Below are 71,365 nucleotides of genomic sequence, written 5' to 3' on the forward strand. Positions count from 1 at the left end.
AAAACTTGGGGTTGAATTCACATCCTCAACTAGACTAATGTTCTGCGTGGACTCTGCCACCAAACTACCATTATGTAGCTTGTGCTTAATACAGGGTCAGGACCACTGCTGAGCCAAGATGAATCTATTCTAGTTTTTTATTCAAGCCTACATTGACCATGATATGTTCTCTCAGGTTAAATAAACAGCAGCCAGCTTCCTCTAGAGAAAGCTGGATTGTCTTTCTTGACACCTAGCCTGCAGCACCCCGTTTTCTTGCACTTCTTGCACTAAGTCTTGCATTTTAAGACTTCCTCTTGAAGGAAACTGAGCAACCCCTCTTCGAGTGGCTTTCTAAACTGAAATGTGTTACAGGTGTGGAAGAGAGGGAAGAAAACTGCCAAGTCATCTCTGAGAAACTTCTTGTAGTTGAGAATATCCTTTGCTTGTGTTTTCAGCTGCTTACAGCCTGTAGACAGAGCCCTCCTTCTCTGTTATGCATATGAGAAACCTAAGGCTGGGTTTTTTGTGTGTGGATTTTGAAGCCCATTTTGCCTCTCCTTTTTAAACCTCTGCCAGCTTCCATCCAAAAGGGAGTGAGTCCTCCGTGTCTGCCCTATACAGAGTGGAATTGCTGTTCTGCAGTGAGCTGAGGTATCTCCAGGTATCAAACTCATTTATGGTATAAGAGACCTTTCCCCTGTTTTGGGGAGGAAGAGGCCAAGAAGTTGTAGAGATAGGTCTGAGGAAGTTCTTCCCCCTGTGGGAGCAGACCAGAATTTGAAGGAGGTGCTTTTTACCCACAGGTAAGTGGCTGAAATGTGAACAAGAAAAGCGAAACAAGTCCTGTAGTTGTCGCTTAAGAACAAAAGCTGCATGGGTGTGGGTCCATATGAAAAGCCATGTGAAGCTAAATTTGGAAGCTACTGACCTGGGATGGCAGAATTTTACCTGTTCTCTGTCTTTTACTCTCTTTTACTGGCAGAGGTGGCACAATTCCTGGAAACTTTTAATTCTTAAACGTGAATGACTTTATACCATATACTTATACCATATGATGACTTTATACCATATATACCACATTAAGCACAAATTATTTCATATCATATATCACATCGTGTAACTTGATTCGAATAAAAGAGAGTCCACCAGGGCATAGGTCTACACGATTTTCTCTCTCGAGGTTTCGCAGGCTGCAGCCTCCTGTTATCCTGAACTCCCAGCTGCACGTTTCCCTCTTCCTTTCCCCACTGGCTGAGGTACTAGGAAGGTACAGCCTTCCCGAACTGCCTGACATATATTCCCCCTTGAACCTGTCCAGAAGTTCAGGCTTGTGCAGACCCACTTGTCTCTTTCAGGAGCCAAACTGTCTGTGGTCTGCAACAAACTTACTGTCCAAAGTTAGTAAAGACATTAATACCCATTTCAAAGATGTTAACACCCATACCTTCACCATCAAATTGTTTGTCATCAAATCGTTTGTCATCAAATCAAATTGTTTGTCATCAAATTGTTTGTCATCAAATTGACATCTTTCCTATCACAAGTGTTTGGTGCTGGGTGCTGAGAGGGAGAACCAGACCCCCAGGAGAAAGAAATGCCCTCCAAAATCTGCTCAGCTCAGGATCGATTGCTTTAATCTGGCCTGAATTTGTGCTTTGGGGGAGTTCTGGCATCTCTAACAGGTCTCCTGTAGATAGGATGAGCTGGATTAGGCCTGGGGGCTGCAGCAGGGAGCATAGCTGGCTTCTGGCACCATGTGCCCCAAGTCTCCCTCTCCTTCTGAATTTGCCAGCACCCTGTGGAGCAGTTGAAGTTCCTGTCCCACTGCCAGTGGATTTTGATGCTTGTCTCTGCCCTGCAGAGATCTTGCAGCTTGGGTGCAGCTGCTGTCCTAAAGTGATCTGGCATCCTACCTCCAGTGAGTAGCCCCTCAGGCCCCTGCTCAGGAGGCTGCTGAGCATGTGCTCGCTCTTCATGTCAGAAGAGCCCAGTCCTCACAATCTGAGCTCCCCTTTCCCACCCTCCCTCTTTTGATTTGCAGGGTTTTAGCCACAGGACCTGTGATTTTGTGCTGGGGAAGGTGCAGGGCTGGGACTGAAAGCAGAGCCAGGCTCTGTATTTGCAGCTGGTGTCTCTCAGTTCTGAATTCAGCAGCCCAGGTCCCTCCAATCACCAGCTGAACTGTGGCTATGTGATGGGTTCACTTCTGCCATTTCCTGCAGTGCTCCCCGGGTTCCCCCGTGGCCCAGGGCTCCCTCAGCCAGAAGAGGCACATTCTGGGGGGCTCAGCCAGGTGCCCCTGGGTTGAGGGAGGGTGGCAGTACAGCCAGGGCTTCCCCTTCCTCCCTGTGTCCCTCAGCAAGGGCTGCCCTGCCCATGGGGCACTGGGTGTGGAGTGTGTGGCCAGACCGGCTGGATGAGTTGGGGTTGAGTCACTCTGGGCGGTGCACGGCTAGCGAGGGGCAGCAGGGCCTGCCACTGGCTCCATGGCCCTCACCGTTGGTGTCCGGCGGCTCTCCCAGCTGCCAGGCCATGGCGAGCGGCAGATCCAGCTCAGCTTCCGAGGTGGGGTCCGGGTGGCCGGAATGGTAGGGGTTTGGGGGCTTAGGGCTGCGGGCTGCCTTCCCCTGCCAGCACCTCATGCCTCCTTTCTACTTCTCAAGGCTTCACCCAGAAGACAAGGAAGGTCTGCTGTGGCCCAGAGGCCGTCTTCAATGAGGTGAGGAAACTGGGATCATGTGGAACATAAGAGACAGGGATGGGACAGGTTAGTATCTTGGTCATAAAATCATTGACTGGTTTGTGTTGGAAGGGACCTTGAAGATCATCTAGTTCCAACCCCTACACCATGGGCAGGGACACCATCCACCAGACTGTTTTCTGGGAATTGCTCTGCTGTCTCCTTCTTCTGCTCTGCTCAGAGGGGCAGATGGGTCCCTCACATTGCATGTGTGACTTCCATGTACAAACTGAAGGAACTGAAATTCAACTGAGTGACACTGCATGGAAGCTTGGGTACATTGTAGCTGAAGGCAAAGCTCCCTCTGCCCTGCAGTCAATGCCTTGTGGGGCAGGGTGGGACTTGTATGTTTGAGTGCATGTGTGTGCATGCAGGGGCAGGGAGGTGGATGGTATGGGAAGCATGTCCACTTCTCCAGTGCCATCCCCACTGAAGCCTGTGACAGCCTACCTGTGCAATGCCAGTGGGTTCTTCCCACCTGTCCCTTGCTCAGGTCCCAATGCCAATGCCTGGGGAAAGGCAGTGAGGGTGGGGGGGTGCAGGAGGCAGAACAAATGTTTTGGGTGTGTGTGAGTTGAAGCCTCAGAGTGCAGCTTTTCTATGAGCCAGATGACTCCCTGCCTGGGTGAACTCCAAGCAACTCTGAATGTTCCCATATTCTGTCTCACTCTACAACCTGCTGGCTCAGGCAACCCAGCAGGCACAAGCATCCTTGTTTTTCCAGCTCTGTGCTGCTGGAGGGGATCTATCCCTGGCCAGCAGGAAAGTAACTTCCCATCACAGCTGCTTTTCATCATGTACATGGACTTGGTAACTTCATAGGGGAACTAACCAGCCATGAGACATGGGAGAGCCTGGCTGAGAATGAGTTGTCATCCCTTCCTGCTCCATTTGTTTGCAGCTCTTTCGTTGGCCTCACTTTGGAAAGCTTGTCATGGGCGAAAAGTTGTCCATTAAGGTTTACAACTGCAGCAAGGTTTTCACTAACAGGTGAGTCCTTTGACTGTTGGGGTGACCAGTAGAAGTGGGGGAGAAGATATACTGGTCTTTACATTGTATACTGGCAATAGAAAATATATGTTGAAAATTTGATGGAAGGACCAGAATGCCATTTAGAGAGGAAGGATGGAACTGGTTGCTCGTGTGGGGCAGCAATGCTGTATGTATTAAGTTAAATAAGGGGAATGACTTAGTTGTGCCAGCAGTAACATGGACTACATAAGGATCTAGATTAGACCCTCAGCCTGGACAAAGATTAAACAAAGCCCTTAAAAACAGCTACAAAGGCAGGTCTTGCTGCAGACTGAAGACCTGCTGTCACCCTGAACATCCTTGTGGTGACTGTGGCCATGCTGCACCCAAATTCAACATATCTGTAGGTGTAGAAAAGCCCTGAATGAATCATGTTATGGTTTAACCTTTAATAAGACAACAATTTGAATTTAAAAGATCAGCCAGAATTTAAAATGCTTCTAGGTGGCACAGGCGCAACAGTGTGAACTCCGTGGCTATTCAAACAGTTATAAAACACTGCAGGGAAACCCAAGCATAGAGATGACAGATTGAGTAGTGGAGTAAGAAAGGCAGCAGAGACATGTCCTTCAGGATGTGTGAAACATGAAGGGAAAGCTGCCAGCTCTGATAAGAAAATTTTAAGAACTGAAGGAAAATGCACCAGCTGATAATGCAAACCTAATGTTTGAATCCAGCTAATAATGCAAACCTTTTCAAAGATGCCAGAGAAGGCATGGAGAAAACAGATGAGCACAACACATGTGAGACACAGAGGAAGACAGAGCAGAAAGTGTGGCAGAATGTTGTGTCACTGTTTCCTGGATGCTTTTTTTATGAGAGCTGGATCAGAGGAGCTGTCTCTGAAATGTCAATAGAAACTGCTACAGGATAAAGAGAACACAAACAGTAACAGAACAGTAGGACCTGACAGTCTGGAGCAAAGAAGTCCATTGGGAAATGAGTGTATTGGCACTATATCCACACATATCCACTGTTAGGGAGCAGTATAATGACAGTACAGTTCAAAAGCTGTTGGTCTGTGCACTGGGATGGTCAAAATTAAATAGAGAGTGTGGAAGGACAGAAGGGAAAAAATTGTTACATTGCTATATCTGTTTGTGGTCTCTGGACTTCTATGTATGCATCCTTTCTGTGGCAGCAGCATCAAGCTGGCATAGCTGGAAAGGAGGGGGATGAGCAGGGAGACTCCTTCCTTGGGGGTAGGAAGTTGGACAGGCTGTACCTCAGAGAAAAGGGAAGTGAGAAGGAATACAAGAGATCAATAGCTCACAGCTGAAACTGAGATGTGTGGGGAGCAATTCCTCGTCTGAGTCCTGGGTGGGCAGTAAATTCTTCCAGGGGAGGTTCCCAGCTGGCATTTGGGAAGCTCTGCTTCATGAAGGCTTAGCTTGGCTGCCAGCAGAGATGCCACGAGGAGATGGAGGCCCATGTACACATGGGTGTGGACAGTGACACACAAGCCAGGGTTAGGAGTGGCAAATACCATCCTGCATGCTTTACTGCCACTTTCAGGGAGCCAGATGACCCTTCTCCAGGGAGAAGCTGCTTTGGAGTAGGTAAATTTTGGCCAGACTTGATGCAGACATTCTTATGGTCGTAGCTTTATGACCTATTTCTGTATTTTCTTGTGTAAAGCCTCTGTTTCCCAGTTTTATCTGGAAAGAGTCACCCCACCTCTACTGGGTGTCCAGACATAGACTGGTTCCTGTGAAGCCCAGCTCTGCCGAAGGGGAGATCTCCTTTGCCCTCCATGAGTCTGGATCTGCACAAGCCTTTAACCATCAATGGCAGTTCAGTTGCAAGTAGCTGCGTGGGCATGATTGGGGTAAAGGCAGGACCTGCTGCAGGGTCAGTCTCAGGTATTCAGCTGCCAGACTTCCTATGGAAAACACTTTAAGGCTTTACACTCACAGCTTGGAGGGGCTGTGAGCAGGAGAATGGAGGTCCCAGTAATCCCCAGGATGTAGGCACTGATGTTATTACATACAGTGTTGTTGCAGTCTCTCTTTTTATTCCAGTGTTTGGAAAATTAATCCATGAACACCAGAGGTTTATGCCCAAAAAGGAGACAGAGGAGTCCTCTAACTTTGAATGAAGGGAGATGTCATGGGCGTTTTCCATGGGGTCTCTCAAATTGAGGAGACAGCCTCCTTTTTATCCTAATTTCCCAGCTGCATTTCCCTCTCTCTTTCCCCATTGGCTGAGGTGCTTGAAATGTACAGACTTTCTGAAATGCATAATTCCTACTACTCCCTTCTAATGTATACCTCCCCCTCCCCATTTCTTTTCCTTGTGTCAATCAATGGAATTTCTATCGAATGTATGGTTCTTCTGATGGTTTATTTCATCTCTCCATATCTAACTTTATTCATCAGCAGATTCACAGTTTGTTTGTAAAGACAAATCTCTCATTCCTTTCACCAGGCTTCTCGGTACCCTTGTCCTCAGCCTTCAGCACCTGATGACATCCGGAAGGCTAATCCTGCAGGAGTCCCTTGTGGACAAGGACAACAGAGTCACTGGTGTAAGTCCTCTGTGGACAGCCTGACTATCAGCATTCAGTAAGGCTTTGAGGGAAACCTCATGTGGTACTCCCCAGGTGGAGTGGGAGCTGAGGAGGAATCCAAAGTGCTGTTTGAGCTGGAAGCACTGTGGCATTTGTGCCAGCTCTGCACAGGGACGCAGACACTTCACATTCACCAAGAGGTTTCTAAGAGCATCTTCAAATGCATGAGGTGGGCTGAGGCTCCTGGAGACCTGCCAAGGGCCTGAATGAGCAGAGAAAGGCCTCATAAAACCTTCTCAAGTCTGGGCAATACAGGTAGGAAGTGGCATCTTATCTGCTTCATGCACTATGAAGTACAAGTGTATGGGCTGCTGCAGTGATGGAGTGAGGTGGAAAGTGGTAGGGTGCCTTGGGACCCCCAGCAAGATTTTGGGTTAAACATTAGCACTAACTGGATGGCTTAATGAGTGTCTGGGACAGTATGAATGTCTCTGACACCTGACTGACTCTCTGCACTGCTCTCCAGGTCCTGCTCTCCTCCTGCCCTGGCACTGGGGCTCAGTCGGTCCTTTGTGCTTGTAGAAGATGAACACTACCCTAAAAAGAGCTGTTTTCTGCCAGCTGGGTGTGAAGGCAAAATTCAGTGGGTTCCAGATTGCCAGACCTGTGTGCCAGGGCAGCTGGCAGGGCAGAAGGAGCAGAGGTGGAGGCAGCAGTCCTGCAAGGTGCTGCATTTCTGCTTGCTCTTCACACAGGCAGTATGACTAAACAACATGGAGGCATATAGTATGCAGCTCTGTGACCACCAGCTTGAGTGGCACTGACACAGGTTGCTGGTATTGCTGGACTCCTGGATCACAGAGCAGGTCCAGGTAGAAATAGAGCACTTCCAGGATGATTTTTAGCCTGTGCAGCTCACTGGATAAATGTTCATGCCAGCAAAGAGACAGTGATTAGACTCACCCGTTGGTGCTGGTGATGGTTTGAAGGGACTCCACTGTGTAGGGTCAGAGCTACCCTGTGGCCCAGCCCTTCGCCCTCTGGGTGTCTCTTCCCTTGTGCTAACAGCAACACATGCACTGATGAGCTGCTCCAACCAAAACCCAACCACATTCAGTTATGCTGTGTTAGTCTGGATTGTGCCACCCTGGCTGCACAATAGCTGCAGGGGACAGAAAAAGGGAAGGCGAGACTGCCCATCCAAGAGCAGCCTGGGACCTTCTCAGCTCAGCTTGGAAGAGACATGACCCCAAGGGAGAAGCTGCTCCTTCAGCAAAGTGGGAATAAAGCCATTAGTCTTCCTGCTAGTCCAAGTCCTGTTCTCCTCTGGGACTTGAGTTACTTGCACCCCTTTTTCTTCTGGTGGTTTGAAGGAGTGTTTTTAGAGCCTTAGCTTTTTATCCAACTTTGTCTCAGGCTTCTTCATGCTCCAGCCTTTGCTGCTACCTTTCCTGATCACTGTACTGCTGCATTCTTGGACTGCAGTTCTTTTCCCAGAAATGTGTGTTTTCCAGGGATTGAGCTCTGGACCCAGAGTACATGCCCTTCAGCTTATTAAGAAGTGATCCCTCCATTCTGGTGTTTAAGGCCTCTGCTGGGAAATCATTTGCATTTTTGTTGGTTTGAGATCAGGCTGGCCACCTGCAGACCAAGGGTGTTCAGGCCTGTTCTGGCTTTGCTGATACCCAGCATGCTCTGTACTTCTCTGGCTATCCTTCCTTGTCTTCTCTGCCTGTGATGCAGGCTCTTGGTGTGCTGATGGCTTCTCCAGCATTTTAATCCAAGCTGTCCTCCCTAGGGATGCTCTGCCAGCTGTCTTGTGCCCCCTCCAGAGACACTGCTCCAAATCCTGCATGTTATTGTGCAGGGCCCTCCACAGTTTCCTGGTCAAAAATGCCTCGAAGTGACTCTTGACTCTCGGGGTCTCTTTATGGTAGATTTGTAAACTTGAGCCAGCTTTTATTCAATGAAACATGGAGTTTGAGCAGCTGTGGCAGAGGGAGTTTTGTAATGTCTAGCTTGTTGATGGAGGCAGATAACAGGATCTGGTATAAATATGCTGCTTGTTGGGATGTGACCACTTTTCTTTCGTTTCCTTCCACCAGCTCCTCACTTCTTTTTTTCTTCCATGCCCCATTTTCTCTTTTTTTGTGACATTTCTGCCACTCTTTAGTGGCTGCCAAACTCTCAGGCCATTTCACTTTTTGCTTGTAGATCTACATTGAGTTGGATTTATGCTACCAGCCTCCAAATGGCTCAGCAGGGAGCTGGGTTGAAGAGGATTTTGTCTATCTTACGAAAAACAGGTATGGAAAACCTAAGAGCAGATTTCAAGGCAGTTTGCACAGCTACCTTTGTCAGTGGCAGCCTTTTGGATGCTATTGAGCCTCATTGACTCTCCACTTTAGGCTGATGCACCTCAACTCTACAGCAGCAATAAGGGAGAAGGGCTCTTGGATAAAAATACCTTGTCATCAGAATGAGCCTTTGACTGCAACAATCCACTGTAGGTGCTGGGAGTCCTGGGACACCCCGGGAGACCCTTGAGAGTATTTCTGCAGCCTTCCTGGCTTGTGGTTGCAAAGTTGCAGAAAGCAATGACTTTGGCCTCCAGCAACTTTATGCATCCTGCATGCTGGCGGTGCCCAAAACCAGGGGAGTTATGGGTTTCTGGGCAGACAGGATGACAGGCAACAGCAAGGCCTGCAGAGTGTCACTTGTGGAACTAGAGGGAAAACAGCAGACACATGGGATGGACAGTGGATAAGCTTAGGAGAAAATTACTGGTGTCCCTGCCAAGAAATAAGCAGGAGAGTGGCTAGGGCACTATTACTTAAATGCATCAGGGAACAGCCATGGAACACTGGTCATTGCAGAAAAACATATTTTGTTTTTACAGTTTGGAGTTAATCATCCACAATCCTGGATTTGAGGAGTTGGAGTAAGTAGCCCTTGAATGTCTTGGCTCACCCTCCTGTGTGGAGGGCAATACACAGCCTACTTGTCAGGGCTGATATATGGCTCATGGCATGGGGCGGGGCTTGCAGGACTGCCGAGTGGCTGAGAGCAAAGGAACTGGACAAGAAGGCTGGTGCACTAGGCAGGAAGCTGGCAAAAGGTCTGGCAACTGATGAAGAAGAGGAAGAGGAAGAAGATTTTTATAATACATCTGAGATTGAGGCCTCAGGCATCATCTTCAGCCCTGTGAAGAGGTATCGATGGCATGCTTTTCTTTCTTGCCCTTGCTTTGGTCCTGGGGTAGAAAGCTCTGGATCTTGGGGAATTCCTGCAGCTCATGGCAGTCTGCTTTGGCAAAATGTCAGAAAACTTCCATCTCTATTGGCCCTAGACAGGGTGTGTTGGGGATTTGGTCATTCCCATTATTTACTAGGTTTTCTGTTGCTTCCCTTGATGGGGACTTACTCAGGTCCATGTTGACAAGGACACCTGCTCACCTGGCCTTTTTTTTCTGTGCAGCCGCTCCAGACCCTGCTCTGCACGGGACCTCTTTGCCATCCCAATGCCGCAGAGTTTTCAGGTACTGTAGCACTGGGTGCATGTCCCTGTAGCTGCCTCTGGCCCTGCAGTCTGTCCCTTACTGCCTTGCTTCAGGCCTGGGCTTCTCCAGTTACCACATATTCTGTATGCGTATGTGATATATCTCTAACATGAAGACCTTTGTGCTTTGTATGACTTCCCCGGGCAAGATGCAAGATTCCCTGATGGACTGCATCCATGAGTGCCGGCCTCAGTATCAGTAAGCCCATGTAGTTAGCTATGGATAAAGAGGAGAAGGGAATCAGCTACATGTGCCATTGCAAAACACTGCCTAAGCAGAGCTTCAGAATACCCAGGCAGTGCTGGTGCCTGCCAGCTTTCCCAGGGCCTTGTCTGTCTTCCTTAGGGACAGCTGTGGGAGATGACCAGGGCTGGAGGTCCCTGTGGGGGCTTTCCAGGAGGCTGTTAGGAAGTTGTGGTTCTGGTGGATTACCTGACATCAGGCTAAACTGATTTCAGGGCAGGTCTCCCAGACTGACTATGGATTTAAATCCTCCTCTGGTTCTAAGTAAATGTGGACTCAGATTTGGTCCTATCAACCAAGCAGGAAGATTTTGTGAGGGTTGAATTTCCTACCATCATTCTCCTGAAGCAATTATTCTGTATCTTAACGGTGGTCTAATTACTTGTGCTGAGACCAAATGTGAGAGCATTTCTTGCATATCTTAGACATGTAAGCAGTTGCCGTAAATGAGAAGGCTGCATTCCAGTCTTTCCAATGGTGTCCATCTCAGAAGGGTTCAAAAAGGAGGATGCAAAGAGCATCTTCTCCACATTGCTCTGTGAACCCTGCCATGTGGGAGCAGTGGGTTTGCAATCCCTTGGGATAAGAAACTGAGGGTACACATGCTGCTGGGAAGGCCTGCTCTTGTCAAAAGTACTGCAACTCTTATGCTTTATTTCCTTGCTTGTCTGAAAGAAACAAGTATCTCAAAAACTACTTTGATCTGTCCTGGCTGTAGCAGATTTCAGCAGCCATGCTTTTGCCTGGAGTCCACCTCTGTATTGAGAGTGCCCTGTACATGTGCATACTGGTACCGTTGAAACAATCTCACGATAGAGATGTAAACAAGGAGAGTGCTTATTCAAACAAGGAGACTGCTAATTTTCTCCCATATTTTCTCAGATTGGGATTAATGTAATTGAAGCACAGAAGCTGGTGGGGGTGAACATCAACCCCTTTGTTGTAGTCAAGGTGGGAGAGGAAAAGAGGCACACGGCAACACAGAAGTCAACAAACTGCCCCTTCTACAATGAAGTATGTGACATGGGCAGAGGCTCTGTCCTTGCCCCACCAGTGTCCCGAGTGCCCGGGATCATCCTTACAAGGGATGCCTGGAAGCCTGGGGCTCAGCTGTTATGCTCTTCTCTTTCAGTATTTTTTGTTTGACTTCTATGAACCAAGGGACATTTTATTCCACAGACTCATAGAGATCTCGGTATGTATATCTTCATCTTTCACTGGTTAGTGGTACAGCCTGATGCTTCTGTGTGTAGACACTGGGAGTGATGGGCAAAGCAAGGGTACCGATACCATTGAGGTGTTCCAGCCAGAAACACCTGCCCACAGAGAGCCACAGGGCCTTGCTGTGGCTACACTGGGGCAGAGACCTAGCCCTGCTCTGAGCTAGTGCTGGGGAGTGCTGCCTTCCCACCTCCTCCAGGTAAGGGTTTTTCTTCACGCTGTGACTGAAGTGGGGCTTCTGGGGCACTTTCTTGCCTTCTCCTTTGTTGCCCTGCTGTTTTGGCAGCAATTTCCTACTGCCCCTTACCCTGGAGCCTCATCCTGCAGGTCCTGAAGATAAGTGACTGATGTGAGGGAAGCTCAGAAATTATTTGTGCTGTAGAAAAGCCCAGGTAGGCAGAGAGGTTGAAAATCCCTTGGCCCAAAGCACAAAGGCTTCCCCAAAACACAGGGATGTTCTGAAGATAGCTAAACCCAGCCAGCACTTCTTTTGCCAAGTGGTCTCCAACATTTTCCCTGTGAAGGCTGCACATCTGTTCTGCTGATGAGAGTTCAGCAAGCATTGAGCAAGACTTGAGTTTTGGGCGAGACACTAGCCTGGTGGGGTCATGGCTCTGCCCTTACCCAGCAGGATATAGATACAAGGACTTCCTGTGGGGAAATAGATATAATCTAGCTCCATTGTTGGGGTGTGGTTTACCTGGGACTGCAGAAGCTGAATTGGTTGCACATGACTGCCTTGGTCTGGGTTTAACTGAAGCCTATGGGCTGGTGGGCTTTGTGGGTGTGGTTGGGTAGGAATGGGTTAGTCCTAGGGCTAACACAGATGGGTCAAACTGCATGAGCTTGCAACCACTGCCTCAGCTGTGCTTTAGAACAAGCACCTCTTGGCAGCCCTGTGTTCCTCAGAGATATCTGGTTGTGTGACCTGGCTGCCCACACCTCATGGTGCTCAGGGGGACTTGTGCTGTCTGCAGGTTTTTCACTCAAAGAAGATACCATTTCTGGGAACTTGCATAGGAACATTCAAGATGGATGTTGAGACGGTGTACAGCCAGCCAGGTAGGAGGGATTGCACCGCATACCTGTGCCTGACCCTGGCTCTGTCTGAAACTGGTTTTTCCTTTATGCTTGGATGAGTCTGGTCAGGTCCTGGCTTTAAAGCAAGTTAGTTTGCATGAAGATCTGAGCTTGCTCCTTCACCCAGATGTCTGAAGGCAGGTGACACCTCCTGCACCTTCAGAGGCAGGGTCAGGGCCAGGGCAGTCTTTATTTGGATGGTGTTGGGTGTGAAATGGTAACATGGCTGCTCCCTAGGGAACTTCTCCTCTTCCCTCCCAGATCACAGATTTTTCCAGAAGTGGGCAGTTATCAGTGACCCCATGGACACCCGGGCAGGTGTGAAAGGCTTTGTGAAGTGCAACATCTCTATCTCTGCACGTGGGGATATTGTGGGCTTCCTTCCCACCTATTCCAGGAACCAGGATGAGGATATTGAAAGGTAGGTGCAGTGTGATCTTGCATGGCTCTGGGGAACACTGCCATGTCTCTCTTCACACTACCTTTTTTGCTTCATTTCCCTGCTCTTCTGATGGGCAAAGACCCAGTGAAAAAGACCTGTGGTGAGGCAGGACCCAATCTTCCTGCCAGTCAGTGAATTTCCCATCATTGTGTCCTGTGGACTCCAGGAAAGAGGCAGAACACGATTTTGTCTTTCAGGAACTTGCTGCTGCCTAAGAGAGTCCCTGCAGAGAGACCCTGGGCCAGGGTCTGCATCAAACTGTATCGTGCTGAGGGCCTGCCTAGCATGACAGCAGGCATCATGGGTGGTATCTCCAGGATCATAGGGGAGAGAAAAGTCTTAATCGACCCATATGTGCAGGTCTCATTCTGTGGGCAGCAGGTGAGTCTGAGAGGAATCTGTGTTGGGAAGGCTGATTATCCTTTGACTGTGTGGCAGCATGTGGTGGGCTCATGATGCCAGGGGCATCCATGGGCACAGCAATCCCACTGAAAACAGGCTGGGAGAGCATGGGTTTCTCTAGCAGTGGCCTGAGCTGTGTGGCCATGGTTTATGCCATGTCTGGGTGAGAAGGTTGTTCTCTACTTTTGTCTCTACAGAGAGCTGCTCATGGGACAGTTCCAGCCCTGGGCACAGCTACTGGCTGAGCTACTGGCTTTGCAGGCATAGATTGATATCCTTAAACATAGGGACAGGGTCAAAAAATCCTGGAACAGAAGTCCATTTTCTATGTCAAGCTGGGCTCACCCTGAGACCCTTGAGAGACTTTACTGAGATAATGGCCCAATTTTTGCACACAAGGTTAGGGTTTCTGGTCTTGTGATATCCATTAATATGAGAATCAATCCCTGGGCAGTCTTGTGGGCCTGGAGTGCCCCAGGCAACCCTTAGATACCTCTGAATCTGCTGCCTGCTTGCATTCCCTTGATTGTGCAGGTCATGCCAGGGCCTTGGGACAGCCTCCCATTAATGAAACAGAGAGGAATTGCAGGAAATAGGAGCAGGAATGCAGGAAATAGGAGCAGGGATGTGCCACCCCCAGAGCCTGCCCTGCACTCTCTGCAGGTGGTACAAGAGAACATTCCATTCCCAGACAAGCTCTGAGGCATCTCCTTCTCTGGACACCAGTTGGGACTGTGGCTTTCACACCTTCTCTTTCCCAGGGGGAAACATCAGTGGAGACCAACACCACTGAGCCTGAGTGGAATGAGCAGATCAGTTTCATTGAGATGTTCCCACCTCTGTCCAGGAAGATAAAAGTCCAGGTGCTGGACGATGCCAATGTTGGTGATGTGGCCATTGCTACACACTACATTGACCTGCAGGAGATCTCCGACCCTGACAGGAATGGTGAGACTTGGTTGGCATGGCTGCCTAGGGGCCGGATGTCCTGGGCAGTCCCTTGCCATGTTCTGGTGTCCTGGGCAGTCCTGGTGGAGGTGTCTCTGCAGTGGCACCCTGGAGCATAATGAAACCCTGTTCCTGTCTCTGCAGGCTTTAACCCCACATTTGGCCCAGCCTGGGTGAACCTATATGGCTCCCCCCAGAACTCAGCTCTTTGGGATGTCCACCAAGACCTCAATGAAGGCATGGGTGAGGGCATCTTCTACCGTGGGCGCATCCTCATGGCTATCACAGTGGACATCTTCAGCAGCCCCAGCACGGCAGAGAGGAAGCTTGGGGATAGGACGAGAGGTGCCCTGAGAAAACTGAAGCTGAAGAAGAAAAGTAAAAAATCCAAGGAGAAAACTAAAGAACTGATCAAGCTGCAAGAAGAGGGGGAGGCTGGGAGCTCTCAGGAGGCCGAGCAGCCCAGGGAGGTCACTGTGGAGGTGGAAGAGCTTCATCCACTCCCTGAAGTGAGTTCTGTGCTGACATGGCTGATCCAGGCTAGTCTTTGGCATGCACAATTGTGAAGGGAAAGAGGCAAGGTGGGAGGTAGCTGTGTTGGTGCAATAACCATCCCTTTAGCCTACAGCCTGCTCAGTGCCTTCACACAAGCATCAATCAATCCATGTCTCTGCACCAACACCTCAGGATTTCCAAGAAATTTTATCCTGCTTCTGGCAGCCCAGCAGTGATCTCAGTAGCATCCTGCTGAGATCCTGTGGAAGGGCTGGCAGGCATCAGTTATGCCCTGGTTAACACTGCCCAGGCAGTGTTTTGGCACATGAGGCTCTCAGGCTGATTTCTGTCTTCTTGCTCAGAATGTGTTGGGGAGAAAGGATGAATTCCTTCTCTTTGCTGCCTTCTTTGAAGCCACTATGATGGACTCCTCTCTCAGCTCGAAACCTATCAGCTTTGAAGTCTCTATAGGTGGGTATTCCCCAGGACCCCATGTCCAGAAACCATGGGAACAGTGTGAATCTCTCTCTGCAGCCAAGTCAGTTCTTTACAGTGCCCTGTCAAGTCAGACTGGGACCTTGGGAAGGATGAGGAATGAGTCCAGGGAGTGTGCACAGTGTTTACTTACCTGAAAATCCTGTATCTTTTCTATGGGATTGGAGATATGCACAATTTGTGTGAATTACCTGTTTTGGGAAAGTTTGGGGAAACTCTTCTAGTAAGTGGGGGTACAAAGAAGTAGAAGGTTTGGAAGTAAGGAAGGGAAGCAAAAGAGGGAAAGCTGGAATACCGGGGTTGGCCATGTGGCACTGAGAGGATGTGACAACTGATGGGGAAGCAATGGCCTGGGAGTCGGTCAAAGCCCCCACCTGCTAAGGTGGACAGGTGGAGATGATTGAGATGATTGATGCTGAGATACTACTTGGGGAGCTGTCACGGACCCCAGTGTAGGGATATAGATGGTAGTCAGCAGCCACTTGGTGAAGCTGGCAGAACAGGAGAAGGTGTACACAAGGACTTCCTTGCAACTGCCCAGCTCCCTCTTGGACATCCTGGTTGTCCATGTGATAGGACACAACTGCGAGTTCCCAAAGCAGTAAATCCTTATGTTTCTCTTGGCAAGAAAACTGCCAAGAGTCTCATTTTGCAAGATAGAAAACTTCTTTTCTAAAAAAACCTGAGTGATTCCACTTACCCATTTATAATTTAATGCTCACTTTCAAGGAAACTATGGCAAATCGGAAGAGGTTGTGACCAAAGGATGGCAAAAAGTGGAAAAGGGAGAAGTGAAAGAAGAAAGGCAGCCTTTACTCAATGCTGGTTCAGGTGGTGAGCTGGATGCTGAAATCCTGACTCCAGCTTTAGCAGCACTGAACAAATCAGTTACAAAGAGCCAGAGACCAGAGCCCATGGAGTATGACAAGTAAGTCTTCTATATCTTTCCATCCCACCTTCCCTGGAGCTGTCACAGCTTCCCAGGTTGGTTGTTCCAGATCTTATTAGAGGTCTGCTCAGCAATGCATCATAGGTTTCTCTTCCTTGCAACCCTGCTGCTTGCCATGGCCTAGCTGGCTGGGATTTCCCAGACACCATAATCCTATGAGCCCTATGGTGTCTGTTTGATGTGTGCAGATGGCCAAGGACAGGGTCCCAAGCAAACTGAGACCTGTCAATAAAAGCCATCCCTTGTCTGCTTCACAAGCAGCATTCTAAGGGCTTGTTTTCGGGGAGGAAGGAGAGGAGTACTCTTGGAATATGCTGTCCTATATTGAACAGGCAAGACACATACACAAGCTCTTCTGATGATATGCTTGCACTGGGAATGCTGCCTAGTTTGTCCCACATGCCTGGCAATGTCTTGGTCTTTGTGTTGTGCAGCCTGTGCCTGCTACTACTTAGTCCCATAGCAGTGAGAAATCTTGGTGGCATCCCATGTTCCTGTTAGCCTCATTCATCTGAGCATGTGCTGCTGTCTCCACTAGAAACTGTGTGCTAGTTTGGGATGGGAAAGGGTAGATCCATGATGCAGCACCTAAACCAGCCAATTAATTCCCTGTGAGGAAGACAGAGTTCAGCCTCTGCTCCCTTGCTGGGTGTGCAAGCACGTGTGTTATGATATGGCATATGCTTTCTGTAGCAGTAGCCATAACCTCCTCTGCCTGCTGTCCTTAGGTCATACAGCTGCCTGCCCATGACACATGAAAAACCCTGCGTGTATGTATGGAGCTACTGGGAGGATCACACCTGGAGACTGTGCATTTCCAACCGGATTGTTAAACTGGCAGAGCGCCTGGTAGCATGTTCAGGGTGTTTGTCTGTGGCATGCTCCTTCATGGTGTGCTTTCCTTGTTGCATGTGCAGTTGCTGTGCGAGATGTTTGCTGTCCTCAGAACCCATGCAAGTCCATGTCTCTCACAGGGCTTAGTCCCACCTGCCCTTTAGACAGGTTGGGTAGGCCACATGAGCTCATGCTGTGCATCTGCCTGGTGGTGATTCCTGGATGAGTTGAGTGATGTGATGTGATATGATGTCTGTGACAACAATTTCCTCTGCTGTGAGTCCTGAGCTGTGTGAGCCCTGGGCAGCTGATTCAGCAAGCAGACTGTCAGCCTCAGGTTGTCATGAAGGGCACGTAGTCTCTCCCTGGGACCTTGTCTTTCCTTTTTGGGCTTGAAGATTAGAAAGCAGAGCTTACCACAATGTATGTTAGTGGCTGCTCGAGGACTGAGACACAAGGTGTTGTTGTTACAAATGTTGAGGTTATCCTCAGGCTCTGGAGAGTCCCTGGCAGCATAGTGCTGATCTGCAGCACTCATGAATCCCAACTCTGCAGAAAGGCATAAGCCATTTGTGGCAAATGCATCCTTGCAAGGTTTTACTCTAACCCCTCAACCAGGTGCAAGCTTCGTGAATATTGTGATTTTGCTGCAGGAGCAGGGGTTGGATGACGTGGAGAAGCTCTTGAGAAGACCAAAGGCTAAAGCAGAAGCGCGTCTAAGAGAGGTGCTGGAGGAATTTGTAGCTGGATGCAGGTTAGGATGTCCCTGATTTCATGAAGTTTCTTGTCTTCAGGTTAGGAAGTCATATCATGTTCTGCCTGGGCTGTATGTGGCCTTCTCTCTTGTCCTTTTGAGGTGGATGTGCAGAAGGAAATGAGGATGACTTGGGAAAAGGACCCCTCCCCCATAGCTCTTCAAGCTTGGACGGGAGACACCAGTCCTGTTCTAAGAATCAGAGGGGTCATACATGGCAGCCTCAGTGTTCCTGGGCTCCCATGTCTTTCCTAAATGTGAAAGACATTTCCTTCACTCTTTTCAATCATCCAGTCAAAAGACCAGTGTTTCAATGCCCATGTAGGGGCTGATATGCAGTTCAGTCCACAGTGCAACTGCAGAAAGGGAACCTCAGGTGCTGAGAATCCCCATTGTACCTTCTGAACCAACAAGCTTGCAGAAGAGAGGGCATTGCAGAAAGACACATTGGTACCTGGGATTTGGAGCTTGTGTCCCTGCTGTGAGCTGTGCTCAACATGGCAGGTCCAGAGGATACAGGGTCTGTGCTGCTTTTCTCATTGTAGGCAATATTCACTCAGTGCAGAAAAAACCCCAATGGCTCATTCAAATAACCTGGACAGATGTCGGACAAAATACCTGATGCGCAACATTGTAAGTTGTGGGCTTGGTGGTAGTTGGTGGAAGCTTGAGCTCTGGGGAAACTTCTGGAGGATCAGCAGGAACTGATGCTAAGAATGAAACCTGGAGCTAAGACTCACTGTATCGGTCATAGACTTTTACTACAGCATCTCCCAACTTCTGCTCAGAGCAGAACAGGGAACAGCAGAACAATTTCCAGAACAGGGAACAGAGACAGAGTCTGGCCATGGCTCCCCCCAGTTTTGTGCAGATGCTATGCCCTGATGCCTTCCTTCATCTCCACTGGGGCATATGTGATTGAGCATGTACATATTGTTGCGCAGTAGGTTGCTGGAGGCCTTTTGGTGTACCATATTCCCACAGGCAGTTTTGTGGTGGCTCACTGAGATCTGCTGCTTCTGAAAACTCAGCCCCTTGGCTGGGTACATAAACAGCAGGTCTACAACAGTCATTCATCTGTCTGTCCTTAGAAAGGGCAACACTTGGGCACTTATCACCCTGCACACAAGACCAGCTAGCTGAGTGAGAGCACAATTACATACCCTCCATCACAGCAGAGCACAGCTCACAGCACAGTCATAGCCCCCATCAGACTACAAGATTTTGAAAGGCTGACCAAAATGCAATGACAGCAGCAGGAAATAAAATGTAGGCATATCCTTCCCTCTGTTTCCTTGTATGTCATCACCTGAGCTATGGTGAAGGTACTGTGCTAATCTGAGACACTCTGGAAGAGAGAACCCACCCAAGAGATGAGTTTTCTGGCCTTGCCAGTCCATAGTGGGTGTACACCATGAATTTCTTCTGAATTTCGTTATTAGTTTTGATCAATCCCAAAGTCTCTCCTCAGATGTGTACACTATCTCTGATATGTACTAATGGTGAAAGCCATGCCCTGTGTTGCAGTTTTCTACATCTTCATATTCCCACACTACTGTGGCTCCAAGTTGCTCCCTGGCTGAAGTGTCCCACAGACACTATCTGGAGCCTTAGACCACCAGCTTCTGAAATGTTTTTTCCTTAGACATCTTTCTGCCCCAAATGATTTTAAAGCTCGTGTTACCAGATTATATTGGCCGGGCTGATGAGTTACTGGACTCTCCAGTTCTTGGCACCCTTTGCTAAATGGCTTGTAACAGGTTCATGGAGGTTTGCTCTCAGCAATTGGGCAGTGAGCCATGGTGGAGGTCAGGATGCAATGAGGCAGGATGGATGTGGTGCAGGATGGATGGAGCACACTGGAGGGTCCCTGCTGATGCCCCATGTGGGGTGGCAGTGGGGCATGGCTGGTTGTGTGACAGCTTGTGCTTTCTGTTCAGGTCCTGTATGCAAAGCAGGGGATCCGTGTGAGGCGGCGCCTGACTCGAGACAATGTCAAGGAGAAGGCTAAGGAGACAAGGAGGATCCTGACAAAGATACGCTTTGCAGCTAAAGAGGTACAATGGCTCCTAGGGAACCCCTGTTCTGAGCTGGAGATGGAAGGCAAGGAGAGGATACTGAGCTGGCTGCTGGGGCTCTCACCAGTCTGGGCTGAAGCTTTTCCTCTGCTGTCTTTCCTCACTATGTAAAATTCCAAGTTCTAGCTACTGGAAGTTACCATGTTTCTGGTGATAGCTCTAATGAGGGATGAGGCCAGGCAGCTTTGCAGGGCTGTTGGTGGTGGAGCAGAGGTCCAAGCAACTCTGCAGTGGGTAGGAGGCAGAGCTGGGCCAGCTCCAGGCCTCCTGGGCCTCTCTGCCCCACCAAGGCCTTGTCTGCAGCAGACAGTTTTGCCTGGGAAAACAGCCTTGCCTACACTTCCACTTCCAACAGTGCTGCCTACACTTCCACCAGGGACTGACCCTAGATACTTCCTGCAGATTCAAACTTGCATTGGAATAAGGTTCTCATCCATGGCAGAGACTCTCTACATTCAGATTGTTTGTATTTTAAGTAACTAAAAAAAATTGGTGTGTTTCTTTAGTGTCAACCAGAATGCCATGTTTGCTGATATAAGGTGGACAGATGCTGTTGAAGTTTGGAGAAGTCTTTCACTAAGTGAAGTAAAATAATTTTCACATCTTTAGCTATGTGAGGGTAGAGTGATGTACAATTGTATTGATGGTGTTTGCCTTCCCAAGTCACTGTTTCTGTGATGGAGCCCTGCTGTTCTGGGGATGATTGACAACCTGCCTGTCCACAGAAGGAAGGAAATGAATTCTTTGGTTTACTTTGCTTGTGTGTGCAGCTTTTTCTTTCCCTATTAAACTGTGTTTATCTCAATCCATGACTTATCTCACTTTTACCTTTTGAGTCCTCTTTCCCATCACACTGAGAGACAGTGAGTGAGGGTCTGCATGGGCCTGAGTTGCCAGCTGGGGTTAAACCACAACATCTCCAGAGCCATATTGCAGGGCTGAGTTTCAGAAGCATGTGGCCAATGCTAGATCCTTTATTTCTGGATCTCTAAATGCCATTGCTCAGCAGTCCCTTCTGTGAGGAAATGAAGCTTTCACCGAATCAGTGGAAGGAGAATGATGCATGCTGTTCCTCTGCTGTGATGTTCCTCCCCTCCCTCCAGCCCCAGTCCACTCTCCCTGATGTACTCATCTGGATGCTCAGCAACAACAGGCGTGTGGCATATGCCAGAATTCCTGCACAAAACATCCTCTACTCAGTAGTTGAAGAGGAGAAAGGCAAAGACTGTGCAAAGATCCAGACTGTCTTTATGAAGGTACGGTTTATACCTAAACATTGTGCTCTTGCTTGCTTCATGCTGTTTCCCCCTCCTTGCTTTCAGCCCTTCTTTCTGAAATCCCAGAGTTCACAATGAAACACAGCTCTCACTCTGCCACTGCCTTTTGCCTCTGCTGATGTGGTGCTCTCTCTCCTGTGCTCTTTGATCAGTCCCAAGCTGATGTTGATCATCTTTGTCTGAGATGTGAAACCTGCTAAACCTTTTGTGCTTTCAGGTCCCTGGCTTACACAGTGGTGAGATCTTTGCCAAACTGGAAATCTACTTGTGGCTTGGAGTAGCCAAATACGTGAAAAACTGTTTGGCAGAGCTGCCTGAGGAGTTCCTTTCTGAGAGTGAGCAGGAGACAGCCCAGCTCTCTGCATACACCCCTCCCAGCCGGCTCAAAAGGGATGGTGAGTGCCTTCACATAAGCAGGAGAGCAGCAAGTTGAGAGGTCCCATCCATGGATTGGTGCGTGCCTGTCATTGTCTCCCCACAGCCCTTCATCTCCAGGCCACACTGTGATCTGAGAATTATAATGTCTCAGAATTACGACCTGATCTAGTGTCGCCTCCAAGGCATGACTGGGACAGGCACATCCAGTTTGATCTTATGAGGATGCATTTGCACATTTACAGCTAAAGCAGGAGACAGGATGGGTGGGTGCTTTGTAGGCATTGAACGTGCTGCCAAATTGGCAGTGGGCATGAGTTCTGCCCCTCTGATGAGGCTTGGTGGTGCTCCCCCACAGTAGATGCTCATAGCACAACACTGCACATTTCACATGTCACATGTCATGTATTTCCCTGAGGTGTCTGACAAACCCACTGAGCTTGTCTGGCTTGGCTATACCTTTTGAGATGTACTGGTCTAAGAACCACAGTCCTTAGAAGTGGTAGCTATTCCTCACAGGGTGTGCCCACTCCAGCCACTGGCTGGCCTCCTTCAGGCATTTTTGTCACCTCATATATGACTTTGTTGGGGACCTCCTCTCTCCTTTTCTTACCAGACTTCAGCTATTTCCAGCTCCGAGCCCATCTGTATCAGGCTCGAGGCATCCTCCCTGCAGATGATAATGGCCTTTCAGATCCATTTGCAAGAGTGGTGTTTTCAACTCATTGCCAGACCACCAGGGTGAGACAACTTAAACCCTTGCCTCTGTCATCTTGGGAACGTAGGGAAAGAAAAATGACCATGCTGTCACTGATGTGTTTAAGACCAATGTTTATGGCAGTCCTCCTGGGACTTTTGTACCTCCAAGAACTCAGGTATCTATGCTGTGAGCAGTGTGGTTATGTTCAGGGAATATTTGACAGTCATTGATCATGGTCTCAGAGGTTCAGTGGCATGTGGTAGTTGACCTTGAGTGCTGATCCCACACTTTTAACAGATCCCCTCCTGCTGGCCACCAGCTGCATGTAGCTGTGTGAGAGAGGGAATCAGCCCAGGGTTGATTAACTTTCCTATATGTGGTTTATTTCCACTGTCAGTGGAACACTTGGGCCTTCTATCTCCATCTGCAGATGCTGGAGGAGACACTGAGCCCCATGTGGAATGAGCTACTTTTGTTTGACCAGCTCATTATTGATGGGAAGAAAGAAGAGTTGAAAACAGAGACACCCCTCATTATAATCAACCTTTTCAGCCACAATAAATTTGTAAGTATGGCCATGCTGCCTTCCTCCTGTTGTTTCCAGAAACGGGAAGGCAGAGAAGCTCTTAGTGCTGCCACTTCTCTGTTTGGTTCCCATGACTCACCTTGGTCCTGGTCCACTGGTGACAGTGTGTCATAGGGACTGTGGCTGAGATTGGCACTTTCTGACTCAGAGATACTCTAACTCTTCAGGGGTTAATGAATGTTCATTGGATTCAGGATCTCTTATTTTTGAAGAAACACTATGCCTGCTTCCTTGGCAGGCTCACATTGCAGAGGGCTCATAACCTGGGGGAACTGATACTGCCTTTAGGCCTGTTCCTTCCCCTATGTCCCCAGGTGTCATCAATCGTCCCTCCCTTTTCTCTCTTTATTAGTGCTTTAAAGTCACACTGTCCCCAAGAGCCTCTTTGTTATCCTAAGGCTCGATGATGTAACTTGCACCAGGTTCTCCTGTGTAACTCAGCAGCTTTCCTGGGGTTCCAGTACAAGACAAACCCTGTCGTATTGGGCTGAGTCCAGAGGAGACAACCAAGATGGAGCACAGGACAGAGGAGGAGAGCTGAATATATTAATTCATAATATATATGTGATGTTGAGAGAAAGCTAGTGTGTTTTTAGTCTTCAGCTACCTGGTGGGAAAGGATAGAAAAGCTCAGTTCAGACTTATGGAAGGTACCAAGAGGCCCAATGGCAAGCAATGGGCACAAACTGGCAAAGAAGAAAGTCCATCTTGATATAAGAAAGCAATTTTTACACAGAGGTAGATCACATGGTGGGCCTCTAGCTCAGAGAGCTGGTAGTGTATCCAACCTTGGAGATACTCACACTCAGTCTGGAAGAGACTCTGAAAAACTTGATCTAGCTTTGATGTCCTCTGGTGCATGGTGCCAAGTTCTGCATGGAGATGAACTGGGAGTTAAGTGGAGCTGCTGCAGACATGCCTTTATCTGTTCCTAGCTCTGGATGGAGCAGAGAAAATCAAAGCAGAGGATGACATGGGTGGAAGAATAGTCTTGTACTGTCCCAGATTGGCTGGAATTAGTGGTGGTCTTTGAGGTGATGAGATACCACAGAGATGATTTGACTCATTCCTCTCTTTCCTGCAGGGCTCCCCTGAGTTCCTTGGGCAGGCCTTTGCTGTCCCACAGGTGAAGCTGGTTGATGAGCCATACACCAAACCTGCCCTGCAGTTCTTTGATTTCTACAGAGGCACCAAAGCAGCAGGAGAACTCATTGCCACTTTTGAGCTGATCGAGCTTGATTACAGTGGCTATTTGGAGGTAATAGGCTTGTAGGAAGCTGCACATGGTTGCCAGCTCTCTGAGGAGAGCTACATGGGTGAGGAGGTGGTTGCATGGGGCCCACCGGAGGATTCAAAGTTGGAGGCCATATCTGGCTTTCCAAGGAGAGGAGGCTGCAGCCACAGCCTGTGAATGCAAAACTAGAAGGAGGGAGAGAGGGGGCTTGGCACAACATGGAATAGAAGCAACTTTCATCACCTACTATGTCCTGATTCCACCTGTTCAGCCATCAGTGCCTGTGGATGTGGAGCCCAAGGAGCCTGACTACCTAGAAGACCCCCGTGCTGGACGGTTCATCATCCCTGAGGGCATCCGCCCAGTACTGAAGGAGTTCCGCATAGAGGTGCACCGCCTTCTGCTGCACTGCCTTTTCCCTCAAGCTGCCCCTGGGTGGAGGGCAGGGCTTGTGAGGGAGTCCAGTTTGGAGCTCAAATGTGCCTGTGAGGCCTGAGCAGATGCCAGAAATGGAGGTGCTTGACATGATGGGAGAACCATCTGAGTAGTTCAACAGAGTTGCTGGGCAGCTGAGCTGGGAGATCAGGCCTGTGCCTCTTCTGTGGGTGAGGGGTGGCAGCAATGGGCAGTGCCAGGCCTGGCATGTCTCGGACAGCAGCTGCATGTTGTGCTTCAGATCCTGTTCTGGGGCCTGAGGGACCTGAAGAGAGTAAACTTGTTTGAGGTGGATGAGCCCCAGGTGATCATTGAATGTGCTGGCAAGAAGGTGGAGTCAGAGGTGATTGTGTCCTACAAAGAAAACCCCAACTTCACTGAGCTGGTCAAATACATGGATGTGGTGAGTGGGAAGGTGGATTCTGACATGCCAGAGTACACTGTGGCTATCCTGCACCCATGCACTGCCTCACTGCATGGGGCAACACAGGAGGGGAACTGCCTCCAGGATTTTGCTCTCCCATGACCATATGGTTCAGCTGCAGAACAAAACCTTGTGAAATTGCCCACCAAGGGCTCTCTTAGCCATGGCCTGTCACTGGAAGGCTTTGATTTTTGCAAAGGTGAGGCAGGCTTCTCCTTATGTGATGGGGCTGCCATAGTTTGATAGCTCAACACAAGTTGATCACCCTTACTCCTGTGAACCCCATGCATAATTACTTTGCAGGAGCTTCCAGAGCAGGTATACCTGCACCCTCCCCTCAGCATCTTTGTGGTGGAAAAGCGTGCATTTGGGCGCACTGTGCTGGTGGGTAGTCATGCCGTGTCTGATGTGATGAAATTCTCTCCCAGAGAGCTGGAGGAGGAACCAGAGGTTGTGCCCAGAGGTGAGCTGCTTGGAGAGGTTCTCATGGAGACAACAGGCAGGTTTTGCCAGTGGTGAAGATCCCTGGCTCTTCCACTCCCTCTTAGCCAGGCAGCAAAATACTCTCCCTGGAATCACAAGGTCATAGAATCACAGAATGGTTTGGGTTGGAAGGGAGCTTAAAGATCATCTTGTTCCACCTTCTGCTGTGAGTAGGGACACTTTCCACTAGACCAGATTGCTCCAAGCTTTGTCTGTCCTGGCCTTGAACATTTCCAGGGATGGGGCAGCCACAGCTTCTCTGAGCAACCTGTGCCAGGGCCTCACCACTCTCACAGGGAAAAGTTTGCTCTATGAGACCTCCATCTTTAGGGAACTGGTCCACTAGGACCAAGGACTGAAAAGTTTTAAGTTCTCTCACGTTGTCAGGTCAAGGTCTTTTCATTGGGTAATAGTTTAGCTAATTAGCTCTATTATAGCAACAGCCAGTACTCCTAATCTGGAAGCATGAAGAAGAAGTCAAAGATTGACATCTGTGGATATTTCTGAGTAGGGAAGGTATATCTCATAATTCTGAATTCCTGGGAGTCAGCAACAAGCATATTGATGATGGTGGCCAATCTCAGTACTGTAGTTGGATTTCCAGCAGTATTTTTGCAAGGTCTGGGCTATGAAAAGTTTTAAAATCAATCAGACTACAGTGTTTTAACAGGGAGGATTTTCCTGTGGCCAAAAGTAAGAAGTAGTGGGCAGAAATAAATGCATGGAAACATAAAGCTCTTTATTTTCATCTCAGCTTGCAACGTCTCATCTTACCATCTTCCATCTCAGACTGTGGTAAACACTGCACTGGCAGCTGATGACCCAGGTTCCAGCACTCACCCACTTAATTTTGTGAAGGTGAGTGATGTGTTTGGCCCAAAAAATTTTGAAGTTTGTAAAGCCAAACTGTAGATTGCAAACAACAAAAAAAGTTCAGAAGTTCAGTGCTAGGTTTCAACCACCAGGTTTTTCTCTGGACTGAAACACTCCTCTCTCCTGCCTGCTCATTGGCCATATGTGCTGAAGCTCCAGTACATGGACACTAAGGAGACCTGCCTGGTGCCTTGGGAATGGCTTCTTTTGTAGCAAAGAACAAACCTGGGTCCACAGGCAGCTTTGCACCCCCTGTGCCCTCTCTGAATGCTGAGCCTTTGCCAGAGGCTCCCAGAGCACTAGAGGAGAGTGCATGAGTGTCCTAGGTAGTCACTTCTTCCCTCTGAACCCTTTTCTCTGTTCTCTTAAGGCTCCTTTGAAGAAGATTCCTATCAATAAACTTGTAAAGAAGGAAGATGAATATGAAGAGGAAAAACCAGAACTAGAAGAACTGGATTGGTGGTCCAAGTACTATGCATCCCTGAAAGAGCTGTATAACCAGGTAGTATTTTGTGACAGCTGCCAACAGAAGGGAAAATAGGCTGCACTGGTCTGAGGAAGATGTTTTCAACCATTCTGAGTGTCACAGGAGTTCTCCTGGCATGGATCTGCAGGAAGATGTGGACCTTAGTGTATCAAGCATACTTAAGGTAGCCAGGTATCAAGCATCTACCAGGTGGGCTGATTTCAGCAGGAGGTGGGTATTGAAACATCCCTGAGGCTCAGTGCTGAAGTGGCATGAGAATGAGGCAGATTCTGTTGAGGGACTCCTGAAAATGTGATGTTGCTGATTTTAACAGGGACTTTCATGCTGCTTATTCTGTCTTGGTTATGTCCTAGTATGTGTTATGGGAGCAGGTCTGCTCCAAGTTTCCTTCCTTACACTGTCAACTTAAATTCCAATCAAAAGAAGCTAGTAGAAGGATCTGGGGAGAAGGAAAAGTCATTAAGACACTTGTTCGATATCAACCTGCAATAGTGTATTGTTGAATGATTTCATCCTATATGCTACTTACTCAGCCAGCAGGAAAATATCAGTGTTCTGTGCTTGGAAGGAGAAGCTTTTTCTGTCAGGGATCTGAGGTGACTGTTTATGTGTGTTTCAGGCATGCAGTGATGAGGAAGATGCTGAGAATGATGACTTGAATGATGCAGGTGAGTTCTGTAGCAGTACCCCATTCTTTATTGGGGAGAACCAAGATTTTATACCATCCCAGAGGGTACTGGGCTTGTGGGAATGGCGTCTGTGCAGACAACACCTTGCGACATACAGCAATAACAGCATAAAAGTCAGCAGAGAGGCTGAAGACATTGACGGAAGGCTAACAGGCTATTCCAAGTTGAAAACACCAGACTTTTCTGGGAAAAAAAAATAATTGGAAACATAGTCAGAAGTCCTGGAAGATAGCGAGCAAAATGATGTTAAAGCAAGTACTTCCCTGTGTGAACAAAATGCAGGGAAAAAAAAAAAAAAAAAAAAAAAAAAAAAAAAAAAAAGAGATGGAGAGAGAATGATCAACACAAAAAACTGTCAAGGAGCTGGGCATCACTCTGTGCTCATGGGTTACTCACCTTGGGTACAAGTGAATCAGTAACGGAAGGTAACAGAGGTAACAGAGAGGTAATAACAATCCTTTTATGATCTGAGAACAGTGTTGCAGCTGTAGGTTCAAGTTTGCAGAGGGTGTAGCAGTGGCTCATATAGGCCATGACCTGGGAAAGTGCAAAGTATAAAAATGAATGTAATACAATTTAAGGAGAGGCTTTGAGGGTACCTGCATGCCATTAGCGCTTGAGGAATCTGTAGCTTGGGAAATGGGACAAGACACACCCACTCTGTCCCTGGTTTTGTGGTGCCCTGAGAAAGGTCTAGACACATTCTCTCCAGGCTCAGCTGGCTATGCTGAAAGCGACATTGATGCTTCAATTAGCCACCCAAACCAGCAGGCCAGCAAATAAGCACTCATCCGGAGAGGAGGGTGGGATTTGTATGCCTTCCCTGACAGCACCTATGAGCTGGCACAAACCACCTTCCTTCATTTGATTTCTGCCAATTCCTATCTGAATATTGGCCACACAGGCAAACAGGGAGGTAGATCTGTGCCAGTTTTTCTCCCCTCACCCACCCTGCCATGCCATGCTGGGAAACCTGAGGTGCCAGAATGACAGCTGTTACAAATAGCAATAGCTCCAATTGCTGTGACACAGGCCAAAGCCCTGGGTGATAGCAGAAGCTGTGGCTGGGGTAATTTCACTTGACATGATGGGTATAATTAAGTGTTTCCTAATCTCTTACTGTACTTTCTAGATGGCGGGAATTTAAATGCATCTTCCATTGACATGGAAGCAGAGGATGGAAACAGTCATTGAAGCTGAACCTGCTCAACCCAAGAGGAGCTCATTGCTACCCTTCAGGTCACCTAGTCTCTTCCAGCCCTGGCCCTTTATCCATGTTTTTACCTTCCTGCAGTGGAAGTTATGCTGGGAGGAGAACCTCCCATTGTATGCTGAGGTCCTAATATTGCTGGACTTTAATGCAGCTAATAAGACCTTGGAGCCAAGCTGAGATGTGGACCCACATCCAAGGCTGGCCCCAGGGACATGCACCAAAACCATTAACAACCTGCAATGAGTAATACAGGAGTAAGGTAGGACTAGGTGAAATGGTTGAAACAGAGAAAGGATGGTCTTTCTGACTCTCTTTTAAGATGGCAGGAAATGGCCCAAAATTACTTTCTACTTATTTCAGATCTACAACTCTGAACTGGAAAATGAATTTGGTAATTTTGAAGACTGGTTGTGTATTTTCCCCCTTCATCGTGGCAAAACAAATGAAGATGAAGATGGAAATGAGGATGAACATTATGTGGGGAAGTACAAGGTACTATTTCATTTGGATGACATTTGTGCTGCTTGTGGAAGAAGATACTTATGACATGTATTTTAGAGCAAGCCAACACCAGCAAAACCTTGCAGAGTGCATGGGTGTGCAGGTTGGGCTGCAGCTTGGCCAGGGTACTGTTAGTGCCTGTTGAAGCAATTATACCATGGTCCTACAGTTGTTAGCTTATAAATCCATCCAATTCAGATTTTTTAGCTGCTACAAGGAGAAAGCATGAAGCATAAAGGACTCACTTTGGTTGCAGCCTCTGAGTGTATTCAGTATGCATATAAGTATTATATAAGTAAGCTTCACTGGTTTTAAACTTAACAAAACTTATTTAAAAGAGGCATTATCCTCCCATCCAGGAGCTATTGAAGACTCTACAGAAGTTGTAGTTGTCCCTAGAAAACCTCTGGTGTACTCTATCTTGGCAGTCCAAAGTGCCTAGAGGTGCTCAGATCTGACACTGGCAGTGGTATGACAGCCTGCAGCCTAAATTGCAAGCAGCGATTGCCTGGGCCATGTGGGCATGATTGGACCTTTGGGAAGGACTGTCTCCATGGGTGTGGGGTGTCTGTGGTCTGCATGGGGAAATGGCTCTGATTGGCAGGTGAAGCTGGCGGCTCCAATCCTTTCTGAGATATTCCCATGCATATCTAGCTGTTCCCTGAAAAGTGTTTTCTGCAGGGCTCCTTCTATGTCTACCCCACTGAGGAAGCTGTTACAGAACCCAAGGTCTCCCAGGGCATTCCAAGGAACAGACCTATCAAGGTTCTTGTAAGAGTTTATATTGTTAAGGTAAGTCTCTGGTGGAGGTGGCAGTAATGCTTGGCAATCTCTCCCCTCCCTGTGGACCTTCTGCCATTCTCTGCTTGGTAAATGTGAGCAGTGGCACTTATGAAAAATGTGATGCTGGCTTGAAGCCTCTGCCAGTGGAAGACATGTACATCACATCCATGCTTTGTAGCTTGAAGATAGGCAGATGGGCATTTCTTGGCTCCTCGCATCTGCCTTGAGATCATGAGCAAGTAGGTGAGACCACAACTGAAGACATCAATGGCTTGTAGAGTGAGGATTTGTGTGGGAACAAGTGGCTGTTTCACTGCTGGGGTAGTTGCTGGAGGGACCTGACCAAGCAGGTTTGGTCAGGCCTGTGCAGTATTCCTTGTGCAGGTTGCTCTCTACAGCTACGCATAGCAGTATCTCTTGTATATTCCAGGCTACAAATCTGTCTCCAGCAGACCCCAATGGCAAAGCAGACCCCTATGTGGTTGTGACTGTGGGGCAGCAGCAGAAGGACACAAAGGAGCGATACATCCCAAAGCAGCTCAATCCTGTTTTTGGAGAGTATGCAGGAAGGTTTTACCTAGCAGGTTTAATAAGAATAATGCAAATCTGGGGCTTGGAATGTGGCTCACATTGTAGGATCTTCTATTCCTTTCTGATGGAAAATCTTGTGCCTTAACACAAAGCCCCTGGGCATGTCTCTTGCTTCCAGCTAACTCAGGAGCCATCATGCTTTGGGTGGGGAGGGGAGCACACCCAAGGACTTGATTTAAAATTGGAAGCCGAGCATTGGAGACCTTTTTCCCTAACTCTAGGCCCTCTATCTGAGGCATACATTCCTGGAAAAGTAATTCATTTGAACATGCACACTGAAAATTGCATATACTGAATTTAGAGAGAACCAAAGTTTATCATAGGTCTTTCTTTAAGTTGTTAAATACAGTTCTTAAATGTGCAGGATTATCAAAGCAGAGCATGTGTTTCATTTCCATCCTCTTTGCTAATTGCACTTTCCCTGTTTGTTTCTGTCCAGAGTTGTGGAGCTGACAGTCTCCTTTCCCATGGAATCAGAACTCACTGTGGCAGTATTTGACCATGATTTGGTTGGATCTGATGATCTGATTGGGGAGACCAAGATTGACTTGGAGAATCGATTCTACAGCAAGCACAGGGCCAACTGTGGAGTGGCTATGCAGTATGACTTGTAGGTACCAATGTGACACATTAGAGCCATAGGCCTACCACATGTGGGTAACAGTGCTCCTGTTCTGTGAGAATATACAGAATATACATTTGCAGGTGCTTCACAGATCCACTAAAAGTTACATGGATAACTCTATCTCTTTAGACACCTACCAGCTTCCTATAATAACTCTAATTCCTACTGCAAACTAATATAGCTTGCATAATATAACAAAAAAAAAATCTGTATTGCTTACACATTGGTGTTCTGTGAGAAAAGTGCTTACTTGACTCTGACCTCTTTCAAAAAACACAGCAATTTCTCTGGCAGTATTTCGTAAGCAGCAACACTCAGGACATCTGATTTCCTTTGGCCTCCTTCCATGTGAATTCTCCAGTGTTTTTGGCTGGTTTTCTACAAACTTCTCTCCTCCTACCCTGCTATTGGAAAATTAGCTGTAGGAAATAAAGTTGAGTACCCAGCACAGCTAAAACCTCTTTCTCACTTAGGAAGTGCATCTAGAATTGCTTCTACTGCTGGCATTGCTTCTGCTGCTCAGAAGCTAATAGTTCTGTGGAGTGCAAGTCTAGCTTGTTCTCCCTCAGGACAGAGTTTGTTTAGCTTTTCATTCATTAAGATTTTTTCTAACCTTTTTAAGCCCAGAGTTTTCCCAGTGAAAATCTGAGCAGGGTTCTAGTGACATAGCCTGTGCTTTGGGAGGGAAGGCTGTTTCATAGCCTAGAAAATAAACCTAAGCTGAAAAAGTTCTTGATGTTTTCTTTTTCCATGCAGAAATGGCTACAACATGTGGCGAGATGCTTTCAAACCCACACAGATCTTGGATAGTTTATGCAAGAAAAACTCAATCCCTGCTGCAGAGTACAGATGGGAGGAGATCAAAGTGGACAATAAAATATTCAAGGTCCCTCCAGAGGCTTTTCCTGAAGGTATAGAGGGGTTGTTGAATTGATCCCTTAAATAGCTGCCTGTGCTTAGCAATGCACGTGCTGGTGGGTGGTCTGGGAGCCCACAGTCCTCTCTTCCCTGAGGCAACCAGGCTGGCCTACTCACTCTGTGCCCTGCATGGGCAAGGTTTTTGGGTCACTGTGAGGTGCATCCTTGGTTCAGTGGCCTCATTTTAGTGGACACTTTTGCACTGGGAGAAGATGTGATCCAGGCCATTAGGTACCAAAGTGGCTTTCCAGGCAGCAGGTGGAACAAAGTAAACCCACTTGCATGTTAGTATTGGTCATGGAGGTTTGTTGTATGCCAGCTTATCTGGTGGTGGCACTGTCACAAAGCTGTACCTTCATCTGCTTATGATCACTGTCAGCAAGAAAATGAAGTCCTGTTGGGATTATGGGTGTTTTGGAGTTTTTTGGGGATTTTCTTTAGGTTGGTTGGTTTTGGGGGATTTTTTTGTGGTGATAGTTTTTTTGTTTGATTTTCTTTAATGTTTTGGGGTGGTTTTTTGTTTGTGGGTGTTGTTTGTTGGTGTATTTTGAGGGGTATAGGGGAGGGAGAAGGAAGTATTTTTTAGTCTTCTTTCCTGTTTTTCGCTGGCTTTGTCCAGGAATGCTCTGTGCTTCCAGTGCTCCTTGGGTGATTCCATGCTGTCCCTCTCTACTGTTTATCTCCACCTTGTGGGGCAGCTTTTGCTTCTCATTTGCTGTTTTCTTTCCTTCTAACTGGCATTAGAAACCCTGAGCCAGGACCACAGATGTCAAAGAACCAACCTTTCACCAGCAGTGATGGAGAACTCCCTCAGCAAAGGCCAGGCCCTGCTGTGGCCAACACCTCTGCAATTGAATCCAACCTCGAGTAGATGTGGCCCACTTGTGGATGGCTGAGTACTTTAAGGCATGCTATGTAGTACTTAAGGCAATGCGATGTAGCCTGTAGGCAGGATGATCCCTGGCCTTACCCACTCAGAGTAAGGGTGCCTACATGTCTGGCCAACTTTACTTCTCCTTGTTTTAGTACAACTGTTCCTCAGTTTCTGGTGGTCTCTAAGATTTATGCAAAGAAGGGAAAAGAAATCCTACCCAGGAGAGGGAAAGGAGCCTCCAGAAGCCCCTTACCCCTTTTTTTTCAGGTCATTGGACAGCTGGGGAGGGAGAAACAAGGTGCTCTCCTGGTGTTCCCTGACAGCTGGCTCTGGTTCCATCACAGCTGCAGCTGGTGCCCTGTGAACCTCTGTTGTGCTTGAGCACTGCTTGGAAGGGTTTAGGCCTCAGACTGATATCCAAGGGAAGTTGTGCTCCATAAACCCAAGAGTGGGTGGGTCATTATGCTCCCACCTGTTTGCTCTAGCTTATCTCCCACCAGGAAGATTTGGTCTTGAGCTGCTGTTTGGCTTTGCTGTGCCAAAGGAGTCAATTACTAATTGTGTTCTTTAACAGAGAGCACAGGTGCATGTCTTGAGTGTGGCAAGTAATGGTTTCCAGTAGCACTTCTCTGGCAAAAATTCATCCATGGATCTGTTGGCATTACCACAGAGATGTGGGGACTTAAATTGCCCCACAGGGTCACGTCCTTCTCAATGTCTCTTGGATCTTTTTCCTGGGGCCAGAGTAAATTCTTTTTGCCCTTTCCACTGTATTTCTCTTGGCTTGTTTTCTTCCTGCCTGCCATTTCTCTCATCAGTGCGACATATTGATTTCACTCCCCTCATCCGTGCTCTCCTCCTTCAAATGGGGATTTTTTTTCTAGAGAGATGCTTGTTTGCCCAGTCCATCGTCTCCTGTTCTTGTGCTGGTGACTGATGTCCTGACATGACTCTTGCTGGCCAGAAGCCTTTATCTTCTCCCTGGCTGTGTTTTGCTGCAGAGGCCTGTGTGAGGAACAAAAGAGGAGTGGCAGATGAGAACTTGTCAGTGGATGTTGAACATAAGGCTTTGTACGTCCTGCAGCACTGGGAAGAGATGCCAGGATATGGGTACAAGCTAGTACCAGAGCACGTGGAAATCCGGTCTTTGTACAACCCAGAGAACCCCGGGCTTGTGCAGGTAAGGTGGGTTTCCATGCCAAACCTCAATATCGTTTCAGGGAAGCACCTTCTGGAAAGCTGCTTTCCAGCCCCCTGTCTGGTCTCCTGGGAATCTTATGCTTTGTCCCCTTCCTGGGTGGGAGACTGGAGTTGTGTCTGTGGATGGCTCGCCCAGCAATGAAGTGAGGACATTGGCTGTGATTGTCCTTTGCTCACATCTACCCTCTGACCTCTCATGATGTTTCTGAACACCCTTTCCTCAAGGAACTTCTGTCCACTGATGTTGTGTTCATAGTGCTGATGACCCAGAGTTCTTCCTGTCTCCACAGGCCATTTATCACTGCTCTGATGAGGATGCTGTGTAGGTGGCAATAGAACTGCTCTGCTTTTGAGCCCTGCCACCATGCACCCCTGTGGGTGATTGTATCCTTGCCTATACCTGCCTCCTCTGCATTGTCCCTTATCACTGCTGTTTTGCAAGAACCTTATTCTGCACCCTTGGCTTCTCCCTGGCTGGAGAAGAAACATCTGTCCTTAGTTTTGTGCAATACAGTCACCTGAACTCACCATTTTAATGTCCTGCACAGAAATCTCCTGTTCCCTTGGGTACTGGAGGTTTGAAAAAAGCAGAGTGCTGCTCTCGTGCTGGCTTTGTTTGGCATTGGAAATGCATGTGGGGAGAGCAGAGTCAGACATCACTTTTTAGTTTTTTGTTGGTTTTGCTTAAGCTCTGCATTACCACATACTCCTTATTAAGACAGAGGGACATGCTTGTTTGAAATGGATTCAGTGTAGGTGAAGTGGTTTTTCTTGGGAGCAGAAATAAGCAAACTTTCATAGCCTTTGTTTTTTTCCCTGTGTAAAATCCAATCTCATGTCACTCTCAAGTGCTCGGAATGGAGAGAACCATGCAGGGGCTTTCTGATGAGAACTTTCCTTGCTTCTTGAAGAGCTGGAGAGTGATCCGTCTTTTGAAGTGTCTTTACTGTCTTCTCTCATGAGGGCTCCTTGCATATGTGGATTGACATGTTTCCAAATGATGTCCCTGCACCACCACCTGTCAACATCAAGCCACGACTGCCTGTCAGGTAGCACCTGTGGGGGTAGGCCTGGGGCTGGTGGGTTGCAGGGAGGGCCAATGTCCCTTGCCATGGGCTGGCAGGATGTGCCACAGGGCACAGATTGAGGGTCAGTGCTACTGTGGCATGTAGCCCTCTTTGCTCCAGCTCTGACCACAAGTTTTCTTGAGTGTATCATTGTGGGCCATAGGAGCTTCAGCCACACAAAGGTTAATGGGGATGGGAAGGTAATGTCTCTATGGCTGGACATAAGGGTACTAGAAACCCAGGCCAGAGCTACTTATCAGAGATTGAGAGACAGGGACTTTCCAAGTTCTGATCAGAAGCCAAATTTATTGAGCATAAAAAGCATTTATATAGGGCTTTTCTTGTAGGGCACTTATGTAGGGTTCTATTTTTGGTAACAATTCTCATTGGTTATACATTCTTAATTACATCAGTTACTTGGTAATCATTACAAAGTTTCACAACATGTTTCTTGGTCACTTGTACCCCAGGGAGTTTTTATTTATGTCTGTCTCTCCTATGGTTTCTGCTCGATCAGGCCTAAGATTCTAGGCTTCTTTATCAGTTCCATTATAACCTCTGTTTCAATCCCCACACTACTCATCAGATTCTGCCTAGTGGACAGATGTCCTTGGGAGTCTAGGGAAGTAGAGTTGAAGGAGGAAATCTGCTGTTTTCAAGGGTCTAATGGTACTTTTGATAAGGAGGGTCCAGATTATTCTCAGACATTCACCTGAAAGGACAAGAGACAAAGAAAACAAATTGCAGCAAGGGAAACTCCAACTGAATATAGAGAAAACATTTTCCCAGTGACAGCGAAGCTACCCTGGAATAGGGACAGATTGTCTCAGATGTGCTGGGATGTTCATCCTTGGTGATATTAAAAACTAATGCAGACTAGGCCCTGAGCATTCGACCTACTATGAAGCTATAGCAAGAGCTTGGAGCAGAGACTACAGAGATCCCTTCCTGCCTAGGCTTTTCTGTGCTCCTATGGCTTAGTAAAGCAGAGTGGGTTTCCCATGCACCAGGGATTTGGTTTGCAAAAGCTACTCGTATTGACTGTGGGTGCTTGTCTTGTAGGGTTATAGTGTCCAGGAAGAGTTTTATACCTGGCAGTGAGACTTCTGGGCTGTGCTTGGTGGGAGGAGCAGGAGGGAACCACACTACTGGGAAGGGTCAAGTTCTGCTGCTCTGGCATTGTGCTCAGGGCTTGATATGCCCCCCCAGGCATCAAGCAACAAGGGCATGTGTCTCACCTCTGTGTCCTTCCCACAGCTATGAGCTTCGTGTGATTATCTGGAACACGGACAATGTGATCCTTGATGATGTCAACCCAGTAACAGGAGAGCCTTCCAGCGACATCTACGTGAAAAGGTCTGGTGGGAACGAGAGGGAGGCCAGAGCCTGGCTGCCTTGCTCCCTGCCCTGGCCTGCCTGCTCACTTGCCTTCTCTGAACCTTTGCTCCTCCTCGCCTTAGTGTGAGGAACCCACTTCAGTACTCTGCATGGGCTGCTGTAACCCCAGACATGTTGTCCGGGTGTTACTCTGGGTTGACCTTTTCCTGCTACCCCATGAGGTTCAGTGCTTCCATCCTTCTGCTCTGCCTTTGAGGCTGGCTGACAAGGGTAGAGGGTAACTGATTTCTCCTGCAGCTGGATAAAAGGTCTTGAGCATAACAAGCAGGAGACAGATGTTCACTTTAACTCCTTGACTGGGGAAGGAAATTTCAACTGGAGGTTCATCTTCCGCTTCAATTACCTCCCGACTGAGAAGGAGATCACCTACAAGAAAAAGGACTCTGTCTTCTCCATGGAGGAATCAGAGTTTCGGGAACCAGCTGTTCTGGTCCTCCAGATCTGGGATTATGACAGGATTTCAGCTAATGACTTTCTAGGTATGGTGTTACCTGCTGGTAGTGGGTTGACTTGTCCCTTACCTTGCTGGAGCATTCCAGCATTTCCCTGGGGTTCAGCTGTCTGAGAAGAGACACTAGGACCATCAGATCAAACTCTTCAGCTCAGCAGTTCACCTGGGCTGGTTTTTCACATCTGAGCTATAGATAGAGCCTGGAGATAAGCACCTCCCCTACACAGACATGTAGTGTTTGCATGCTTGTCCCAGGGCCTTGGTGTATTTTTTCAGTCCCTGTCACATCACAGGACTTCCAGATTCTGCTTCCTCGCAACCTTTCCAGTAAATTTGCTTGTTTTCCATTCTCTTACTTAGATATGCAGATCCCAAAGTCTGGGCCTAAGAGCATTTTTCTGAGGACTTTATGTTGTAGGCACAGGGACAACTTGTGTGAGACTATTGACAACCTTCGTGAGACTATTTGCACTTGAGTTGCAGCATCTCATTGCTGGGGGCTCAGAGCTCCCTGATGCTCTGGTGCTTCCCGGTAATCAGACCTGCTGAGCTGGGCATGCAGCAAGGCCTGGTGCCACAACAAAGCTCGTGCTTATTCCCCCCACATTATGCTAGCACAAGTCCTGCTGATTCTCTCCCACTTCTGCTGTCATCCCCAAGCTTATAGTGCTCTGTTCAGTTGTTCCATCCTTCTTCAAATGTTAACCTCCCTATTATTAAAAAGGGAGGTTTTCCCGTACTATCTCCTGGGCATGTTCAAACTCTCCTTATACTTCAACCTTTCATAGTGTATTTACGTGGCTTTACTGCACGAGGCACTTTCAGTAGTTCAGCCATGAAGAACAGAGGCACTGAAGAAAGCATTAATAATTCCAATGATTTCTGGCATCTGTAATGTCAGGATCTTCTAGATAGTAAGGGGATTCTGCAGGGTTTATTGCAATCTCCTGCCCCAAGCAGGGCTAGATGCACTGTAGGTTAGGTTGCTCAGGACATTTTCTTGGGTGGGTTTTGATTACCTCCAAGGATGGACTCCCAGCACCCTTCTGAGACCCTTTCCCTGACTGCACATTTCTCACAATTCTCAGGTATTTTTACTTGTAGCATTTTGTCTGTTTCCTTATGTGCTTTCATTATCCATTTCTGAGAAGAGTGTAGCTCCATCTGCTCTGTAGCTTCCTTTAGCCTATTAGGGATGCAGTAAGATCTCCCTCTTAACCTCTCTTCTCTGGGCTGAACATATACCCCTCTCACCACACTTGCTGTGGCACATGCTACAGAATTGACTATTTCAGCCACTAAACACTATTTAATTGACACCTTTCTTGTATTTGGGGTCCAAAACGGGGCACTGTATTCAGATGCAGTCTCACTTGGAACTGAGCAGCGAACACTCATCCCTTGTCTGCTTTTGCCTGTTCAGACCAGGATGTGGTAAGATTGTCTTGTTGCAAGGACTCAGTGCCAAAGTGAGACAGGAGCTCACTCCAAGCAGAACAGAGGCACAAGGCCAGACAGAGAGATGAACTGAAGCTGTTGCAAATCTAAGACAAACTTGAAACCTCTAAAGCATTTATAATTTTAAAACATTATCATTTTATAGTTTTAACTGCCATTTCCTGAAATCAGAGAGAAAGATGAGCTTGGACATGTGAGGCGAGCAGGGTGGGACATGATAAAAGAGTGAAAATAACTCACCCTGTGAACTTACCAAACAGCCCTTATCAAAAATGAGACAAGACCTGAGGCTTCTGCCTTTTAGTCTCTAACTCCTGAGCTAGTCCTTTCTTATGCAGAATTTCAAGTTCTCCATTTGTAAATGTGCAGGGTTCTGCTAGATCATTACAGCAGCTGGGACTTACTGATGGGAATTGGGAGTGTGGCAGAGACAGCCAAATATTATGTGGGGCTGACCTCAGGGTTTTACCATGTGGTCTCCTCTTCCCTGTACTTGCAGGCTCCATTGAGCTGAAGCTGCATGACATGGTGCGGGCAGCCAAGAGCTCTGAGCATTGCACCATCAAAATGGCCAAGAAGAATGCAACACCTAGATTCTCCATCTTCCGAAATAAGCGCATGAGGGGCTGGTGGCCCTTCGTCAAACTCAGAGATCAAGAAGATGACAAGAGAGAGGAAAGGAAGTATAAGAATAAAAAGAAAAATAAGTGGAGTAGCTCAGTCAAACCAGAGGACATGGAATTCACAGACCCCAGTGGGAATAAGTACCTCCTGACGGTAAGGTGGGGTGCTGGCACTGTTGAGCACAGACAGTGCTTTGCCTCTGCCTTGATATGGCAGCCTGTCCTACATGCAGACAACATACAAAGGCAGCAATGACCCAGCTTTTGCAGGATCCTGAAGGTTTCTTCCACCTACTGCTGATCCAGCACTTTGTCTACCCCGAAGAACAGGCTGCTGTGGCATGCAGGGGTGTCTTACTTCATGTATTCCCCTGAGCTTCCCATAGCTCCATGAGGGGAGCCTTTGTTTAGAAATTTAGTGTTCCCACTGAAACACTCCAGACTATGTTCTCCTTGCTGACTCTTACTCCAAAGCAAGAGGCATATGGCTCCCCATCAGCCAGTCAGGACAGCAGAAGGTGCCTATCCTGGGGTGTCTGCCTGCCCAAGACAGGCAGGTGCCAACTGACCAGGGACAGACTTGCTCCTGATAGCCCCTATTAACAGACTGCTGTGTGTTCCCAAGGACGAATTTTGCTCAGTGCCACTGTGGGAGGGTGCAGACAGATCAGGTAGTTGAGAAGTGCATTAAAATACAGTTCCTTGTCTACAAAACAGTTAGTTTCTTACCAGGCCACATTTTCTACTGGCTGTGAAGTAAAACTCTAGCCAATGGAAAAAAAAAGCTCTGAGCCATCTGTAGGTGGAACTGGGAGAAAAATACCCAGTTGAGGCAGGATGTGTGGTCAGCAGGCTGGTCTGCGAAGCAACACATTCAACTGTGGCTCAGACATATTGTCCCTCCAGGGTAAGGTGGAAGCGGAGTTCCAGCTGCTGACTGTGGAGGAGGCTGACAAAAATCCTGTTGGCTTGGGCCGAAAAGGGCCTGAACCCCTGGAAAAGCCCAAGTGAGTATCTGATTATTACCTTTAGGATGGACAGACAGTGCTGTATTCTCAGCAGCTGTTTGTATGGAAATTGGGAGTATTGGCTTGTCAGGAAGCCAAGAGAAATGACTAAGGCCCTGGGCAGTGGGGTCTGCAGGACCAGGATTGCCTGAGTTTCAAGTGAGTCCACAGGACTTGAGGCTGCAGCACGTAGCCCAGGGTTGACCTCAGATAGATACTCAAGGCAGCTGTGCCATAACATTTCTTGTACAATAGTCAGGTCTGTCTGTGTGAAGGGATCCCTTGTGGACGAGGGTGAAGGACAGCTCTGGGGACACTGGAGCACTGTTCCAAGAGTCCTGTCCTGTTGTCTATAGTGTTTCCACAGACAGTGCATTTACTGTAGTGCCTGGGCTGATCCTGCCTGAAAGCAGCAGGAAGAGCTGGGGATTCATGAGGGGTAGCAGGACAGCAAAGCAGAAGGGCCAACGTGATGCTCTGTAGTTTGAGTCTATGCTTATGTATTCTTCTCTTCCTGTTCTAGTCGGCCCAAAACAACTTTCAACTGGATTATGAATCCCATGAAGACCTTTGTGTTTTTTATCTGGAAGCAGTACAAGAGATATATAATTATGTTGTTTATTGTCACTGTTCTGACAATCTTCCTGGTTCTTTTGGTCTACACCATGCCTGGATATATCAGCGAGAAGATCATCAATGGATAAATGCTCTCCAACAGAGGACTTCTCAAAGAGAGAGGCGATTGTGGCAGGAATCAAGATAGGATCAGAAAGTTTAATGAAACCCTGCAGGTATAAAGGCAGCCTAGAGAGACAGAGGCCTGCAGAAGTGAGCTTTGTTTTCCTCATGAATAAAAGGTCATTGGCTACTCTCTCTCATGCTTGAGGTTTTTAGCTGCTTTCTGAAGCTGGGGACATGTTTATTTTTGTGGTACAGGCTGATCCCAGTTCAGCAGTCCTCACTACTGCCTCTTTTCCATTCCTCCTGAGTAGTACAGCAGCAAGAACTAAACTGGGACAACATGGGGTCATGATTATGCATCTGTGTTTGGTGTTGTGCTGACTTAAACTAAATGAGACTTGTTCTCAGCATGGTTTCTGGTTCACCAGGCTTCCTGTCATCTGCACAGACAAGTCCTGGCATGATCTGATCCCAGAGGAGGTGTTTCAACCAGGATTTTGAGAGGATAGATTCCTTCTGAGACGTGCAGGTGATGTTCAGTGGAACCACAACTTTTCTAAAGAATTTAACTGACTATGCAGTTTCATAGCAAAGGTGCCTGCCTCATGGCCTTTTGAATGGGGCAGGAATAGAGTATGTTCTGGGGACGAAACAGTCTGGGCTGAGCCAGACAGGTAGATGTGAAGTAGATGAGGACTCTGGCTGGACATGAAGCTAGAAGTCAGTGTGGGGCAGACATGATGTACCCCCAGTGAGTCTAGAGTTCAGTCATGGGGTTGGGACCCCAGAATGGCAAAGAGGGAGGCCTCTCTCCCTCTAGGGCACCTTTGGGCTGCAAGGTAGGGGTGAAATAGGCTGCAAAGGGCTCAAGTCATGCAGCACCTGCTTGGGGCTACAGCAAAGCCCTGGGCTGTGACACTGCTGCATCACCCCCAGTTTTTCTGGAGGGCCAATTGAGTGGGATGTTGCCTTCATAAATAGTGTCTGGCCCTCCCTGGCAGTGCCCAGTGCACCCCAGCAGTGACTGGTCCATTCAAACAAACTCAGTGCACTCCAGCAAACGCAGTGCACACCTCCAGAGACCCCTCTTGGGTCTCTCAGCAATGCTCAACCACATTTCCCACCACAACACCTGTTGAAACTCTGTCATTTTTCTCTTTCTCATAAAAAGCTGGTGCATTTTGATGTCTGGGCCAGACAGAATGATTCTGGTGGCTCCTGCAGGTCCTGGCTGACGGTCTCCTGTCAATTGTCTGACCTCAGACCAAAACAAAGCCAAACAGTTCAGGGAAAAAAAAAAAAAAAAATAAAAAAAAAAAAAAAAAAAAAAAAAAAAAAAAAAAAAAAAAAGCCAAAGGATTCCTGCTGCAGTTTCTTCAGGACAGGGAAAGGGGAAAAAGGAACTTCTTGCTTAAGCTAACAAAAATACCAAGCTAGCTAAGCAACAAAGTAATGTCTGATTTGCATGGCACTCAACAGGCCCCAGAGTGAGGCTTTGAACAAACCCCAAGGCTCTCAAGGCTCCTGCACCCACACTCGCTCCCTGACCCACCTTAAAGTTACAGCAACAATTTCAGGGCATAAAGCCAAGACATGTCACTGTTAGGGACATGAAAAAACAAACAGGCAGCAGAAAGATCATCAGGAAAAGCTCTCTGATCTTTATTTTTCTGACTTCATTGTATATTCACTTTTACAAGACTACCAAAGATTGGCTACACAGGTAGCCACCTCTTTGACCTCGTTGGTGAACATCACCATCAATCATCTTTCTCCTCCCAGAGGAGAAATATGTAAGCAAAATAGATAAGTTCTAAAAATATATATAGTTTTCTTGAAACTGCACTAGAATAAAATACAAACAATGAAAAGCAGGCAAACTTGGGGCAACAAAGACACAGGCAGGCTTCCTCAAAATACTTTAGTTTATAACTGCTGCTGTGTACCTGGGATGTGCAGGTGTGTATCTATGTGTACAAACTGAATGGAGGGTGGAGTGGTGTCTGTTCAGGGTGAGGATTTGCAAGGCAAGAGGTTCATCCCTACCTTTGCTGCTGCAAAAGCACTCCTCCCCAGACCTCTCCAAGCCCAAATGTGACCATGATTCATGCCAGCAGTTCCCCTTTCTGGTCGGCATCATGGCTGCTCTGAGCTCAGTATGCAGCAGATGCAGGAGGACTTCAGGTCATCCACCACCTCTGCCTTCACCAGCCATATGGACCACTGCAAGGCTACTGACAACCGCCTGGAGAGGAAGAGCATGGGTGTAGGGCTACAGGGATGCACACTGGGGGATGGGTAGGTTCAGTAGGACAGTCATAAGTGTGTGCCTACTGAATCTGTACCAGATCAGGCACCACCATGCCATTTGTCACCATGAATAGAGAGTGGTATGAATATATTTGGGTGTCTGCAAAGCACTCAAAGCAAAGATTTTATAAAGGCATGTGGCAGGTTATGGAGGCCAGGTGTGTCAGGGACCGAAGACTGGTCTAAGGCATGACATATTTGGTCCGCAGTTGTGCACGTCAACAAGATAATGTAGAAAAACTTATTGATAGAAGAAGGACTTATTGCTAGAAGAACTTATAGGACTGATCTTCAGAAATGCAACTAAATATCTGTCACCTGGTGGGATTTATCCTGTGAAAGCGAAAAGATACAATAAAGCCGTTGTTGGCATGGAGGTGTGATCATGGGTCGTTGTGACCTCATCTCATGCATTGGCCCCATGTGAGATGATGTTGAAACTGGCCACTCCTGAGCAGGAGATATATGGTGTGGTCCTGGGGTGGAGAAAGGACGTCATGGTGTATACCATGTTGATCCAGGGGATGCCCTGAAGGTTTGCTGCTCTACTGCCTCTCCCACTCAGGACCCATGCTCTATCTCCTTTTGCTCAGTGGCTTCTCTAACATCCAGGGGTTGGTATGTATTTATTGCTAACCTGACTAATAAAATTTATTTGCTTTGCTATTCTGAATGTGTCTTGTGTTTTTTGTGCATAGACATCCTCCCAAACAGGTAATGCCAGGTTACCTATCGGCTGAGGACAAGAGCAAAAGGGGAGACATTTGTTTGGGAAGGCTGTGCCTGGTACTGGTCTTGCACCATGGGTTGAAGAGAGGATAGAACACTTTGGCCAGAGAAGCACCAAATAAAAAGCAGAATAAAACACTGATGGAAGTTTTTGGGGGTAACAGAAGAGTTTCCTTGCTTATCCAGAGTCAAGCTGTGGCATACAGTAGCATGGGACGTTCAGAGTGGTTCACATAGCCAGGGGAAGAGCCGTAGCTGAGCACAGAATCTGATGCAAAAATAATTTGGGTTAAATGCCTTTGTTTTCTGACTAATTGCAAAGACCAAAGGACTCCCATAACCATCACCAAGCATGGTGTGGAAGAGGAAGGGTTTGCTGTATGTTGCCAGATGACTTAGACCTGCCTTGGGCCTTAGCTGAAAACTATGTCCAGGCTAGTGTAAACATCACACTGACCTGTTGTGGGCAAATCAAGATCCTAAACACTAGTGGAAAGCAGTATCTATGGGATGTTGTCACTGTGGCAAGGCTCTCTTTATGGCAGGCCAGAGGGCTCTGAGCCTCTTGGTACCTCATCCTGGTAGGTCTGGTAAACATGCTGCAAGCAACCAAATTATACCACCATGACATCACCTCTCCTCATTTTGTACTTTCAGCAAATGAGGGTTTTGCCAGTACTGAGCTGTAGGCTGTGACTGCTGCACAGGCCTGGGGCACTGCAGCACCTGCAGATGTGCAGCTGTGCTCCTGTAGATAATTTTGTCAAAAATGGCCACTGAGGCCATATCATCTTAGGCCTCTGGAGGCCAGGACTCACTCAGAAGCCTCTGGGCATGGGACAATTTCCTCATGTTTCTTAATTTTCAATTGTTAGTCTATCCTTTAGACCTGCCAAAAAGCTAAAACTTCAGCCCTTTAAAGCAAAGCCTCTACATCAGAAAGCTGTGTTTAGATAGAAACTCTGCTGACCTCATTTATGTCTGGAGAGCTCCTGGCTTGGGACTCATGTGTTGGAGTGTACATATAGCTCCAAACATATTTGTGCTGTGAAAGGCAGAAATGTCATTGCCTTCTGCCTTCAGCAGCCTTTTTTGAAGTATAGGGAACTGTGCACTGCAGAGTCTCAGCGTCTGAACAGCCATCTGCAGGTGCATGCTTGTAACAGGTAGAGCTCTGGTGTGGGACAGAGCAGGAGATACAGCAGGAATCTGCCCATGAGCCAAGAGAACCCATGGCACAGTGTGTGGTAAACCTGGCAGCAGTGTGGTGTGGGCAGCTGAGGGAAGGAATGCTGAGCTGCAGGTGATGGGGGGGACATCAGCCATTTTTCCACTGTGAGAGACAAGTTCTTAAAGTAGAAGACATGTATCTTGTTCAAGTGCAGGACCAGATCTGTGCCCACATGATGAATGCAGGTAACAATGCAAGCAGGTGTTAGGGGTTGGGTCTTTTTCTCTTTGTTTTTACTTACAGATTTTTTCCCATAAGTTGCTAGGAAACTAACTACTGGATATTTACGGATACTTAAGAAAAAAACAAAACAAAACAAAAGAAATTGATAAAGTGAGGAGAGGAGTGTAGCATATGGCTACACTTCTTTTGTCTCTGGAAGTTTCTATCCAGGAAGAGATACCTCAAGATTTTGGTGGCAGGAAAGGGTCGAGGCTGGGAGCAGCTGCTTGCTGTTGGCATTGGAAGGTCAAGCTGTTGCTTACTGTGGGGAGAATTCACTGTCACCACCAGAGTCCAGTCCTAGGGACCTACCACCGTCTGCTTGTGTGTCCAAGAATCCAGATCTCGCCTTTCCCCACCCTGCTGGGAGCCAGGCCGCCACTGTCCCACCCCCACTGCTTCTTCGACATTACCCTGGATATTTCTATAGTGGAGCCTTGCACTTCGCCCTTCTGCCAGGACGTCCCAGCAGTTCCAGCTACCACCGTGGAACTTCTGGTACATCTCATCCACCAGCCCAGGAGATCTGCTAATTCCTGCCATTTCATCTTGATGCTCCTCAGAGTCCTGTAGAGGCAGTGGGATCAGACTGCCTGTTGGAGAGGATGAAAGTTTAACAGGAAAGTTTTAAAGAAATGAATGCTTAGCAGAAGGCTCTTTAGCAATGAAAGTTAATTTTGTTATAGAAGAATAAAAGAAGCTTCAAGCTAGAAACTGCTGAAGTAGTATTCCAGCTGGTAGATGGGGTCTGCCGCTTGGGACCCAGAGAGCCACAGCCACCCCAAAAGATGTCTCGCTAGAAACAGCTCCTTGGGGGGTCAGGCGCTCCTCAGCTGGCAGAGGGGCTTCTCAGCTTGCAGGCAGAGCAGTGATTTTTCAGCTCAGTGATTTCAGCTCTCAGTGATTTCAGCTCATGCCCTTGTGAGTTAGCCCCTCTTTTAGCCGGCCGTGGTGAGAGAGAGAGAGGTCTCGTGTGGAATTTCCGCAGGTGGTACTTTATTGAGAGGGTACCAGCGAAAGGGATCCAGGGACGAGGAACCTCTGCTGACCAGAGGAAACCCAGGGGTTTTTATGGGACACCAGGGTGGGAGGAAAAAGGGTACAGAACCAATCAATTGTAACAGATCTACATAAAATCCCGAGGGGGCTTGTGGGTCTCCGGACAGGTCACTGTGACTAGGAGGTTTGTCTTTGTCTTAGGGGCTCTGGGTGAAGTTGCGAAATTCTTTCTTAACTCCTCAGCTTGTCTCTCTCCAGGGCAAAGCAGCTGGGGCTCTGCCCACCCCCACAAAGTAGCAGTTACTGTGTAACCTAAGGAAACAAAGCTTGAGCTGAAAGTGTTGCCCGGAACGAAGTTAAAAACACAAACTAATGAGGAGTCAGTTTATGTCCTGCTTTATTCGGGACCCGGGGACCTGGGGACCAACGTCCCAAATCAGGATTCCCAAAGACCCTCATCAAGACTCAGGTTTTTATACCTTTTTACAAAGATTACAAACAGAAAAATTTTTGATAAAGCAATGACGTTCAGCTGCTAGGTAACAGACTTCTAAAGTAATAAATTCTACATGCTTGTCTTATTTAAAACTATAGGTTAATTACCAAAATTTACCTTCCCCCGTCACTAGACCCCCTCCTAGTAATATTTCAAACTTTATCTTTAAGACGGTTTTCCCTTTCAGCATGTTCTTCATGCTTTGCTAATCCCTTTGATTATTGTTTCCACAGACCCAGCACCTTCCCAGGCTACCTTCCCAAGGCCTAGTGCCCTAATGCTAGCCAAGAAGCCTTAGCATAACTACTGCTATATGATTTTCTGATATTTTGGTAACATTTCCCCCCTTTTGAGCATTCTTCAAAAATCTTCTTTGCAAGGATGCTCAATTCTTCAAGTTGTGGTTTCAACATACGGCAGGGGAGCAGTTCTTCTAGAAGTTGGAGCCATTACTTCACTTCAGGTTACTGCTTTCATGATCTTCCAGGTATGAGTTCTTTCCCGGATAATCATTCCCAGAAGGCACCTGTATGAGATTACTACTACAATAATGATTATTACAATCATGATCATATATTGTATCACTGAAGAGATCCAACCAGAGATCTGGATTCCAAATGAGCTAAATAAAGCTCCAACCCAATTATGTTCTGCCTCCTTCTCTACCTCCTGGACTTTTGATTCAATTTGGTCTAATTGGCTAATATCCCTCTCTACTTCGGTAGTCACATTTGGGATGTGTATACAGCAATGGTCATCCTTACCCTTCAAATACCCACACACCCCATGTTCCTTGAGTAATATCATATCCAATGCCATACGATTCTGTACTGTCATCCTTGTGGTTGCCTGTAACTGCAAATTAACATCTTTGAATCCTTTTTTTGTGACTGCAGCCAGTCTTTCGGTTTGTCCCATTAACTTATATAACATTTCCCTATTACGATAAGTTGAAATTTGGGCAAACAAAGATTCCAACACCCACCCGAATTTTACTCCTCCTGATGGTTCATGCCACTCATCCTCAGGACCTAACTCATCTCCGGTTTCTCGTCGGATCCGTCCTTTCATTTCCTCACTTGTTAATTTTGACTGTCTCCAAAATGGACATAAAGTAGGTACCCCTAAGGTTATCTGAGTGACAGGACCATCTATGGGCATGTGAGTAGTCCATTGTCCGTGTCCCATAATCCAAACTAAATTCCCTGGGCTCCTAACCATTGTATTTTTGCAATCCAATTGATTTGTCCCTTTTAAGGTTCCTTTAATAGTATGGTTATATCCTCAACATTCACATCCCCATTTCAATAATATTAACACCAGTACTAATCCGATTTGGTGTTCTGGACTATCACATGTAAACACTTGTGTGCAGTTCCAATTCCCTAATTGCTCCTTCCCTTTCCGATGAGCCGAGTCTCCCCTTACGACCCTCCCATGAGTTTGATTTTTTCAAACCTTTCCATTCTATACACCATCCTATGTCCCCTAAGTAACTATATGTCTCCAGTAAGCTTGGTCCCCAAATGGCCTGCCAATTTTCCCACTGAACTTTATTTTCTTGACATACCATCTCATAATAATGCTCTACAATAGATTGATCAATTTTCCGGATCTCATCATATTCACACCATCCCACGTCCTTAAATCTACCTATCTTTGTAAAAATCGAATTTGGAAGTGCTTTACAATCTGCACGTTGTCCTGGAGTTGACCACTGTTTCCGAACCACTGTCAGCCGTTCTACTGTTTTAGTTCGATTGTGTAATTCATTCCTACATTCCCGGGTCCCGTTCTTTACCATGGTTGGCATATTCGTCACAGGGATTACTCCCCATGGTATAGGATCTCCAGCAGCGTGTGGTAAAGGTAGACAAGCCGTAATGGTTGTTACATTCTGAATTTGACCAAATCCTTATGAGTCCTACCACCAAATTTTCCTGATCAGCACTTCTGACTAAATGGTCAATTTCTGGTGTTTGTCTAGTCACTCTTGTCTCCGTCTCCCAGATAGACACGGTTATTGTCCCCATCCCCCACCATTCATCATGGGCTATCCAACAAATGTAATTTCCTTCATCTACCCCCCCCTGCACATCCTTGATAGTCAGAGTCAACAACTCCGGTCTTTCCTGTAGTTTGTATTTTTCCCCAGAAACCAAATTTCTCTTGAACCACCATCCGTAATCCGAAAACTTTCTTCCCGATTCCAAGTTACAACTGAGAATGACATCTCTCCCTCTGACAGCTTTATAGACGCTATGTTGAGGGCGTATCCCTACATTTGTATGTGGTCTGGCTTCCACTTTCCTTAACCCATAATTTCCATTAGTCCCACAGGACACTACACACAAATATTGTTCTTCTGTCTCCCCTATTTGAGGATTAGTGATATTCAACCATCCCTTTCCTGTCATTCCTTCCAACCACCAGCTTGTCTCTTTTGTTTGACTTTCCCATCCTTGTTCTTGATTCCGTTTCCACCATTTGACCTGTATCTTCCATCTACAAACCTTTTCTAACCTGAACATACAGCTTATCCGCAATGGAGGGCCATCCCATATATCTACTCGGGTACTTACGGGTATTACTGATATTGGGTAATCTCCGACCGCTGCCTCATCCTCAGCCAAAACCTTTACTTCAAAATCCCCATATGCAAAACTGTTTCTTATCCAAACGATACAAGCAAATTGACCACCTTGATGTCTCTGAATGCCAGGTATTTGAAGGGTAGTATTTCCTCTTTGCTGATTCTCGTCCCAAAATTTTGTGACTCCGTCCTTTATTACCTTTCCTGATCGTCTCCATCCGGCAATTATGTCAGTGAATCCAGCTCCCTGATTGTCAGAAAATAGACACGTTAATTTCAGAGTAGCATTTTCAGGTATTACCACTAAAGGCTCAGGAACATCCACTACCACAAAAGCATTTGACAGATATGCAATATACAGAAACACAGTTATCAGTGCTTTGCTCTGAACACCATTCGGGTAGCAGATAGTGGTTGCACCTCCCATTTCAACGGGGCCTTCTTTACGCGGGTATAGTGTATCCAATTGTCGATCCCTTCGACCTTCACTGCAGTGTAAGTTGTCATTATCACCTGGTGAGGACCGTCCCATGTTTCTTTTAATGGCTCAGCGTTCCAGTTCTTCACATACACCTGATCTCCGGGAACAATGTCGTGAACAGGATTTTCCAACGGCAATGGGCGGTTCCACTGCAGAGCTCCTCGGATGGCTGTAAGAGTTTTGTTTAGTGACAGCACATAGTTCATCAACACTTGATCTCCTACCAAATGAGGGTTTCCCTGATAGGTGGATGCATGGTAAGGTTTGCCATACAGAATCTCGTATGGGCTTACACCAACTTTCTCCCTCGGTTTGATTCTTATTCTTAGTAGGGCCAGTGGTAAAGCTTGTGGCCACTGGATTTTGGCCTCCTGGCATATTTTCTTGATCTGCCCTTTTAGTGTCTGATTCATCCTCTCTACCTGTCCACTCGATTGAGGCCTCCATGGAGTATGTAAGTTCCACATGATTCCCAACATCCTAGCTATCTCCTGCACAATTCCTGCCACAAAATGAGGACCCCTGTCTGATGATAGCCCTAATGGCACCCCAAATCTAGGGATTATTTCTCTCAATAACGTTTTAACTACTTCTTTAGTCTGATTTGTTCTGCAAGGGAAAGCTTCTGGCCATCCCGAAAAGGTACACACATAAACCAACAAATATTTATACCTCTGTGCTTTAGGTAACTCAGAAAAGTCTACTTGCCAATAGTCTCCAGGCTGTGGTCCAATTTGTATTTTACCCATCTGCACCTGTTTTCTTACCACCGGATTGTTCTTAATACACAAAGGGCACATAGCATTGATCCTTTTAGCCATTGTTAGCATCTGGTTAGAGATTATCTCATTTTTCAAGAATTTTGTCAGCGCCTCTGTTCCCCAATGGCATTTATTATGTTCTATTTCCAAAACTGTTTTCATGATCCTCTGAGGCAGTACCACCTGTCCAGTAGAAGTTACATACCATCCTCTTAAATTTTTCCGAGCTTGAACAAATGCTGCCAATTTTTCATCATCTGGCGAGTAGAGGGGTCGTTGATCCATAAACAGTGTGGCTGGATTGATTCGTGTGGGCAATAATACCAACTGAGTCCATACCTCTCGGGCTGCCTGCTTGGCCGTCCAGTCTGCCAACTGGTTCCCTTGGAATGCTTTCCCTTCCTCGTTTCGGTGTCCTCTCACATGCACCACCGCAACAGCCTGTGGCTTATGGATAGCTTCTAAAAGAGCTTTTACTTCTTCCCGGTGTTTAATCAATGATCCTTGGGAATTCAGCAGGCCCCTCTCTTTCCAAAGGGCACCATGTATATGTACCACCCCAAAGGCGTATTTAGAATCTGTCCATATGTTTACCCTCTTCCCTTGACTTAATATGAGAGCACATGTTAGGGCCCAGACTTCAGCCTTCTGGGCCGAGGTCCCAGGAGGCAAAACTTTGGCCTCTATCACTTGTTGCAAGGTGACCACCACATACCCAGCATACCTGGTTCCATTCTCCACAAAGCTTGATCTGTCTGTGAACAGTCCCCAATCGGGATTCTCCAAGGGCTCATCTTTTAAGTCCTTTCGGCTGGCATATGCTTGCTCAATGACTTCCACACAGTCATGTGCCAGTTCTCCAGTTTCCTCTTCTGCTCTTAAGAATTCTGCTGGGTTAAGATGATTAGTCGATTTTAATTCAATATCATCCTGCTCTCTCAGCAATGCCTGGTATTGTAACATCCGACTTGAGGATAACCAATGCCCCCCTTTTTGTTCTAAAACAGTCAACACCATACGGGGAACGTATACCTCCATTTTTCTTCCAAGAGTTAATTTCCTGGCTTCTTGTATCAATAGTACTGTTGCGGCCACTGCTCTCAAGCATCCTGGCCATCCAGCACTAACTGAGTCCAATTGTTTGGAAAAGTATCCTACCGGGCGTTTCCATGATCCCAATTTTTGGGTGAGCACTCCCAATGCCAATTTCTGCCTCTCGGTCACATAGAGTTGAAAATCTTTATTGAGGCCAGGCAATCCCAGTGCCGGAGCTTCTCTCAGTGCCTGTTTGAGGGCCTGGAATGCTTTTTCCTCAATCTTGCCCCATTTCAGTTCGGGATTTTTCACAGCCTCGTAGAGAGGTTTGGCCTTTAATCCAAAATCAGGGATCCACAACCTGCACCACCCCACCATTCCCAAGAATGACCTCAATTCTTGATGATTTCGTGGGGTCGGGATAGCACAGATAGTCTGAATTCGATTGACCCCCAACTTACGCACTCCTTGAGAAATTTCACATCCTAAGTAGATAACTTGTGGTCTTACCAGTTGCGCTTTTTCTTTGGACACCCGGTATCCAGCCTGACCTAGCATGTTCAGCAGATCGATGGTCAACTTCAAACAAATCTCCTTATCTGCAGTAGCGAGAAAAATATCATCTACATATTGCAAAATCACAAATGAGAAAGGTGACTCCTTTACCTGTGTTGTCTTCCATTCTTCTAATTCCCGAGCCAATTGATTCCCAAATATTGTAGGTGAGTTTTTGAACCCTTGAGGCAGACGACACCAAGTGAGTTGTTTCTTCCTCCCTGTCTCTGGGTCTTCCCACTCGAAAGCAAAATATTTCCTGCTTTGAAGTGCCAAAGGGATGCAGAAGAACGCGTCCTTTAAATCAATTACTGAGAACCACTGAAATTTTTCTGACACAGATGTTAACAAGGTATCAGGATTAGCCACCACTGGATGAATGTCCTTAGTGATATTATTAATGGCCCTTAGATCCTGGACTAACCTATACTTACCATTTGGTTTTCTTACTGGGAAAATGGGAGTATTAAACTCAGATTCACATTCCTGCAAAATACCTATGGTCAGGAATTGGGATATCATCGGAGCCACTCCTTTCTTTGCTTCCAATTTTAAAGGATATTGCTTTATTCTTACCGGGCTGGCTCCTTCTTTTAATTCCACTACTACTGGTTGTGCAGCCTTAGATTTTCCTGGAATACCTGTTTCCCATACCCAGGGGACCACAGCCAACTCTATTTCTTTGGGGACTTCTACTGACTCCACTTCCCTAACCAAAAACAATTTAGATATGTTTTCTTCTGGTATTTCTAATTTCGCCCTTCCTTTTTCAAATGTTATTTTTGCTTGCAACACAGACAGCAAGTCCCTTCCTAATAAAGATTCAGGGCTATTGGGCATATACAAAAACTGGTGGTCAAATTCTTTCCCCCCAAATTTAATGTCCACAGGTGGCAAAAATGGTCGTTCTTCTATTTGACCTGTTACCCCAACCACTTGGATTTTAGAATCACTTAATGGCCCGACCTGTGTGTTTATAGCTGAGTATGTGGCTCCCGTATCTACCCGAAATTCCCGTGGTTCCCCCTCTATTTCTAAAATCACCTTTAAATCTCGGTCTAGTCAGCTTTGGTTCTGATAGTTTCCCATCATAAAGGCTTGAGCGACACCTTGCGGTCCTCTTTGGAAAGGACTCCCGTCACTCAGTTGGCCCGGACTCCCCATGGACACCACCCCGTTATCTCCCATACCTCCATTAAGGGGGCATTCATTTTTCCAATGTCCCCGATTTTTGCATAGGGCACACTGGTCAAATCCCAGTCTCGATCGTCCCCCAGTCTGCCCTGCCATTCCAAATCCCCCTCTCCCACCATTTGCCACCATACCCATTCCTCTTCTGCCCCTACTGCGGCCTCTTCCTCTCCCTCGGAAAGTTCCTTCAGCAGCTTGCTGCAACACAGCCAACATGCTAGCTTGCTGTCTTTTAGCAGTTTCCTTTTCACGATTATTATACACCTTCCACGCCACTTCCAACAATTTCTCCAAATTCCGAGTTTCTTCCCCTTCCAACTTTTGTAATTTCTTCCTTATATCCTCCTGTGACTGTCCTATGAATATCAATGCCAGCTGTAACTTCCCTGATTCCTCCTCTACTTCTAAATTAGTAAATCGCCTAGCAACCTCTTTCAACCGTTCCAGGAAAGCCGATGGGGACTCGTTCTTTTCCTGCCGCACCGAATACAACTTTGACCAATTTAATGTTTTCGGGATCCCCGCCCGTACCCCTTCAATCAATAATTCCTGGTAAGCCTTCAACCTCTGGTATCCTCCAGTCGAATTGGGATCCCACTCCGGATCCTCCCTGGGCACTAAATCATTTAAAGTGCCATCTGCTACTCGCAATCGTAGCATTTCCCGAGCCTTTTCAGACATTACTCTAAATACCATTTCTTTCTCGGTAGAGTCCATAACTGTATCTAACAATACCTGCAAATCATTCCAGTCAGGGTTTTGAGTCTTTATAACCATTTTTACCACTCGTGCAACCCGATCCGGGTCCTCGCGATACGAACCAGCTGATTGTTTCCAAATCATTAAATCATTCGGGGAAAAGGGCACTTTTACCATTATCCTGTCCCCCTGCAGTCCTACCGCTTCTCGCAAAGGAGCCATCAAAGAGGGTTGTACCATCCTCCCCCCTTTCCCTCCTACCCGACCTCTCCTGGTCCTTTCCGATAAAGGAGTTCTAGGCTTTTCCTTTTCCCTCATTTTCTCTCTACCATCCTCTTCCTCTGAATCTCCCTCGTCTGAAGATTCCAGAGGAGGAGCACTGGGTGCTACCAGCATTGAAACATCCTCCTCAGGTTCTTTGAATGTGACAGAACAGCACTTACAATTTTCCCTGCTTTTACAACCTAAACATTTGTCATCTGCAGTAACGTTCAGCACCAACAAACCACACTCTTTCTGCCACTCCGGCTTTCCTTGCAAATAATAAAACAAATCTAAATACGGTATCTCATCCCATTTCTCATTATTCCGCAAAAAGTGCATCAAAGGAGTAATAATATCAGAATTCAAAGTACCATTCCGGGGCCATTGCATTTCCCCAGTCTCATATTGTGGCCAAACATAATTACAATAGTCCATTAATTTCTTTTTGCACAGTTCTTGCCCAAAATTACCCACTTTCCAATTTTTCAGCAAGCATCCAAGCGGAGAATCATCGGGGATCTCCATACCTATGGACACCAATGCTTTGAAATTTTTAAACGGCATCATGACACACTTAATCAACAAACACTCACTCACAATTTTATTATCTCACTCACACAACTTGATTATTCCACCAATTCCACCAATTCTTGCCTTTTCTCGTCACTACGAGCGGCAAGTGCTGGTCCTGCACACCTTCCTTGCCGTGTCTTACAGCCAGCGCCTAGGCTTTTACCACAACCACAGACGTCTTTTTTTTACCCAGCCCTGCGGGAATTACTCTCCCGTCTTATAGGGCGACACCCTTATTAGAGGAATAAAGCACTTGTCGGGCTTACCTCACAGTCGTCCGTCAGGCGCGGGGTCGGGCACGGGTTGATGTCTCCCCAGAAATCACCTGGTGCCGGCGTGGAGTTGATCAGCTCGCGAACCGCCCCAGCAGCCTTCGGAGTCCTGCCGCGGTCGCCAGAAAACTGTTGCCCGGAACGAAGTTAAAAACACAAACTAATGAGGAGTCAGTTTATGTCATGCTTTATTCGGGACCCGGGGACCTGGGGACCAACGTCCCAAATCAGGATTCCCAAAGACCTTCATCAAGACTCAGGTTTTTATACCTTTTTACAAAGATTACAAACAGAAAAATTTTTGATAAAGCAATGACGTTCAGCTGCTAGGTAACAGACTTCTAAAGTAATAAATTCTACATGCTTGTCTTATTTAAAACTATAGGTTAATTACCAAAATTTACCTTCCCCCGTCACTAGACTCCCTCCTAGTAATATTTCAAACTTTATCTTTAAGACGGTTTTCCCTTTCAGCATGTTCTTCATGCTTTGCTAATCCTTCTGATAATTGTTTCCACAGACCCAGCACCTTCCCAGGCTACCTTCCCAAGGCCTAGTGCCCTAATGCTAGCCAAGAAGCCTTAGCATAACTACTGCTATATGATTTTCTGATATTTTGGTAACAAAAGGAGGTTTTTTGGGTAGAGCAGAGGTATGTTTGACCACAAACAAGGATATTTACCAAATAAAGACAATTCCCAAGAAAAGAAGGAGATACCATAGGTAAACAGACACACTGATGCAGCAAGTAGAGAAAAGATTTAGGAATTTTCCACTGCAAGAAAACAGAAAAACAACTTTAAGCTTAAACTGTAACATACCAACTTTTGTGATTGGGTAGTTATATGGTAAAGATAATAGCTAGGATAGGTTAGAAGATATGGTAAAGGTATTGTGTATGATGCTGATTGGTTGTATGTATTAAGATGCTCTGTAAAGAAAAATATATAATGCATTGTAACAAGAACTAAGGGGGCTTCAGGCTTGCCTATAAGCTGTAGGTGGCAGTTTTTAAGCTAGGCTCTGGCACCCACAACCCAGGGCTGCTGTTACACCACCTATGCAATAAACAGCATTTGAAAGAGCCACCTGTTGTTCCAACATCCTTCTGAGACCATGTTATCTTCTACAACTTCCCCAATGGTTTTGTGAAGCAAAGCCTCTCCTCCATCCCTTCCCGTCTTTGCTGAGAAGCCTGTCATGAGGTTCCTAGTTCTGTTTTGTTGTTAATGATATTGTTATTTGTTTGCCTTGTTACACGTAGTAGTAAACAACTGTTATTCCTACCCTCATATATTTGCCTGAGAGCCCTTTAATTTCAAAATTATAATAATTTGGAGGGAAGTGGTTTACATTCTCCTGTTGGGATTTTTTTAGAGAGTCTTATATTTGGATTGATTGAGGATGAGCAATTCCAGACTGGGCCCTTTGGCCTGCAGAGCCTGTGGGCCCCTGAGCCCACAGGGCCTTCAGGCCACAGTGACGCAGTTAGAAATTCACAGGTGTGGTGTAGCAGAAAAACTCACAGCTTATATTAAGGTGTTCTGGGAAGTAATAGGCTTCTAAATGTAGAACTGTAGTTCTAACACTTTAGCCACCTTAAGACTTAGATAAATAAGGGTTGTTTGCATTCTTTGTATAGCCTGTAACTGTAAACTATGTGGTGAACCTATATAACTTGCCGTGGGTTGATAATAAAGGGAGAATTCAACATGGTGGCCACATCAGTTTAGACGAGTCATCTGTTCTGTCCAATCTCCTAATAGTCAGGGACCCTTGCTACATTCTCCACTCCAAGGGAGGCTCCTGCCATCCCTAGCAGACACTTGTCTTTGAAACAAGACAACAGGTGAGGGAGTGTCTTGGCTTGAAAGACATGTATCCACCAAGGAAAGCAGGAACCTCCCTTAGAATGGAGAATATGACCCTCTTCCATGCAAAGTATTATAATTTCAAAGTTAAGGGGCTTTCGGGCAAAGATATGAGAAAAGGAATAACAGTTCTTTACTAGTGTGTGTGTGTATGTGTATGTATAACAAGGCAACAAACAACAACAATTGTAACAACAACAAAAAGACGGAAAACTCAATAAACAGTCTTCCCACTCTTTAAGCAGTTTCCCCTTTGGTGCAGGGGCGCTGCTGGCTCCCGGCTGGGCAGGGCAGGTGCGATGATACCCCCGCGGCTGCAGGGGGCGCTGTGGCACAAGCTCGGCCGCCCCTCTCCACACGTGGCAATGGTGGGGGGCTGGCGGAAGGGACAGAGAAGAGGCTTCCTCTCCAAACTCCCAAGGGCAGTGCCTCTCTGAATAACGAAAGGAGCTGTAGCAGGAACCTCAGAGTAGCAAGTTGAGAAGGCAAGGATGAGCAAAAGTCCCAGAGAGATATATGAGAAACCCAGCAGCTGTGGCTGAAACCATGAGGCAGGCAGACAAGAACTGCGAGGTGTCCCAGCAGGCAGGGATGTGGGGCTACAGTGTAGAGAAGCAGCAAAAGAATGGCAGGGGCAGGGCAAGGGCAGCCCTGCTTCTCTGCAGCAGCTGCCTCACACAGCTAGGGAAACACACCCTCCAGGAGAGGGCTGGGGGGTCAGTGTACCAGGTGTTTTCCCCTGAGGCACCCAAACAGATGGCAAGGGTCCTTTTTTTGTGACGTAGGGTGTCCCAGTTCAGTGGCTGCTCTCACAAGCAGAGGCTCACCTCAAGGCAGGAGAAGCAGGACTGTGCTGGGCTATGGTGGTAGCAGCGAATTCTGTCCCTTAAGCAGCAACTCTGATGGTCCTCCTCTGAAGCCAGGAGATAGAGAGCTAGTAGCTGCCCCAGTCCCTTCTTTTACCAGCCCAAACCTTGAGGTATCTCTACCCCCTTTCCATCTCCCCCACCTCCCCCTTCCCTCTCCCCACCCCTAGATATCTCAGATAAGAGAAGTGCAGCCAGATGCCCTTCTACCCTGAGCTTGGCCACTTCTTTTGTCTCTCTTAAGTACCCAGTCGTTATCATTTCCTAGCCACATATACCACAAAATTCTGTGACCAAAACTCAAAACAAAAGAAAATACCCTAATCTCCAACAGGGAGCTTTGGGTTTCTTGCATTAATTTTTGCCTTGCGGTCAGTGACTGTACTCTCACATATCACAATCCTTAGTGGGAGTGCTGCCTCTGGAACCTATGTTCACTGGATGGGGAGAGCCTTGGATAAGTCAGGATCTCAGTGGGAGTGGGGTCCAAAGTTTTCCCTTCCAGTACCATGCAGAAGGGCAGGTGGTGAATGGAAGAAGTCAATTCCAACTCTGTGGCTAAAAAAACAGGGTGAATGGATGCCTTGGCTTTAGTGAGATGAATCCCACGTGCAATGGCTTAGATGACTGTGAGATCCATGGCCTGGGAGGGGAATGTGCCTGCCTCACTGGCAGCATTCACAATAGCCGTATGTGTTAGTCCTGAAAGTCCTGAATTAACCTAAAGTTGTGGAGTCCCAGGGGCCTGCGACCAGGATAGTTAAGCCTTAACCCTGGAGGGACCGATGCAAATGGGGAGAAACATCCCTCTAGATTATGGCAAGAAAAGCCTCCCTTCCATGGGCCTTTGCAGCCACATGATAGTAACTTTTAAGTTCAGATACATTATCGGTTTGTCAGTTGATGTCACCCCTGTTCAGCCCCTGTCTACCATTTATGTACCCTTTCCAAAATAGTCTTCCCTCCCTTAACCCTCACTGGCCTAATTTTGCCACAGTACTCCAACCCTGTTATCCTATTGGTTCCCCTTGGTTCCTAACTACTCCCCTGCACCACTTCCCTTTATCCCTATTGGCCCTTGACCCTCAGATCTGCCCTTTTTGTCCCATATATAACCCTGTGCCCTCAGCTCAATTCTGTTCTCATCTCTGATCCTACTCAAAGCTACTCTTGTCCTTGGACTCCTTTGCTGTTCCCTGTTTTTGTTCCTAAATAAACAGTCTTCTGATATCCAAATGAGAATCCATCCTTTTGCTTTGTCGTCAGCAACATTACAACAGCGTGCTCCGGGCTCAGAGATGCAGATCACTCTCTAGGACCATGCTATGGTGCATGTGCAGTAACATAAAGTCATTTTTTGAACACAAGAGTATGAGTATTCAGCAGCTTTGCCAAAGGACAATGACCAGATGTTTCAGGTGTTCTATCCCACAGCTGTCTTTCTAACCTTGGTTTAAGGATATCTCTTCAAATCATACCATATTCCGTACATTTACAGTGCATAGTGTGAGCTGCCTGCAAGGGCCTATCTTAAAAATGCTTGTGATAGTAACCCCCATACCCAAGGTTCCTGGCTGTATGGTCTTATACGTGACAGTAGTGGTTTTTTGGGTACAGATACATATGGAATACAATAACACCCCAGGATAATCATACTACCAGATTCACCGTATTTGCAATGCATGGTGTGAGTCCTCCTGGCCACAGGACTCTGTTTTATGTCTTGATGGAAAACCTCAGTGTCAAACTGGACTGGACAAAAAGGTGCAGGCACTAAGAGTCATGCATGGCAACACTTCCTTGGGGAGCAGAATGTCTGAGAGCATATCAGGTCAATCTGGATATGGCTTTTTCCAGCTTGGTAATTTACAAGGTTGGAAGCTTTCTGCTGACTCTTCCCCAAAGGGAAGGGAGGGAGTATGGTGAGTATATCACTACCGCTCAAGGACTGATGCAGTGCTAGCACCATGATCTCTTTCTTTTCTACTGGCAGAGTTTGGACTACAACATTAGCTTTTCCTTGGAGTCATTAATAAAGGGGGACAGGAATAAGTTTAAGGGGTAAGCAAGGGTTGAAAGGCCTGTGCTGAGGTAGGGCTGGTAAGGGAGTGGCTGAAGATGGAGTGGGTACAAACTGTGACAATTGTTAAGGTTTGGTACTGCTGCATACATATCTGTGAGATGCATGTAAGTGTGATGTCTGTTTTGGGCAAGCCTATGAGGTGACCTGCCAATGGTGAGTGCACTTGTTTGCTCTACACTTAGGAAGTTAAGGACCTTCTGTGGGACGAATACTCCCATGGATAGCCAATGTCCTGGGTCTGCAAGTGTGACCCAGAGGAAGAACAGTATACTGAGGAGGAGGAGGACTCTGCCCTGGTCATAGTTGTTAAACAGTGTCTTTGGCTCTCTCTAGATGTTCAAGAAGCCCTTTGAGAAAGCCTGCAAAGGCTGTGAAAACAAATTGTAAGCCTCCAGGCTCCTCTCCCCCTTGAAATCTGTGCTTTGAGGCTGGTTTTTGTCTGCCTTCATCAGCCTGCACTCAGATGGAGCCTTTCATGCATATCTTCTCTTTTCTTCAGTATCAAAATCCAGAAGGAAAAGTGTGAGCTGGCAAAGCAGCATGGGATAGTGTGGAGTGAGATGAGTGATGAGGAGATCACCAAGAAGATGGAGGAGGGCCGGACCTTTCAGTTGAACATGTGTAAAGTAAGGACAGGGATTAGCCTATACTGCATAAAGCAGTGTTAAGAGTCACTGCATTAGGATTCAAGGGATGACGTTCCTTTCCATTGGAGCTCTGGCCCAGCTCTGGAGTGGAGAATCAGCCTTGAATCTCATGTTGATGTTTCTCCCTTGGTCTCTGAACTGGGGTTGTTTCAAAGCAGCTTTTTTTAGCCTGAATCCACACTGATATTTTGTTCAAGGCCATTTTCTGTCCCTGGTCAGTGAGTGATTCTTGTGTCTATGGTATTTCAAATCTCTTCCTGCCTTTCTGTGATGCTGAAGTGCCCCAGGCCCTTAAACACCAGTGGCCTCTAACAGCTCCCTCTGCTTGTGGCTCGGTGAGCAGCACCAAGGTGAGCTGCAGATCTCCAGGGACCATTTGCTCAGCATGTTATGTCTGTTTTTCCAGTGGAATCCTCAGCATGTTCCATCAGCTGGACAGCTCCATGGGTTGTAGCAGGGTCAAGCCAGTCTGGGGTAGGGGTTGATCAAAGAGCTTAGCCAAATATTTAATCTATATCAACCTGACAGTAAAAATAGCTCTCCTAGTGTAACCCAAAATGTTATTGTATTCCATATCTTTCTGTGCCCCAAAATTTTTACTGTCTCTTTAAGACTGTGCCAATGGAACACTTGGGGAGGCAGGGTGCTATTGCTGGCACTTTTAGAATTGGCACTCTCAGGAAACTTCTTCCCTTTGGTCATGTTTTTGTTTCCCTGGCTACTTGGTCTTTGCTTGAGCAGAAGTTTCCTCTTTTCTTTTTTTTTTTTCTTTCCCTATTCTCTTGGAGTTCTCTTCATTTTTTCCCCCTTGTTGTTCAGACACTGCAGTTAGCGGTTTCCTTAGGTTGAATTCCACAGGTGCCTACCTCTGACTGTGAGCAGTCCCACTCTAGTGAGCCAGTATAGACCAACTGGCCCCCGTTCCAGGAGACAAGACTAGGGGAGCAGTCTCTCTGTTGGGTGGCAGCTTTGGGTTTGCAAATGTAGTCACTTGCGAAGACTGCATTTCACAACTGGAAACTGTTTCAGAGTGAGCTTCTCAAATTCTGCCAGCAGCTGAAACAGTGAATGAGTTCCAGGGTTAGGCCAATCCATGCCAGTGTCCTTTGCTCCCCTCACCTCACAGCCCCAAAGCAGAGTACCACAGCAGCACTAAGCCAGTGAAAAGCAGCAGCTTGCCACACGAGGCAAGTTTTGATCTACCTCTAGAACTGCTCTGTAGCTCCTATCTTCCCAGGAGGGACTGCTTCCATATTGTCTCTTTGTTCCTGGGGACACATGGTCGGCTGGAAGGCACCTTGTTGTATGTTGGGGAAGATGAATCAGGGAAACCTTATAAATATGATTCCTTAGCAAAAGATTCTGAAAATATGAAACCTATAACCGAAATAGAAATGAAAGCTTACTTTGAGTTGTAGGATACTGAGTCTTACTTACTATATAACCTGAAAACAATAGCCTAGCTAGCTGAAGGAGAATCCCTTTTGATTGAACAATACCTTTCTGCAGGCTGAGGGATCCAAAGGTCAATGTAGCAAAACAGAAGTCTAAATGTTATAAATGGGCCAGGAGACCTGCTCCTTTGAAAGGCCTTTATTAGTCAGCTCTTTCAAGGGGGAACTCGAGGGGTCGCCTGCGCCGCCGCTGCTCCTGTCGCCGCTCTCGCTTCTGTCGCCGCTGAGGATCAGGTGTCAGGCGAATCTGCTGCTCTCCCCGCAGCAGAGTCGGGAGTTCCGGCCTCGCGGGAATCCCCGGCAACCCAACTGGGCTCGTGTGGTCTAGGGGCGTCACTTCTTCCCAGTCTCTTTGTGGTTATGGCGAGGCGGCAGAAGCAGAATTCAGTCCTTAGGTAGCTGAGGGTCTTCTCGGTGTTGTAGTGTCTCCCTTTTATCTGGATTTTGTGCTGGGTCCCGGCTTTTGGGTCCGCTTGCCGGCAACTGCACTTCGGTTTGGAGCGATGCACCATGGAAGTCCTTGGATTTTCCTATTAGGCGGGGCCAGCAGTTCGAGGAGCTGGTGGGGAATGGGGACAGCCTAGCCCGACGGAAGGGGAAGGGAACCCGGGGTTTTAGAGGGGGTATACAACTTGGAATAAGGTTTTGAGGGTACAAATTTTGGTACAAACAGCATAACTTTCTTAACAGACAGGTTACAACTGGCATAACATTTTAAACAGCATAACTTTCTTAACAAATGACAGACTGTGTCAAAAAAAGGGAATTTCTTACATTTCATTCATTTCAGTCCCCCCTCTATTTCTTTGATCGGGCCTTTGCCCGCATCAATTGGCAGTTTTTGATTCATGGGAATATCTTTTATTTAGTTTTGTTTTTTTTAGTTTGAGGTTCTAACTAAAGTAAAACTATTCTCTTATAGGGCACTTTCCAGTTAGGCGCTGCTTAAATGTTGCAGCATTTACTGCTTTATATCAAAACACGTGGGATTTACATGAGTGTGAACTCTTATAAGGGACTGCAGGTTCTCCCCGTCATAGATGGGATGGTGTGTAGTTCTCCCAAGAGTCCAGTATGAACCATTGTCTCGATCTCACCTGGTCTTGCCTCTTGGGTTGGGGAAGTGGGACAATAGCTCTTAGAGCATGCTCTTTCGATGTGTTTGCTCAATAGGACTATGTTTTAGTCCTCCCAAGAGTCCAGTATGAACCATTGTCTCGATCTCACCTGGTCTTGCCTCTTGGGTTGGGGAAGGTATTTAGCTGGCCTTATGGAGTTCCTTTCAGTGTATTCCCACTTCTTTTTCAGTTTTTGATTAGCCCTTCTGTGGTGTGCCCTATGAGAGATCTGTAATGATATTATCACAACTTTTTTTAAAACAGCTTAACACTTCATGATATTTTAGAACAACTTACAGAGAACATTTTTAAATGACAGTTTTTGATAACAACTTGGAAAGATTTTGAACAACGGTTTTTTTGTTGGGTTTTTTTGTTTGTTTGTTTCTAATTGGGCTTTGGTTGTCTCTTGAAGGTTATTTTAAGTGTGTCTGGGTATCAGAGTCACTGGGAAGTGGCAATGGTTTTTTTATTCGGGATAGTTGTGTATGGTGAAGCCCCTATGTCTGACCTTGGTCGAACTCAGATTTTCAAGAGTGCTAGGGGCAAATATTTTAGCCAATTCATTCCAGTTTTTGTTATTAATTTAGTTAATACATTTTTGAAGGTTTTATTTATTCTCTCAATTCTTCTTGAGCTTTGAGGATGCCAGGGTGTATGTAACTGCCATTTCATTTCTAAGGCTTTAACAATATCATGCAGGACTTGTGCTACCAAGTGGGGGGCTCTGTCTGAAACGATGTTATTTATCAGTCTATATCGGGGGATGATGTGTTCTAGTAGTATCTTTATTACTACTTGTGCTGTTTCCCTTTTTGTAGGGAAGGCTTCCGCCCAATGCGTTAAGTGATCAACTATAACCAAAAGATGCTTATGTCCTTGTACTGGAGGCATTTCTGTGAAGTCTATTTGTATGCTTTGAAAGGGTCTTAATGCTATTTGTCTTCCTCCTGGTGTGGGCTTTTTCATTACTTTTTGATTTACTTTTTGACAAATTAGGCATCCTTCAGTAACTGCTTTGGCCAGGTTATAGATTCCAACACATAGGTGTTCTCTCAGGAAATGATCACACAACCCTTGGGTGCCCCAGTGGGTTAAGCTGTGGATTTCTGCCAGTATTTTTCGAGCTATTGCTTTATTTAGGAATTTTCTTCCATCTGGGGTCAGCCATTCCCCCCGCTTCCCTTGGTGTAAACCTAACTTTTTTATTTCTTTTAATTCATTTTCATCATATATGGGTTCACTAACTTTGTTAGCTGGTACATCATTTAAAGTAAGAATTTTTATTGGTTCTCCCAGCCTTTGAGCTGCTAGTTTGGCTGCTTGATCAGCTACTTGGTTGCCCTTTCCTTCAAATGTGTCCTTTTTTTGATGTCCCTTGACATGTACAATTGCTATTTCTTGGGGCTTCATAAGAGATTCTAATACCAATTTAATTAATTCTTTATGTATCAGATTTTTCCCCTTTGAATTTAGGTAGCCTCTTTCTTCCCAGATTTTTCCAAATGTGTGTACTATTCCAAATGCATATCTCGAGTCTGTGTAGATTGTACCTTGGTCTTGTTCTAATAAATCTAATCCCCTCTTGAGGGCATAGACTTCACAACACTGGGCAGACCAATGGGGGGGGCAGTTTTTCTTTTTCTATAACTTTTAAATTGTCCCTTTCTGTACCTTTGACTATTGCATAGCCTGATATTCTCTTTCCCTCTGTCATCCTAGATGATCCATCAATAAATAGCACCCTCCCACATGGTAGAGGTGTATCTTCAAGATCTTCCCTTACTTTTGTTTGTAAATCTATGATTTCCAGGCAATTGTGCTCTAAGTTTGGTGTGGGTTCCCCTGAGAGGAACTGGGCAGGATTTAGACTTTTTGATGTGATTAGCTCCAAATCACTGGTGCCGGTTAAAATCACTTCATATTTTAAAATTCTAGAGTCAGTCAGCCATTGTTGAGCCCTTTGGCTCAACACTGTCCTGAGATCATGGGGTGTGTGTGCAATGATTTTTCCCTGCAGTGTCAGTTTTTGTGCTTCCTCTACAAGAACAGCTGTGGCTGCTACAGCCTGGAGGCAAGCCGGCCACCCTCTTGCAACTGGATCCAAAAGTTTGGAAAGATATGCGACAGGCTTTTTGTGTCCTCCCCATTCTTGGGTTAATACTCCATAAGCTATTCCCCCTTCAGAGTTAATGAATAGGTCAAACTTTTTCTTAAGGTCTGGGAGACTCAGGACAGGGGCTGAAGACAATTTTGTCTTTAGGTCTTTCAATTGTTCTTCATCCTTATCTGTCCATTTACAGGTTCAGGTTGGACTAACTTCTCATAGAGAAATTTAACACTTTGGGAATATTTTTCTATCCATAGCTTGCAATAACCAAATAGTCCTAATAATTTTCTTATATCTCTTTTTGTGGTTGGAGCTGGGATTGAGAGTATACCTGAGATTCTCTCAGGGCTTAATTTCTTACACCCTTCCCCAATGAGGTGTCCGAGGTATGTGACCTGTGATTCTACAAACTGTAATTTGTTCTTTGACACTTTGAGGCCTTTTTCCCCTAGAAAATTTAGGAGATTAATACTGGTTTTTTTCACTTCATCTTTCTCTCTCCCCGATATTAGGAGGTCATCTACATACTGCAGGATTTGTACATTATTTTTAGGGATAAACTGCCTTAGTAACTCTTCTAGGGCTTGCCCGAAAAGGTTTGGGCTTTCAGTGAACCCTTGAGGAAGACGAGTCCATCTTAGTTGCTGCTTTCTCTTACTTTCAGGGCACTCCCATTCGAAAGCAAACCAATCTCGGCTTCCTTCTGCCAAAGGACAGGCCCAAAAAGCATCTTTTAGATCTACTACAGTAAACCAGGAATGTTCTCTAGGGATCCTGCTCAGGAGTATGTAGGGGTTTTGTACCACCGGGTGCCTGGTAATTGTTTTTTTGTTTACTTCTCTTAGGTCTTGCACTAATCTAAACTTATTTTCTGCCTTTTTTACAGCCAGAATAGGGGTGTTGTGGGGTGACATACAAGGTTCTAATATTCCTTCTGTGAGTAGATGGGTTATAATTGGGGTTAGTCCTTTTTTCCCTTCCAGAGAAATAGGATATTGCCTGACCCTTATAGGAGGCGTATTTTCTTGCATTTTTATTTCTATAGGTGGGATATCTAAATATCCATATTTTCCCTCCTCGGCCCAGACTTCTGGCTTGACTTCCCCTAAGTCTCTAACAGTCAGCCTCATGATTTGTAGCACCATTCTTCCTTTTCTAGGAAGAATCCTTACTCCTAACTGAACTTGCAGGTCCTTTCCCAGCAGGTTACTGTCTACTTTGGGTAGATATATCGAATTAGTGACACATCTTTTGGAATTTTCTTTAATTTCTACATTTTTTATAACTGAAGCCTTGAAAGGCTCCCCTTCTGCTCCTAGGACTTCACATGTCTTTCTTCTAATCGCAATTTTAACTGGAAGTCGGTTAATACATGATTTATCTGCACCAGTATTCACTAAAAACTCAAACTCTTCATGTTGGGGACCTACTTCAAAATTTACTATGGGCCCTTCTTGATGTTTTATGGGGTCCCCTAACGCATAGAGCCCATGACACCCCCAATCCTCCTTGACCTCCTTCCTCAATTTTTCTAATGCCTCTTGTTCCCTCATGACAGTCTCATCAAATGACATTTTTTTGCAATGTTTCTTAAAGTGTCCTATTTCTCCACAATAATAACAGGCTCGGGTCTCTCCTGGTCTCTGAAGAGTATCCCAAGGTGGTGGGTTCCTTTCTCTTACCTTTCCTGGTAAAGATTTTGTGTCTCTTTCACTCTTAGTATCCTTTCTGAGATCCTTTACACTTTCCCTGGCCACGGCTACCATAATCCTGGTTTTTGCCTTTGTTTTTTCTTCTTCTCTCCTAAGGTATACTCTTAGGGCTTCCCTTAATAATTCATTTATTTCTCGGTCTTGCCAGTCTTTCATCTTTTCAAGTTTTCTTTTGATATCTGGCCAGGATTTTGTGACAAACTGTAACTTTAATAATATCTGTCCCTCTGGGCTATCTGGATCCAAATTAGAATATTGCTGGAAATTCCATCTGAGCCTGCTCAGCCAGGCTGCTGGGGTTTCATCTTTCTCTTGGGTCCTGTTAAAAGCTAATTTGGTGTTGCTACTCCGAGGAACTGATTCTTTAATACCTCTTATCATTAGGTTTCTATAATCTTCCATATTTCTCCTCCCTTCTCCTCTGTTTGGGTCCCACCCTGGGTCAGCTATTGGCAACTTCTGGTCACCGGGGGGGCCCATTCGGTTTTCTCTTTCCCAGATGCGCATTCCTGCTGCCCTAACCAGCTGAACCTCGTCTGGATTGAATAGTATATTTAAGATGGAGTTTAGTTCTCCCCATGTATAAATATTTGGGCCCAAAAACTGGTCAATCTGGTTGGCAATTCTCACTGGGTTTTCAACTAGATTCCCCAGCTCTTTCTTAAAACTTCTGACTTCTGACGCTGTTAAAGGTGTATTGACAAATCCTATTCCTCCAACTGCCCCACCCAATGGGACCTCCCTTAGGGGAAAGAGTTTGGTTTTTGACCTGGTGTTACTGTAAGGGTAACTTTCTGGGTTTTTTATTGCCTGACAGGATGCATTGTTAGGTGCCAGACCTAACTCCCAGCTGTGAGGGGGTGCAGGAGAGGAGGTTAGACCAGTGTTAGGGAATGGCAGAGGGTAAGAGGGGTTATAAATTGGAGGGGGGTAAGCTGGGGAAGGAACAGGGATTACAGTTTGGGAAGGTATGATTTTTAGGTGAGGTTGGAGGATTACTTCGGGATAAACTGTAGGAGGAGGCAAATGTTCTAAGGGGTCCCAATTATGGCTAGCTTCTTTTTGGTTCTTCTGCTTTTCATTCCTTTGTTTCCCTTGCTGTAACTTACATATTTTTGTTGTTTTATTTTTGACTACTTGTTTTTGCCAACAGATAGCATAGAGTATCTGTTCAATACTTGAATCTCCTCGAGATTTCAAGTATTGAGTTAATTGTGAACACATCCAGGGGTCTCTAGTTCCACACCATGGCCATTTTGCAGGTAAATTTAGGTTAGGCCAAGCTTCTATGCAATAATGGATCATCTTGATCCTGTCCAAGCTTTTAGTGGCTTCATCAAACTCCCATAGTTCTAACATTTGTCCTAGTGGACTGTCCGATGGAATATTTTTTATTTTTTTCTCTCTCTCTTCAACTGGCTCCACTCTACTTATGTACGCCCCCATTTTCACTGGGTCTCAAATAAAAACTACAGTGCTCTTACCCTGACAGAAACTTTACTTCAGGGCAATACAAAGCAAAATTATTTGACTTTGTTTTAATTAAACTTCTTTAAGGTGCCCCTACACATACACAAGTTTAAAGGCGGGCAGCCCAAATTTTAACTCTCACTCACTCTTTGAGCACTCGTAAGTAGCCCCAGGGACCCTCTCTTAGGGTTTGGGCACTACCCCTGCCAGTGCTCGGAATGCCCCACAGGTAGCCTGGTGACCCGCCCTTAGGGCCTCAGCCACTACCCCTTAGCAAGCACTCCTTTACTCCCCTGCACCCGGACAGCGTACCTCCTCCCTGGGGACCCCCGACCAGTTCTACCTCTCGAACCCGGAAAGCGTACCCAAGATACCCCCGACCAATGCAGACTCTTTTATCCCAGCACCCCGACAGCTACCCCAGCCAGTCTCCAAAGCACCCCGAAAGCAGCCTATCTTTGTTACCCCAGCCGGTACTCAGACGCTCTGGGCCGTAGCCTCAGCCAGTGCTTTCTTTCTCTCCCCACACCTCGGTAGTTACCCCAGCCAGTGCCAAGTCACAAGCCCTGAAAGTAGCCTGGGCAACCCGCCCTTAGGGTTCCAGCCGCTACCCCAGCCAGCGCTAGTCTCCTGTGACACCCCGGGCTATAACCTCAGCCAGTGTGGTGCGTGCTTCCCACTGCTCGAGCCCTTTTTCACCCCTGAAATTGGCCCAAGTCTTTTCTGTCACTTACTTCTTTGACGTGCCACTTACTCTCTAAATTCCTCCGCACGTCCAGGGGGGGGCGCCTATGCCCCTGGAGACGCCTCAGTCACTCTCAGTTCACTCGCTTCCTGCTTTTCCCGGCCGGCCCCCTCACGGGGGTGTGGAAACACGGTACTCAGCAGTCCAAACTCGCTTGGGGGGTCCGAGCTGCCGGCCCCCCACTCATTCACTCCACATTCGCTCGTCTCCACTCCCGCCACCCGTTGTTCTTACCGATGCTCCTCAGTGGCGTCCCACGAGGCTAGCGAGCGTCGTCCTCTGCTCCGGGATGTCCAGCTGTCCAGGAGGTCCGAGGTCGGGCTGCGCCTTCCCGTCCTGGTCCTCTTCCGGGCGTGGCTTAGATCCCAGCGAGCCCCCAAATTGTTATAAATGGGCCAGGAGACCTGCTCCTTTGAAAGGCCTTTATTAGTCAGCTCTTTCAAGGGGGAACTCGAGGGGTCGCCTGTGCCGCCGCTGCTCCTGTCGCCGCTCTCGCTTCTGTCGCCGCAGAGGATCAGGTGTCAGGCGAATCTGCTGCTCTCCCCGCAGCAGAATCGGGAGTTCCGGCCTCGCGGGAATCCCCGGCAACCCCACTGGGCTCGTGTGGTCTAGGGGCGTCACTTCTTCCCAGTCTCTTTGTGGTTATGGCGAGGCGGCAGAAGCAGAATTCAGTCCTTAGGTAGCTGAGGGTCTTCTCGGTGTTGTAGTGTCTCCCTTTTATCTGGATTTTGTGCTGGGTCCCGGCTTTTGGGTCCGCTTGCCGGCAACTGCACTTCGGTTTGGAGCGATGCACCATGGAAGTCCTTGGATTTTCCTATTAGGCAGGGCCAGCAGTTCAAGGAGCTGGTGGGGAATGGGGACAGCCTAGCCCGACGGAAGGGGAAGGGAACCCAGGGTTTTAGAGGGGGTATACAACTTGGAATAAGGTTTTGAGCGTACAAATTTTGGTACAAATAGCATAACTTTCTTAACAGACAGGTTACAACTGGCATAACATTTTAAACAGCATAACTTTCTTAACAAATGACAGACTGTGTCAAAAAAAGGGAATTTCTTACATTTCATTCATTTCATAAAGAGTAGTTTTTAGAGTTTAAAATATAACACAGTATGGTAATATAGTAGTTCTTATAGGCTGTATGTAGATTCTATAGGATTTTGTGTCTTGTATTTGTTGGTCACTGTAAATTAGAATATTCATCACAGAAGGAGATATAATGTATTGTAACAAGGACCTCACTCTCTTAACTCCCTTAATTCTCAAAGCTCTTACCTCTTATCTCTTCTCTTAGCTCTCCTAACTCTCTTACCTCTTCCTCCTCTCCTTCCTGCTACTCTTACCTCTCCTGCTTTTGCCTCTTAACTCTTGCTTTTACCTCTTACCTCTTAACTCCTACTTCTCCTCTTAACTCTTACCTTCTCCCTTCCCCCTACTCTTGGTCTCTCTTGCTCTCTTCCCCCTGCCACCTTGCTTTCTTGCTCCCTTCTCTCTTAGCTCTCACCCTGCTGTTCTTTCTCCCTCTCTCTTTGGGACTTCCCTTCAGCCCAGGCTGGTGGCTGAAGGCAAGGCCCTTTTACCCACGACCCTTGTAATAAAACTACGTGTTCTAGAATATACAGGTCAGCAGAATTCCTTGTCCCAGCTGTCCGCAGATTCGCCTACAGTTGTAAGCGAAGGATGTGGCATCATCTTCCCTTTTTCTTTCAGCCATATGGCTGCCTATGGTGGGCACCATTTCAGAAATGAGAACTTCCAGCATTTCGGATCTCTCTTTGTTCCTGTGAGATTTGTGAGTTTTAGCAGTCTGGTGTTTTGGTTTGAAAAGACAGGTGTCTGCTAAGGAAGGCAGGAGCCTCCCATGGAATGGAGAATGTAAACCACTTCCCTCCAAATTATTAGAATTTTGAAATTAAATGGCTGTCAGGCAAAGATTGGGAATAGGAATAACAGTTCTTTACTAAGAAAATTAAAATAAAAATGTAGTAGTGCAAAAAAAGCAAACAAACAAAACCAGAAAACAGTGACAGCCAGAATACAACCTGACAGCCTGTTGGTCAGACTGTTGGTAGCAGTCCAATCAACTTCTCCTGGAGTGACAGATGTGGTTCTGTTGAAGCAATGTTCTTGTAGAAGGGTGTAGTTTTCCTCTGAAAGCCCAACA

At 46.7% G+C, this 71,365-nt stretch overlaps 1 protein-coding gene across 1 annotated transcript; it reads left to right on the forward strand.

The window, feature by feature from the left end:
* The first annotated feature begins 2,468 nt into the window (after positions 1-2,468).
* On the forward strand, positions 2,469-40,903 carry LOC136368673 (fer-1-like protein 4). The gene is given in 47 exon segments (XM_066331044.1): positions 2,469-2,547; positions 2,646-2,701; positions 3,624-3,712; positions 6,182-6,281; positions 8,478-8,569; positions 9,163-9,204; positions 9,311-9,475; positions 9,741-9,801; positions 10,948-11,079; positions 11,198-11,260; positions 12,264-12,348; positions 12,628-12,787; positions 13,006-13,189; positions 13,972-14,158; positions 14,303-14,667; positions 15,016-15,124; positions 15,878-16,076; positions 16,826-16,946; positions 17,585-17,685; positions 18,231-18,318; positions 19,626-19,742; positions 20,867-21,019; positions 21,258-21,435; positions 22,032-22,156; positions 22,546-22,680; positions 23,786-23,959; positions 24,207-24,323; positions 24,612-24,773; positions 25,098-25,257; positions 26,032-26,135; positions 26,521-26,652; positions 27,257-27,305; positions 28,459-28,505; positions 28,507-28,543; positions 28,546-28,565; positions 28,900-29,031; positions 29,722-29,832; positions 30,254-30,381; positions 30,854-31,024; positions 31,796-31,950; positions 33,833-34,011; positions 34,995-35,080; positions 36,356-36,454; positions 36,734-36,975; positions 38,905-39,182; positions 39,935-40,035; positions 40,559-40,903. Coding segments are annotated over 47 exon segments (6,051 nt in total). The 3' UTR covers positions 40,740-40,903.
* Positions 40,904-71,365: the final 30,462 nt, after the last annotated feature.

This window comes from Sylvia atricapilla, chromosome 16 (assembly GCF_009819655.1).
Source record: "Sylvia atricapilla isolate bSylAtr1 chromosome 16, bSylAtr1.pri, whole genome shotgun sequence".
NCBI classification, from domain to species: Eukaryota; Metazoa; Chordata; class Aves; order Passeriformes; family Sylviidae; genus Sylvia; species Sylvia atricapilla.